The sequence below is a fragment of the Miscanthus floridulus genome, chromosome 2 (assembly GCF_019320115.1).
Source record: "Miscanthus floridulus cultivar M001 chromosome 2, ASM1932011v1, whole genome shotgun sequence".
NCBI classification, from domain to species: Eukaryota; Viridiplantae; Streptophyta; class Magnoliopsida; order Poales; family Poaceae; genus Miscanthus; species Miscanthus floridulus.
The window spans coordinates 41,700,649-41,772,737 of record NC_089581.1 but is presented as its reverse complement, the minus strand read 5'-3'; the positions used below and the strand labels follow the sequence as shown (position 1 = coordinate 41,772,737).

At 44.3% G+C, this 72,089-nt stretch overlaps 4 protein-coding genes across 4 annotated transcripts; 1 reads left to right on the top strand and 3 right to left on the bottom strand.

The window, feature by feature from the left end:
* Positions 1-42,762: 42,762 nt before the first annotated feature.
* Positions 42,763-44,082, top strand: LOC136522641 (auxin-responsive protein IAA12-like). The gene is made up of 3 exons (XM_066516457.1): positions 42,763-43,136; positions 43,233-43,610; positions 43,722-44,082. The coding sequence occupies exons 1-3, from the start codon at positions 42,931-42,933 to the stop codon at positions 43,798-43,800; spliced, it is 663 nt and encodes a 220-aa protein (XP_066372554.1). The 5' UTR covers positions 42,763-42,930; the 3' UTR covers positions 43,801-44,082.
* Positions 44,083-45,255: 1,173 nt separating this feature from the next.
* Positions 45,256-50,459, bottom strand: LOC136522633 (protein OSB2, chloroplastic-like). The gene is made up of 5 exons (XM_066516447.1): positions 50,044-50,459; positions 48,943-49,081; positions 48,772-48,850; positions 46,848-46,996; positions 45,256-45,858 (listed from the first exon to the last, which is right to left on the bottom strand). The coding sequence occupies exons 1-5, from the start codon at positions 50,385-50,387 to the stop codon at positions 45,661-45,663; spliced, it is 909 nt and encodes a 302-aa protein (XP_066372544.1). The 5' UTR covers positions 50,388-50,459; the 3' UTR covers positions 45,256-45,660.
* Positions 50,460-51,571: 1,112 nt separating this feature from the next.
* Positions 51,572-53,702, bottom strand: LOC136522624 (sec-independent protein translocase protein TATA, chloroplastic). Its single transcript, XM_066516438.1, has 2 exons — positions 53,203-53,702; positions 51,572-51,893 (listed from the first exon to the last, which is right to left on the bottom strand). The coding sequence occupies exons 1-2, from the start codon at positions 53,572-53,574 to the stop codon at positions 51,753-51,755; spliced, it is 513 nt and encodes a 170-aa protein (XP_066372535.1). The 5' UTR covers positions 53,575-53,702; the 3' UTR covers positions 51,572-51,752.
* Positions 53,703-62,514: 8,812 nt separating this feature from the next.
* On the bottom strand, positions 62,515-64,137 carry LOC136522616 (CBL-interacting protein kinase 7). The gene has a single exon (XM_066516428.1). The coding sequence runs from the start codon at positions 64,013-64,015 to the stop codon at positions 62,714-62,716; it is 1,302 nt and encodes a 433-aa protein (XP_066372525.1). The 5' UTR covers positions 64,016-64,137; the 3' UTR covers positions 62,515-62,713.
* Positions 64,138-72,089: the final 7,952 nt, after the last annotated feature.

The window sequence follows — 72,089 nt, the reverse complement described above, 5'->3', positions numbered from 1 at the left end:
TTCATCCATTGCTGGGAAGAAGGTATTAAATTGCCAACTGTTGAAAATTGCCCTGAGTGCAATGGTTATTATGGGGTCAATCGGTCAGAAAGGAGGTTTCAACCTGGCAATCAGGGTTTATTTATCAATGAGCCGATCAGAGGCAGAGCATCAGTGCATGATCGGCTGGGGGGCAGACTTAGTGTACATGAGAGGCTTGGTAAACGTGCTGGATATTTTCCAAGGAATCAAGAGGAGCTTGAGGAGATGGCAAACGCAAGAGTTCCCGATGAAGAAATATTCTACAGGGACCCTAATATACGCCGTGTAGAATCAACTGGGACCTGTTATCAGCCGGTTTGGAAAACCAAGTTTCCTCGATGGTGTCCGGAGGGTCTGACAAAGACACAGAAAAGGAGGATGCAACGTGAGCATCAGGAGGATTTATACCGAGAGGAAAATTCCTCCAATGAGAGGTCTGGTCATCAGCAGTGGTAGGTAAAACACAAAAATAAGGGTCCATCGGCAGATGTTAATATGGTATTCATGTTGCCGATGGAGTTTTTGGCACTATCTGATAATGAGGAAGAAGTTGTTCTCTCTGATCAAGTAGCTCAGTTGACACTAGATCCAATGATGGCTGTTTTTGAGAAACCTACCGATGACGAGAGACAGCATCTTAAGGCTTTGTTTGTGAAAGGCAGAGTTGATGGGCAGCCTGTATCTAAGATACTTATCGACGGAGGGGCTGCGATTAATATTATGCCTTATGTGATGTATCGGAAACTTGGTAAGGGAGATCAAGACTTGACCAAAACCGATATGATGCTGAAGGATTTTGAAGGCAATGTGTCACCGGCTAAAGGGGCAGTATGCGTTGAATTGACCATCGGCAGCAAAACCTTGCCGACGACGTTCTTTGTTATTAATGGCAAGGGTGCATATAATCTGCTTCTAGGGAGGGATTGGATTCATGCTAATTGTTGTGTTCCTTCTACAATGCATCAATGCCTCGTACAGTGGATTGGGGATAAGATTGAGTTTGTCCCTGGTGATTCTTCTTATATCATCGCATCGGCAGAATCAGATACTTATGAGCGAACTAAATGCATATCAGGAGAAGTTTGGGAAAAAGAGTTCCTTAGAGTTGCTGATTATGAAATTCCACCGATCCAAGCAGTCGGTTCTGAAGAAGAGTTTTAATGGATAGGTTTGCCGATGATGGAAAATTAGGTCAAGGGTTCACATCGGTAGATGATTTAGTAGAAGTAGATATTGGTGATGACGATAGGCCAAGACCTACTTTTATTAGTGCTAAGTTAGATTCCAAGTGTAAGCAGCAAATAACTGATTTGTTAAAAGAGTATAAAGATTGTTTTGCTTGGGATTATACTGAGATGCCTGGATTAGACCGATCGATAGTTGAACATCGGTTACCTATCAAATCTGGATTTCGGCCACATCAGCAGCCAGCGCGCCGATGCAACCCTAATATACTTCCTGACATTAAGGCCGAAATAACTAAATTAATTGAGGCAAAGTTTATTCGGCAGTGTCGATATACAGAGTGGATCTCTAATGTGGTTCCTGTTTATAAGAAAAATGGAAAACTTCGTGTTTGTATTGATTTCAGGAATCTCAACAAAGCCACACCGATGGATGGCTATCCAATGCCGATTGCTGATTTGTTGATTGATGCTGCAGCCGGACATCAAATTATCAGCTTCATGGATGGTAATGCAGGTTACAATCAAATATTCATGGCTGAAGAAGATATTCCCAAGACTGCTTTCAGATGTCCAGGTCATGTAGGGTTGTTTGAGTGGATAGTCATGACGTTTGGTTTGAAAAATGCCGGCGCTACTTATCAAAGAGCTATGAACTTTATTTTTCATGAATACATCGGCACATTAGTGGAGATCTACATTGATGATGTAGTGATTAAGTCTGAAGATATCACAAAACATCTAGCCGATCTACGAAAGATACTGGAGTGCACAAGGAAGCATGGATTGAAGATGAATCCTAATAAATGTGCATTTGGTGTATCGGCAGGTCAATTCTTGGGTTTTATGGTGCATCAGCGGGGCATCGAAATCAGTAGGAAGTCTATTGATGCAATTAACAAGGTGGTTGCTCCTGCCAATAAAACTGAATTGCAATCTTTGATCGGTAAGATTAATTTCATTAGAAGATTCATATCTAATCTGTCGGGTAAGATCAAGGCTTTCAGTCCATTACTTAAATTGAAAGCCGATCAGGAATTTGTATGGGGAGCTGAGCAGCAGTTAGCCCTAGATGAAATTAAGAAATATTTAACAAATCCTCCAGTGCTAGTTCCACCTCAACACGGGAAACCTTTCAGGTTGTATTTGTCAATTGATGATACCGTTATCGGTTCAGCTCTTATTCAAGAATTTGAAGGGAAAGAACGTGTTATTTATTATTTGAGCAGAATATTAGTGGATGCTGAGACAAGGTATTCAGCCATCGAAAAATTATGTCTGTGTTTATACTTTTCTTGTGTCAGATTAAGACATTATTTGTTATCTGCCGAATGTACGGTCATATGCAAAGACGACGTAGTCAAGTATATGCTGTCGATGCCGATATTAAGTGGTAGAATCGGCAAGTGGATTTTAGCATTATCAGAATTTGAACTACGTTACGAATCGACTAAGGCAGTTAAGGGGCAAGTTATGGCTAATTTTGTCACTCAGCATTGTAATACAGTGGACTCTCTAGAGGTTGCTCCTTGGACACTTTTCTTCGATGGGTCCACATGTGGTGAAGGAGCAGGTATCGGCATTGTGTTGATTTCACCTCAAGGAAGGAAGTATGAGTTTTCATTGCCGATTGTTGCTACATCGACAAACAATCAGGCTGAATACCAAGCCTTGATAAAAGGGTTAGAATTGCTGAAGGAGATACGTGCCGATGCTGTTGAAATCTTTGGTGATTCTATGCTAGTTATAAATCAATTGGCTGGGATTTATGAATGCCGAAGTGAAGTTTTAATTTCGTATTATGAAAGATGTTTGCAATTGTTGAAAGGGTTTAGAGATTTTCGTCTTGAACATATTTCTCGACTGCATAATGAGGAGGCTAATCGACTAGCTCAGCATGCTTCAGGGTATCAGCCTATTCAGGAAGTGCTAACATCGGCAGTCGATACCGATGACTGGAGAAAGGAGATTGTCGATTATTTAAAGGATCCATATAAAAAGGTTGAAAGACGTATAAGGTTCCAAGCTACCAAGTATGTGCTCCTCGATGATGAATTATATTATCGAACTATAGATGGAGTTTTACTCAGATGTGTTAGCAGTGATGAATCGAAAAGTTTGATGGGTGAAATTCATGAAGGAGTGTGTGGAGCGCATCAATCGGCTTTCAAGATGAAGTGGATGATCAGAAGGAATGGATACTATTGGCCGACTATTCTTGAAGATTGTTTTAAATATTTTAAAGGATGTCAGGGGTGTCAAAAGTTTGGTAATATTCAAAGAGCGCCTGCATCGGCTATGAACCCTATAATTAAACCTTGGCCGTTCCGGGGATGGGCTATCGATCTCATCGGTCAGATTTATCCGCCATCGAGCAAAAGACATAAATTTATTCTGGTTGCTACCGATTATTTCACAAAATGGGTTGAGGCAATTCCTTTAAAAAAGGTGACATCGGCTAATATGATCGATTTTGTGAAAGAGCATATTGTTTACCGATTTGGTATTCCTCAAACTATCACTACCGATCAGGGTACTATGTTTACATCGGGAGAATTTGATGAGTTTGCTGTAGGTATGGGAATTAAAGTTTTAAATTCTTCTCCATATTATGCTCAAGCTAATGGTCAGGCTGAGGCTTCTAACAAAGGGATCATCAAACTCATTAAGCGCAAAATTAAAGAAAATCCTAAGAGGTGGCATACAGTATTAAATGAAGCCTTGTGGTCATATCGGATGTTATGTCATGGTACAACCAAAGTAACGCCTTATCAGTTAGTATATGGACACGACGTAGTATTGCCTTGGAAAATTAAAACTGGCTCTAGGCGAATACGTTCTCAAAATCAGCTGACAGCCGATGATTATGATACTCTTATGAAGGATGAGTTGGAAGATGTGGCGGGTCATCGGTTAAGGGCTTTAGTTAGCATCGAAGAAAATAAGAAAAGAGTAGCCAGATGGTATGACAAGAAGGTAAAGGTAAAGGAGTTTGCCGATGGAGATCTGGTCTGGAAATTGATTTTACCGATTGGGACTAAAAGTTCAAAGTTTGGAAAGTGGTCTCCTAATTGGGAAGGTCCATATCGGATAAATCAGTCTGTTCCTGGTAACGCATATATTCTAGAAACCCTCGAAGGGGTTGTGTTTCCCAGAGCATTAAATGGAAAATATTTAAAGAAATATTACCCTAGTATCTGGATGGACGCATAAAAGTATAAGTGCCGATAACAGTCCTATCGGCTAAAATTATACAAGGATGTCAATGTCTCATAAAGTGCCGATGCAATAGACAAGATTTACAAGTTTAACAAGGATTGGATAGCCAATATCGCACGCAGGCGAATCTGGTCGGCTTCCTTCATTTCTTTGATGTCTTCATCGGCAGCACCCTCCACAGGCTTGAGTTTTTTCTTCATGGCCAAGGCTTTGCGAGCCTGGATGTCTCTTTCTTGCTGAAGGGCCTTGATGGCATCGGGTAGCTGGCTTTCTTCTTGTTGGGCATGAGTTAAGGCTGCCTCGACTTCTTTCAATTCAGCCAATAGAGCCATCCTCTTTGCCGATAAATCTAAGATTTTCTGCTTAAGTTCAGTGCCCGAAGTCTGTAAGTTGCCGATGCCCTTGTGCTTCTCATCGGCAATCTGTTTCAGTTGTAGCATCTCTTCTTTGAGTTGAGCCTGAGCTGCTCTATCGGCAATGCGTTGAGCAGCCCGTTGATATTGCAGTTGGCGGCTTTCTAAATGGGCTGCTGGGAAGAGTGCTTCTTCAACATCGGCAGGGACCTGGCCACGGATTGTTTTGAAAATTGCCTTTGCGGGGTCCGAGTCATCTACCAGTTGGGCGGTATCCTGCTGTAACAAGTCCAGGAGAGCTTCCAACTTGGACTTAATTTCTACCGATATTGTTCCCAGTGCAAGGGAAGAACTTGTTTCCTCTCCATCATCGTCAGAAACGTCAATGGCAAAGGAAAATAGGCTGTTTGGGGAGTCTTGTTCCTGAGAAAAAGAAAAAGAGGTCAGTTAAGGATAAGTATGAATATTATAAATCGACTAGGTCAATCGGCTTACCTGTTTCAAGGCAATTTCCTGTACTTGGCTGGAGGAAGCAGCCTAGAGTATGCCGTGAGGAGGATCGGCTGAGCTTGCCGATGGGATATCCTCTGTGGCCTCATCGGTGGTTGGCCCTTGGGGTATGATGACCGATGGTATGTCCTGTATAGGAGGATTAACTGCTTGCTCAGTTGCATCGACTGATTCTGGCCGGCTTGCAGACGTTGGGGCAGATGTGGGGATCGGCATGCACTTCTGTCGTTTTGGCTGTGCCTCAGCATCTGTTAAGGCTTTGCGCTTTGCTTGGGCCTCAGCAACGGTTGGCTGGGGGGCATCGACACTTGTTGGTTGTGGAGCTTGAACATCTGGTATGCTTGCCGATGTACCCATTTGTTGCTACAAAACAAGTGTAAGGTATGATATTTAACAGATAAAATGTAAAATCAAAGGAATACCTCTGAAGGTTTGTCAGAGGTAGTGGTGCTTGATGTCGGAGGAATTGCCGATGACGATCCAGCAGCGTCTCTTACACCCTGATGATTAATGTTAATACAGTTTGTGATCGGCATGAGTAGAAATAAATAGGGTTGTTACCTTGAATGCCTTGATCAGGGTTGTAGCAGCAGCCAATGGAGTGGCCCTAGCTGTAGCCAATTTGGACTTGGAGGTGATGGTCTTGGCACAGGTCTTCTGGTGAGTCAAAGCAGCTAAGGTGGGGGCGTTGTAGCCGATCGGTGATATCGGGGAAACAGGCCGAAGATCGAAGGGTTTCCCACTTTTGCTCATAGATGGTGCTGGGTTGTTAACCTGTCACGAGAAAGTTAGTTACCGATATATGAAAGGAAAAAGCAGAAGGGAGTTAAAAGAAACTTACTGCGTCATCGGGAATGGCGTATTCAAGGTCGATCATGTGCCGATATGTGTGAGCAGATGTTGCAAACAGTTGTTCCCTCCACTCTCGCCACCATTGCTTATATGATTCGGTGATGAAAGATGCTGGCGTCCAGATGGATATATCGACATCTGTAGTATCGGCATCGGGGGAGAGTCGCACTACCCTGCTCCAATCTGTTCCGCAGGTGATTGTTTCTCTGGGTTTGATCACATAGGCAAAACAAAGTTTGATTGGCAGTTGCCCAAAAGCCAATTGACGGGATACTGCCGATGGATTGTAAAATTCATACGTGATATTGGTGTTTTTCCCGCTACCGAATGTGTTTACTGGGATTGCCCTGGGAGTAATGATGGCCATCATGAGTTCATTATCTTTATTCAGAGTGTCATCGGCAAAGTTGAAAAGAAGGGGGAATCTGTTTTCTTCGTCAATATAAGGTACCTAGGCCCTATGATCACGAGAAAGACCATTGTAGAAGCTTTGGAAGAATCTGCCGATCTGGTCTTCATTGGCCTCTGTTCCAGGGAGGACAATTATGGCTTCACCAAAATTGAGGGGTGAGCGTGTTGCCGATTCCTCATCCCCAAGCACGTGGTCTTCAGCAATTTCTCGTGGGAATTGTTGGGCAAAGAAGTCCCATTGCAAACGTTTGTGCATATGGGCATTCAGCCACATGTTGATAAACCACCACGGGCCTCCTAAGTTGCCGATGGGTTCGCCAAGCAAAAGTTTCTGAGACACTTGATGAAGAAGATGATAAGTGGAGCTCAGAAGGTATCGGCCAAGAGGGAACCTTACACCATTGGCCAAGAGTTCAGCCGCAGGGAGGAAGGCGTTGGTTGGTCCTACTGATCGACCACAGAAGATAAATTTTTCTAACCACATATTCAAGAATGTGGCATGTTCCCTCTGGTTAACTGTCCCAGTCCTCTGGCAATCTTGAATATATCCCGTCCAACCACCGATGTTGTGGGTATTCACCCTATATTCAGATTTTTTGCCATAGATGGAGCCTTCATCGGCAGTTGAAATGTCCAAGCCAGTGAGCATGTAGACATCGGCAAGTGTGGGAGTAGCTGGGCCATGTCCAAACATAAAAGTGTTTGTTGTGTCTGACCAGAAGTAAGCAGCTGCAATCATCATTGACTCGTTCTTTTGCATATCGGCAATGGATAGCCTAATGCATTGGTCTAGCTTCCGTTCTGCCCAGTGTACTTGCATCGACCTGTTGACCCTCAAGTACCAATCTTTCCACCCTTTGGTGGTTTTGGGCCAAGATCGGAATGTATCTTTCCATAAATTCAGAGAGAAATTTTGGGCTCTAAAAGGGATTCTGTTAACCTCTGCATTAATCAGATCGGTTGGATCTGGGTTGCCCATTGGTCCTAGGCATTGGAAATGCGGCTGATCGGTTGGAATAACTAATTTGTTGCGAAGTTCCTAAGTTTAGAGGATCCGAAGAACAAAGAAAAAGAGAAAAATTACCAACTGTATGAACTCGCAAAGATCAGAGGAATCGAGGTAAAAAGTAACGGAAGTGGAACGAACCGCAGGGACGTCGAAGTTGATTGCCATTATCTTGAGGTAGATGGGGGCACGAGCTGGAGACTCGAAGTTGACGCTGGAGAAAAGTTCTTGTTGGTTGAGGTCGCGCAGTTGTTCGTCGGAGTCACTGCCGGAAAGAGAGAATGCCAAAGATTGGAGTCTGAGGGTAGAAGATGAGCGTTCTGGAGAAATCTATTTATAAGCCGCTTGGAGTAGGGGTATTTTGGACTTATCTCTATGCCGCGCGCATGTAGGTCGAGGTGGTTCAGATGGATATGGTAACTGTTCGCACGATAATCAAGGGATTGAACAGATGATTTGGTGGCAAGTAATCATGACTTGGAAGAGATCTCGATACAGGATATTTTAATTCTAAAAATGGCGGCATTATTATGTTAGGATCTTGCCGATGGATTATTGTTTCGGTATCTTAACCATAATCAGGGCAAGAGTGGTTGGAAATTGTGCGATGTTTACTGAGGTGCGTGAATCAGGACTAGATTTGATTAGATTTTATAACAGATCAAGTTTTGGCTTGGAGGATGAGTTACGGTAATTGGGCGAAGGCAAACGTTATCTGGAGTAAATTTCGGAGCATTAATGGTTTTATACTCCGAAATTGGGGGGCATGTGTTGACACCGTTTTTTTGCACATGTCAAAATGATCAGAGTGGGCTAATCGGCAGGAGGAAAGTTACTGTATACGCTGACAGCCGATGAAAATTAGCTTGTAAAGATGGTTACCGATGAATGGTGGTGATCGATGGAAAGGTTGATTTAGACTCGGGCGTTGCCGATAAGGTTGGAGATGTTATTGTCGATGCCGATGAAGGAAGGCTTGAAAACTACTGCCGATGAAACAGGAAGTATGCCGATGGAAAGGAGGTCGGTGAGAATTCCATCGTAATTGAGGCGGACAGGGAAATAAATAGGAGTTGATTTCCTTTTCTATATCTGTTAGAGTATGATTCATGTAAGAGTCACGTGTTTCCTTAGATATGGACTTGGTGTCCTAGTCGTATTTGGTTATGTCTCTTTAGATCAGGGTATAAATATAGATTGAGGGGCAATGTAATAGATAATCAATCAATATCAAAACCAATTTTTACTCCTATTTGCATCTACTTACTTTTCGGCGACTTCGTCAATTTGCATATTTTTTCCTTTTTACGAGTTCTCATTGATTCGGCGAGTTGCATCGCTTCAGTGCGACCTTCGGCGATTCTCGAGTTCCGCGTGAGTACCTCTTGGCCGTGACTTTCGGGCGTATCGCTGTTGTCAGGACCAAAGTGCTCGTATCTTCATCCTTGTCGATTAACAGGTCAAATCGACTGGCACGCTTTGGATACCGATTCGGGTATTAGCCCTTTGTGTTTGCAGATCCACTTTTACATCAACACATTGCTACCTTGATGGACACAGGCAAGTCAAAGGATGGTCTGAAAGCACGGAAAGACATGGTGCAGCTAAATATGATACCACAGCTTCACCCGGTACCTGAGGCTAATGGAAAATACACTCTGCCCACAGCGTGCTTCAACCTAACACCAGACGAGAAGAGAGCTATATGCACTTTCCTGAGGGGGTCAAAGTCCCGACTGTGTTTTCAGCAAATGTGAAGAAGCTAGTGTCGATGAAGTACTTGTCAATAACACACTACAAGGCTCACGATTGTCATGTCATGCTAACAGTGTTTCTACCTATTGCAATCAGGGCTATAAAGCCAGAGTTCTTGAAAATGGCCTCACCCGCATGTGCTACTTCTTTTCGAAGATCTCACAGAAGACGATTGGCAAGCAAGAGCTAAGTGGCCTACATGAATTTGTGGTGGAGACACAAAACCAACTAGAGATGTGTTTACCTCCAGCTTTTTTTGATATAATGCCACATCTCATGGTTCACATGGTTCATCAAATATAGGCACTGGGCCCTTGCTACTTGCATGAAATGTGGTCCTACGAGCGGTTCATGTCGGTTCTAAGTCGATACGTGCATAATCGAGCATACCTAGAGGGCTCCATGATAGAGGGTTACAATACTGAAGAAGTCGTCGAGTGCTATCAAGAGTACCTAAAAGTACAGAAAGGGATTGGTAAATCTGATTCTCGTCACAAGGGTAGGCTGGCTAGGAAGGGCACCAGTGGTAGAAAAGTGTTCATCGACCATGATTACAAAGAGGTGAGTCGGGTGCATTATAGTGTCTTGCAGAGTACACAACTGATGCAACCGTACATTGATGAACACTTAGCTATCATTATGGCAGAGAGAAATGGCCGTTCGGATGATTGGGTCATGAAACAATACAAGCAACGACTAACTACATGGTTGAAGGACCAAAACATACCGCCTGGAGAAACCATAGACTCTATTACCATCAGTAGGTTGGTGGAGGGGCCATCGAGACAAGTGACATCTTGGAATGATTATGACATCAATGGGTATACGTACTATACCCACACAAAGGATAGTAAATATGTGAACCAAAACAGCGGCGTTCGAATAGAAGCTCTCGATGGATTGGGGTGAAAGATTCAATACTTTGGCATCATTGAAGAGATATGGGAACTTGACTATGGAAGTGATATAACGGTGGCCCTATTATGATGCCGCTGGATCAAACAACACTAACTGAACGAGATCGGATTGAGAGTCCTAAACCTCGAGAATCTAGGCTACCAAGATAACCCTTGGGTGCTCGCTTCACGTGTCGCATAAGTTTTCTATATGTCTGACCCACAAAGTAACCTCCCCCCAAAGAAGAAGACAAAGCACATAGTTGCCTCCGGGAAATGGCACATTATTGGAGTTGATGGCGTGAACGATGTTGAAGCTTACAATAACTACGATGAGATGCCGCTATTCACAGACTTTTCTAAGAAGATCAGTGTTATGGAAAAGAACCTACCCAAAGACATATTACTATGGGAACAAAAAAGTGTCAAGAGGAAAGTCGTTACAGCGGGCTAGCTAGTTGTTGAACGTGGAGTGTTTGTGTTAGTGTGTGTTTGTAAAACTTCATTTATGCATGCGTGTGAGACTATATATTTATGTATGTGTGTAAGACTATATATTTTTGTATGTGTGTGAGACTACATTTATGCATGTGTGTGAGACTACCCTTTGCAACATCCAGATGAATCTATTTCAACATCCACTCTATTACTACTAAAACTTTATAAAATTACATAACACTATTCAAATTTTGTCAAATAAAAAGATGACCAAAATAAAAGTTGTAGATAGTGATGTGTTCAACAACTTTTATATTCATCACCTTTACAGCTGAAATCATGTATTGGTTGAAAATCAGGTTTGAAGCTGTCATTTTCTAAAATTTAAAATTTGAATTGTTCAAAATTAGTGACAAAGATAGATGACTAGACTAAAATGATAGAGCATGATTTTAGAAAATTTTAGGAAAAAAAACCATCATATTTAGAGTTAGTATGAGGGAATAAAACTAGTTACAAGTTTCAGCCACAGATTAAAAAGAGAAATCACACTTGTTCATCATTGATCATTATGAACAGTTGTGATTTTCCTTTTTAATCTCTGGGTAAAATTTATAACTAGTCTTTCTCCCTCATACTAACTCCAAATGTGATGAGTTTTTTACTAAAATTTTCTAAAATCATGCCCTATCAAGTTACTGTGTTGATTTGGTCATTCTTTTCATTTGACAAAGTTTGAGCACTTCAAATTTTCAAATTTTAAAAAATGACAAGTTCAAACGAGATTTTCAACAATTAAATGATTTTAGCTGAAAAAATGATGAATACCAAAGTTGTATAACTCATCAAGATCTACAACTTTTATTTTGATCATTTCTTCATCTGACAAAGTGATAGTAAACATTGTTCACAAATCAACATGTTTCTCGTATAGTTCATGAAACTATGAGTCATATGTGAATTTATGAACAGTGTTTACTAATACTTTGTTATGTGAAGAAGTGACCAAAATAAAAGTTGTATATAGTGATGAGTTCAACAACTTTTATGTTCACGACTTTTATTGTTGAAATCATTTAAGGTTTGAAAATCTTGTTTGAAGTTGTCATTTATTGAAATTCAAAATTTCAGCTTTTCAAATTTAGTCAAATGAAAATATGATCAAAATAAAAGTTGTACATATTGATGAGTTCTACAACTTTGGTATTTATGAGTTTTTCAGCTGAAATCATTTACTCTTTCAAAATATTGTTTCAAGTTGAAATTGTTTGAATTTCAAATTTTAAATCGTTCAAACAAAGTCACATGATAAGATGACCAAAATAAAAGTTGTACATATTGATGAGTTATACAACTTTTATGTTTACAACATTTTCATTTTGTTTCATTTAATGTCATAAAATTGTAGTCGAAGTTTTAAAATTTAAATTTTTTTTTGTTTTTTTTTTGTTTTCTATATTGTTTTGACTACAATTGTTTTCATATATATTTCTGCATATATGGAATGATACAAAATATTATATTTGTGCATATATATACAATTGTTTTTATATTACTTTGTGTTTTTTGTGATATAAAAAATATAGAATTAATAATTTAATAAAATAGAAAATATTTGTAGGGGCGGCTGGATCAAGAACCGCCCCTACAAATCATCCTGAGTATAAATACAAGGGCGCACGGGTCAAAATGTGTTGGACGCTCTCTTCTTCCTCCCGATGCTGTTAGGCTGCCCATCTCCATGGCGCTCTCTTCTTCCCCGCCGCCGCCGCTGCCCGGACCTCTCTCGACGCCCACGCCCCCTCTCCACACCCTCGGACCTCTCTCCCAACGCCCGCGCCCCCTCTCCGCACCCGCGTGCCCCATCTCCACGATGGCTAGGGTTTTAGAGCCCCCAGCCGGCGGCGCTAGGGTTTTAGAGCCCTCGGCCGCCGCCTCCTCCCCACCTCCGTGCCATCCACATCCACGACCCGGTCCACCGCCGTCTCGTTTCCGACCTTGAGGTGCCGCGGGCCTGCTCCCTGCCCTCCCGTGGCCTAGGTGCGTCGGCGTCCGTGCTCCCTCCCGCGGTGAGCGGCCACGGTGCCCGAGCTCTCCGACGTCTGCACTCCTTCCCTAGCGTCCACACCTCCAACGGCGGGCGGCCCGGCTGCCCGTGATCTCTGACGTCCGTGCTCCTCCACAGCTTCCCCTACACCTGATAGGTAATTCGGATCCACCTTGTGTTAATTTGGCTTTTGTGTTAATCAACCTTGTTGGCTTTGTGATAGTTTATTTATTTACTTAAAAGCAAATTCCAAGTATAAATAAATGGGATTAATGTGCAGCGGATTTATTAAAACTTAGTGTTGACTTTTAAGTGTTAACATGGTGTGTGTGCACCATTGCATGTGATTGGTTATATATCATTGCTTCCTATTCCGCTAAACATCATGGTTCCTAGAATCTAGAAGTATTGAGTCGGGTTTTGGTGGGGTTTTCCATTGGGTGGTGGCCACGCGTGGATGGTGCTTCCGTGTACTGTCGAATCTAGTTTATGTACCAATTGGGGACAATTAGGTGGCTACCACCTTTGCATCCCATTTACTGAACAGCTTGCTATCTGCTAGTTCATGGATTTTGTAGCCAGACCTTTGCTTATGTGATTTGGTTATGCTCGTGGTCTGAATTATGGTGTCTCTGATGGAGGATCGTTCATTCTTATGGTCTAGTATCTGCATCATAGTACTTTCTATGATTTCCGTACTTTCCAGATTTGGAGTTGTACATATTATTAGTGGGTCAGAGGAAGTATGTTTCAGTGCTCTCGGATTTCCTTACTAGTCTTATGTCACTGAGTTTTGATACGTCAATATAACTTTTAAGAATATGCCTGCTTGTCCCCCTATGTTTTCAAGCTAACTGCAACTTCCTTTTTTTGGATTAGTGGTACTTTGATCTCGTACAGATTATGCAGCATAAGGTTATTTGTAGCTAAATGCATGTGCACTGGGGTATTTTATTATACAAGAAGCTGAAATGCCTTGTTATCTGTGGCCCTTTACATTAGAAATTTGTAGCTAAATGCATGTGCACTGGGGTATTTTATTATATAGGAAGCTGGTATATTGTTACTTTATAGTAGTTAACTGTTAGAGTTTTAGTTTCTCAATATTGTTGTATTTGTTTTCTTTTGGGTAGTGCAGCAGCATGTGTTAAGTTTTGTTATACTACTATTCTACTACTCCTCTACTACTCTCAACTGCACTACTAAGTGGCTCTGCTCGTGTACTACTCCTGCTATACTACTGTTATACTACTACTCAACTACTCTCTACTCTACTACTCTACTTGCTACTGCTAGCTACTCCTACTACTACTAGTTGGCTGCTACTCTACTCTCTTCCCTAGCTGCTGGCTGCTACTCTACTCACTTCCCTATACTACTAAGTGGTTGCTACTAAGTGGCTCACTTCTACTACTCTATCTACGACTACTACTGTATCTAAGTGGCTGCTGCTCTTAACTACTGGCTGCTACACTTCTCTACTCCTCCTCTACTCTACTCCTCTACTATTACTCCTCTACTCTAATCCATTATTTACCACATCTAAGTTACCAGATTTTGATCTGCAGGTGTCTTCCAACCATGTGGTGGCAGTCAACTCCTATCCTCTATGTTTGGGAAGCAGCTGCTGCTTTTTTACACCTTTTCCTCTCTATGTTTGTTAAGCAGCTATTGCTTTTTTTGCCAAATCTCCCCTCTCCTCTCCTCTCCTTTGTTTTGCTGATGATGAAATTGTCTAAGTCCATACATTATATGGAATATGAGCTGATGATCAAGAACTTGTGAGGAACTTGGCATCATTAGCAGCCGCCCCTACATTACCTTCTCCTCTCTTCTCTGTTATGATGCCTTGATGCTCCAAGTTCAAGATCAGATGATGATTGACATGTTTCTGAGGCCTCTACTACTGCTATTACTCGTTTTTTGATATATTGTTGTTTTATAGGACTACTTTGGTTTATAGACCTTTTTTATTTTTTATACCTTCTCACGTACCTAAAAGCACACTTTCTTGCATCTATTAGAACAAAGCATGAAATAATGTCGTGGACACCAGACAGTGCAGCCCGATGCCCTGAGCATGATGAGCAGCCAACCTATGAGGAGCAAGCACTAGAGGACCAGCTTACTCAGGAGCAGTTTGATAATGAGGTAGAAAAGAATCTAGAAGTGATGTTTACTCAAGAGTAGTGTGACGAGGAGGAAGGGGGAGCAGAAGGAAGAGCAGGAGAGGCTACTGAAGGCGAAGAAGTTGATGATGAGGAGGAGGACACAGAAGAGGGATATGTAAGTCCCGAGGATCCTTTCCCACGTGAAGCCAGAAGGAGGCCAATGGAGGAAGATTTGGACAAAGATTTTGACCCGAACGAGGAGGTAGGGAAAAAGCCTTAGCTTGTAACTTTTGCTAAAGCTTTGGCTATGTTACCTCTGCTAACACTTTGACCTATCGTATATACAGGTCCCTCCTAAAACTTGGAAAAGACGACGTCGATGTTTGTGACATCTCGTTGGACAAGATGGAGTAGAGGAAAGGAGAGCAGAGACAACAGCCACAGAGACGGATCACGATGCCTCTGCTCCACAACCTCAAGACATAACCATGACTACCAAGCCTAAGAGGAAACGAGGGGATAGAAAAGCAAATCTATATCTAGATAAGGTATGCTATGTGATAACGGAGGTCGGGCCAGCATGGGAGATCCTTGAGCCGAAAGAATTAAGAGGATGATTCTGTAATGCGATCGTGGCCCTAGTAAGAGATAAATTGAACCCAGCAATCCCTAACTAGAAAGAGGTACCAGAGAACAAAAAGAATGAACTATGAGATGGGCACCTGAAGCCCAATTTTAGGTTTCCGGAGGGTAAGCACGAACTGGTAAAAAATGCTTTTAGGATGATGGGAGAGTCATTCCAACGTTGGAGGTCGGAGCTCAACAAGAAGTATTTCCAAAAGGGGTTAACTCCCTTCAACAAGTTTGGCAAAATAACTCCTAGTCAATGGGAGGAGCTCGTGGCTCAAAAGACTTCACCGGAGGCATTGGAGCTCAGTGCCTGTAACACCGAGCTGGCGAAGAGGAACAAACACCACCATCATCTAGGCCCCGGTGGCTACTATGCCAAGGAAGAGCAGTTTAGGAAGATGGACGAAGAGGCCGCAGTTGCTGGGAATATTGATGTGACGAATTTGAAGGTACGCTTAAGGAATTGGATATATGCGAGGAGTACAGAATCATCCGGCGATAATCTTAAGTTTGATAAGCCGGAGACCCAAGAGGCACTATCAAGGATACTGAAATATGCTGAAGACAAGGAGAAGGGCTCATTCATTCCTTCCAAAGAGAGGGACGAGCTTAGCCTTGGCTTGGGAAACAAGGAGCACACAGGCCGCACCAGGGGGCTAGGGAAAAGGATGACCTGGAAGCAAGGATTCGAAGAGGACATGCACATGTACAAGAAACATGGCAGAGACTGGGAAACTAATCTTGAGCTTCAAGTGAAGGCTCTAGTTGCGAAGGCGTTGGAGGAGCAAGGACTGTCTACGGAGCCACGGATATTAATGATGCCGCCAGGAGAACTAGCATTAGTTGGCAGCCCTCCAAAAGTTCCTAGCAGCCAAGGTTCCATTACAGCCACAACCCCCGTCGATCGCATACGGGAACCAACTAGTTGCACCTTGGTGTTTCTCAGCGGCCGGCAGAACACTGTGATAGAGGTGGCAGCGGGTGTGGCACATCCTCCTGGTGGCTTACACCACAATAATAAGATACCATCGGACTACACTAGGGTCAAGGTGCATACCATGAAGCCCGAGTTCATGCAGTGGAGGATAGACTACGCAACTCCCGAGGGGCTGGTGTTACTCAGAGATGTTATGGGGCAGTTCATCCTCTGGCACAAACGGGACATTATATTGACTGCTTCTTCACCGCATCCCCCTCTCCCAAATTTAGAGTGAGTTGTTGAGGTCGGGGAGATATTTTCACCGTCTCATGACGACCACATTCTTAAGATGCCACATTCTTCCCCGCCTCCTAGCGAGCATGTGCCTGATGAGATGCCACAACCTTCTCCAGCTCGTACCGAGCAAGTGCATGATGAGATGCCACAGTCTTCTCAACAAGCACAGCCGATACATGAACAACGAGTACCTCCTAAAGAAGGTGATGCATAAGAAAATGAGGACATGCCTGAATGGGAACTTCGAAAGAAGCATCCAATCACCATAAGGCCAGTTTTTGTTTTGATGAAAGACGTCTCGTCGGTGTCCAAGTGGTATTCCCATGACTAGTTCAAGCCTAAGAACCAAGTTAAAAAAGTCCCATCACGGGGTTCTGAAGAGGCCGTCACTAGCAAACTCCACCAAAGTGCAAAGCAGTATCCAAATGTTGATATCATCAAATGGTCAAAGGATTGCCCGAAAACATATGAAAGAGGCAAGCCCTTCCTACCAAACCGGGACATCCAGCGCCTACCACTTGGAATAAGAAGGTTCCATGATTGGTACTTGCGTGTTCTCCCAACGAGCATAGACCTCATACAAGCATGCTTCCCCACCGGCACATTTGGAAGCCCGGTCGGGAAAATTGTCTTTGACTTCAATGACATGAAGACATGCTTTCACCTGGGAGAAATGGAGATGAATCTAATTCGCACGTGGTGCCTGTAAGTCCTTGTCCTCCCGATATGATATGAATGTAATCTTTGAATTTTGTTGTAACTAACCCATGCCGTGATTTGTAGAATGCAAGTGCACATTGTCAAACAAATGTCAAGTGTGAAAGCAGGGTATATAGACCCTCAAGCTATAGCCCAAACAAATTTTAATTACCCTAAATAGTGGAAACTGGATGCCAAAGAGCTAGATACTGCAAAGACTCTTCAGAAGAAAGAGCACATCTGTATGGCAAAACTAAGGGAAGAGTCCCTTAAGGTTGCGGCATACATTGCCATGGCTTTCAAAATTCTCCAATAGCACTCTACTATATGGCTACCATACAACTTCGAGTAAGTTCAACTCTATACTTAAAGCTTTGTTCGATATATTTTATTCGATGCAAAAGAACTTATCTAGTTTTATGATTAAATCCATGCAGCAACCACTGGATTTGTATAGCCGTCGATGTCGGGAGGAGCATGGTATAGGTCTTTGATTCAATATATAGGGACCCGGTGACATACAAAGACTTCATATCGATTCTCAAGACGTATACATATCGACAATCCTCATTACCTTATATGTTTATATACATACTTGTAACGTTCACTTTTGGATACTAACAAGTTGTATTTGCTAAAATAATTCTAATAGGACATTTAGGTTCTATGTCACTAACCATCACGGAAGGCATGATCCAGCAAGGAACGAAAAGTTGGCTATAAAAATACTATGTGCGGTAAGTGTAACTTACTTCTTCAGTACTCCATTACATGGCTGTCAAAAGCATTACTTAACATTTTCATATGCAAAACACACAGTGCCCCAAGCAAAAGCCTGGGAGTGTACATTGTGGATACTATATATGTTCTATGATGAGTAATACCGATGCCTACAGGAGATACCCCTTAAGGGTAAGTTTGAACCTCTTCACCCGTAGTATAAAAACTTCATACATTGTATGAAATACTAAATCGAAACTTGTTCTCTTGTAGTGGAAAGAAGAGAGAGAAATGAAAAGAGACCCATACAAGGATGACCAACTCTTAGAGCTCGTCGGCGACCTTTGCAACTTCATATTGGACCAGATTGTACACATCAAAGACGCCTACCATTACCGAGAGTCTGACTTAGGTAGCAATCCTCAGTACCAACACCTTCGTGAGACTGAAAGGCTAGCTCTAGGACGTTGATAACAATGTGTATGGAATTTGACATTGGGTTTACCTTGTGAATTATATTTATTTAATGATGGATTGTATATATTCTTGTGAATTGGACTTATAATTGTAGTTTATATAATAATCTTGTGCTTGTAGTCTAAGGGGTTCGGAACGCTGGTCGCGGGACGTTCGGCAACGTGAACGCGGTTCAGAACGTTGGTCACGGGGCGTTCGGCAACGCGAACGCGGTTCGGAACGTTGGTCGCGTGGTGTTCAGCAACGCGAACGTTGGATGGAATACACGGAAACAAACAGTGTTCTGATTGAATTTGAATTATAAATTTGATTTTTTTAGCGGGAAAACGTACTATAGGGATGGTTCTAGAATGAACCGTCCCTACAAACAGGTATTATAAGGGCGGCTGGTACTACAGCCGCCCCTACAAATCGATTTGTAGGGGCGGTCTGAGAACCGCCCCTACAAATGCATGATTTGCAGAGACGGTTTGGTAGGGGCGGCTGGCCAAACCGCCCCTACAAAGAGTTACGAGCCGCCCCTAAAAAACCATTTCTGTAGCAGTGACACCGATATGGACACTTCTGGGTCTGGTTGTTAAGCACCAAACATCTTTGCATTGTCCGACAAACAACTAAACACAATAGAGAAAATCATAAATCATGACACACTACGACAGAAATGGTTTTTATTGACCTTCAAAAAATTTAGACCTTCAAAAAAATGGTTTTTATTAACGATGTCTGCTTTTTCACATTACTTTTTTAGAATTTATTTCTACTGGCAGTAGCTTAAGAAGACCTCAAATAGAAATTAGTTTGCACTAGCGGTTGATTTAACCAAACCGCTAGTGAAAATATATTTCTACTGCCACCCTATTTTCACTGGCCTTTCACAATGGCGGTAAAAAAAACTAGGACCAATAAAAATGAGTTTATATAGGCAGTAGGAATAGTTTTTGTACTAGTGACATGTAGCTCCAAATAACCTAGGGAAGGCACATATATATTGTGTGAAGGACCTAGGCCTTGTTTAGATTGCAAGTTTTTTCACTCTCTCTCCATCACATCAAATCTTTGGACACATGCATGGAGTATTAAATGTAGATAAAAAAATAACTAATTACACAGTTTGATTGTAAATTACGAGACGAATCTTTTGAGCCTAGTTAGGCCATGATTGGAGAATAATTGTCAAATACAAACGAAAGTGCTACAGTGCCAAATACTGATTCCTAACCCCAATCTAAACAAGGTCATGCTAGATGTTGAAAAAAGTCTACAAATGCAGACATCACTAGCAGATGATTTCTTGGGTGTCACAAAGTTGCACTGTGAGTCATACAGTGATCCTATAGGCTAGTTTTCCAACGGTCAGATGGAATATGATAAAGTATGCCCAATGGATGATTCATCGGATATCACAAGGTCACCACCTGATCAAAAGGTGCAACTTAGTGACTTGGCCAACTCGATACATAGTGAGGCACACCATCACCGGATGATCTATTGGGTGTCACGAAGCTGCCACCTAAACGGTGCACACTAGTAACTTGGCAACTTGATAGACATTCAAGGGAGGGCCTCAACGGATGATCTGTCGGGGGTGTCAAGAAGTCACCACCAACCATATGGTGAAAATGAGTGGGTTCGTCACTTGACACACAATCAAGGCAAAGCCTCACAGGCGTCATGAAGTCGCAATGGATCATATGGTGACCATCTAGTCTTAGGGCCAAGTCAAAAACAGACGATCCATAGTGCCATCGAATGATCCGCCGGATAGGATCAATCATCTTGTGCACTCTCTGGTGCATATTGTGAGCCCATTTTAAGTTCGATATCGTCCATTTCGACTTGTGTAAGATCCTTAAACATATCCAATGGAGTCACTTAGACTCTGAATTGGTGAGTGTAATTCTTGTCCGTGCATATCCAAATGTTGTGAACTTGAACTCCACATCAAGTTTCATGTCTTGGACACCCTTTATAGTACTGCCAAAGGAAAAATAAATAGATCCTGCCTCTGAGCACCAAGTTGCACTAGACACTACAGAGTCCTTAGTCTTCACGAATATCCATGGCTCCACACTTGTCATCCATCAATAACATTCTCAGGGCAAGAAAACCATGTGGCTAACAAATGAATAATTCAATTTGAATATAATCACCGCAAAGCACACATTAGTCACAAAAACTCATGTTCACCAATCACCAAAACCCTAAATCCGAAATTGGAGTCTAGATGTGTTCACTTGATATTAGGTAATTCAAAAAAATTTTGATATAGGTTTATATACTGAAGAACATACTTTATATAGAGTGCATCTCTTTACTTTTCTAAACATTATAGGACCATGAATCCAAAATCCGATAATTACAAATAAAAAAATGTCCTACGAATACATGATCCTGACAATCATGTCTCATAGTGCAAAATAAAGTGTACCCTAGATCATGTGCTGATCCCTGGTGTTGAAAATATTACACTATATACCTAGTACAAATAAAGGACCAAAATGTTTACTGAAATAAACAGTTAAATAACCTTAGGAATACCTTAAGCACGCATATGATCTACTAATCGTTATGTGCAATAATAGGCAGTCGTGCACACATTCACATTGTTCTCGCTCATGATCTTAGCCATATATAGTACATAATAGTCTCAAGCATGCTTGGCTATCAATGCACCACCCACACCGATCAGTCTCAATTCTTCCCTCCTACGGGTCACTATCGATTTGCTGTGCTTAGTGGTGACACAATGAATGTATCTTGCTGTCCTATTCGTCTACCTTCACAGGATTACAGACATACATATATGGTGCCAAACTACGAGTCTACATCTCAATAATGTCATTGCAGACATCTCACTTGCTTTTGTACAATTGCCCACACCCCATCTTAAGTTGTGTGGGCTGATGATCACGGCATGGACAGTGTCCGTCTTCGCCTGTCCCCCATAACCATCCCACGAGAGTATGCAATCCAAATGTAGCTATCGGACAGTTATAGTTGTACAGTCTGATCTTTGAAATTGTTGTATGAAAACACTATTTAGTAAGTTTGATTTCGATCAATCAATTCTGGCATGGGGAAGGACGAAGGACAATAATATGGGTGTGTTTGGTTCGTTTCCTAGATAAGCCTGGCTAGCAAAACTAAGACAGGCTAGCCTTAGCCTGCTCCAAGTAAGCCAATTCACAATTGTTTGGTTATCTGCATTGTGTTAGCCTGGCTACACACATGTTTGGTTGGTTGGCTGGCTTACTTTGCATAGAGTCACCTCTTCTTTGAGCTGGTGAGTTCAACCCCTTTGAGGCATTCTGTCGAACAGCTGGTAGGCAGGCCCCTCGCCGCCGTCCTCCCCCTTGTGGTGCTCCTCCTCTGGCCCCTCACCATAGCTGCGGCCGCAGCACCTCCGCCCCCATGGTCGCAGTGCTGCTTGCCATGGTCGCTCCGCTAGGCTGCTGTTGTTGCTCCGCCCGCCTGCCACCTCACCGCTCCTCCTCGCCATGGCCGGGGCGAACGCATCCTGCTCCTCCTCCGGCCATGGCTGTGAACGTATCCTGCTCCTCCTCCGGCCATGGCCGGCGACGCCTCCTGCTCCTCCTTCTCTGCCTCCTCGCCATGGCCGAGGAGCCGCCCCACCCGCCTGCCTCCTCCGTTGCGGAGCCTGCTGCTCGTGCCTGCCGCCGCAATTGGGAGAGGTGGAGAAGCTCCTGGTCAGCCTCTTCGCATCCGTCGTGGTCGCCATCGCGGTGTCCAAGATCCGTGGCCGCTCGGAGCTCACGGGCAGGGTTTGGCGGCTGACGAAGCTCACGTAGGGGCGGTGGAGGTCACGGCGACGAGGGGGAGGCGGAGCTCATGGCGACGAGCACGGTGCAGGTGAGTCTGCTCGGCGGTGAGGCGATACGGACGGGGTGCCTGGCTTATGGGAAACGAGCCTCCAGCAAGCCACCCTCCCCCCCTTTTTTTTCTTCTTCCTGGAGTTTTGGCATGGCTCTGGCTCGTGAAAAAACAGCTCTGGCTCTGGCTCCTATGGAAAAGCAGTTTTTTCTGGCTCTTGCTTATTTTGTATGAAAATGTTTGGCAAAACGGCTTCTCCTAGCTTTTTAGAATGTATAGAAGATGTCAATTGTCCATTGTGCCCTTGCATATGTTTATTGCTTGGAGATATGAGTTTTATGTGTTGACTCTATTAATAATGTGATTTGCGTGAAATAAAAAAATATAAATATAAAATATAGGTAAGCTAATAATTAGGTGGTCGTTACAAAGTGCTGTTGACAAAATAATACATTCAGGGGATACACATAGCATCCAACCATACAAACAATACAATATCACGATGATCTAGAAAGAAATATTGCCCTTGCAATGTCATCACGGAATCTATCCATGCTTCGATCATTAGAATGTCGAGTTGAACTATCTGAAGCACTCCGAGGAGGATGATGTGCTGCATATCTCTAAGGTATAATAGGCACATAATCAGGATTCCGATCGCACTTTCGAAAATCTTTATCTAGTGCATGATTCTCACGAATGTAGCTATGAAGACACATGGTACCTACAACAATCATCATTTGCTTTTACAAAGGGTAACTCGGCATCTTGAGAAGGATTCTCTATTTCATTTTCCACACACCAAAAGTACGCTCTACCCCATTACGAACAATGGAGTGCAAATGGTTAAAAAGCTCTTGCTCACCACTAGGAGCCGGACCCCTCCGCCAATCAGGTACATGGTATCTTTCACCCTTGTATGGCGCCAAATATCCAGGCCGATTTGGGTATCCGGCATAGACAACGTAATATTTCCCTGGACACACATGTGGAAAGACATATAAGGAAGCAATTACAAGATGTACTAATGTTAGCATTCTACATACAAATAGGTTAACATACCTACAGGAGGGTGGGGGAATGTGTCATGATCATGTTCCAATGCATGAAAGAGCACACTAGTGTCATGCATAGAGCCAGGTTGCCCTATAGAAGCATATGTAAATCGCATATCAAAGTCAACAATAGCAAGAACATTCTGGGTTGCTTTGCCAGTTCGACCAATGTATCTAATAAAATCATGCTGAGATGGTGTCGCTGAAATGTGAGTACCATCTAGTGCTCCAATGCAATCCTTAAAATATGGCATCATCCTACGATCTCTAGTAATTCTAGTGTGTGTTGTACAAAAATTAGGATCAATTGGCCATATGTAATCCTGACACATAGCCACCACACACGTGAGGACCTCATCAAATTTTCTGCTTATTGTCTCCCCAGAACGCTTGAATACACCATGTAGAGCACTATTAGACCAACCATGACCACACACAACTAGAAAGATGGCAAGTGATTCGATAGAGTTCATATGAAGGGATGACTTGAGCCCATAAGTACTCACTAATAGATCATGCAGACTGTAAAAGACAGATGCAGTCATCCTGAACATCTTATGACTTTGAAATGGAGTGTTTAGTTTTTCCAGAGTCCAACCATATCCACTTTGACCTGGCATAGCAGTTTCATGCTTGTCATGATATGTCATAAAATATTTCCCTGCAACAACAGCGCTTGCAAAAAGGTTGTTCTGCACCGACCGAATCAGCTCAATAGTCTTTGAAGCCCATTCATCAGCATCAGAAGAACCACTATCATTTAAACAGGACACATGAATAAGCAACAGCCAATACCATGAATAATAGTAGTAACAAATTGTTGGAATTAATACAAGCTAGCACAAATTGTTGGAACTAATACAAGCTAGCACAAATTGTTGGAACTAATACAAGCTAGCACAAATTGTTGGAACTAATACAAGCTAGCACAAATTGTTGGAACAGTCATTTCTAGTCATCCACTCATACTTCTTCGTCAACCACTGGAATCTCTCCTCGGCGGTGTCTAAAGTCATAAACATCTCCCTTTCCACTCTCTTGGTAAAAACTATGGATGCAATGAAGTGTTCATTTGTCCCACTTGTAGCACCACAATCCTTAACCAATGCCATTACATCTTGGATGGAACAACCAGATGTATCCTCCCTCCTTGCAATAGACTCACAAGATGCGGTCGTTCTGTCATTCATCTCCACAATTTTTCCCATCTGTTGTTGAAACCATTGACCAGTAGCGGTCTTTGGTTTCCTCCCCCTTATGCTCTCAGTCACTCTAGCTCTCTTTCCTCTCACACTTGTAGGTGTCACTTCTTCTGGCTCACTGTCATCATCATCGTCGGCTGCATCATCATCCTCATCATCATCAACAGGGAATGGTGCATCCTCACGAGTCAAGTTTGCTTCAGATGGCCGTACACCACTAGAGGCAGACCAATGATCATCACCAGTGTTGCGAAGATCTTCGAACATAATCCCCAGCTGGTCCTCATTTTGAAGGCCCTTATTCTTAAATCTGTTAGCTCCCTTTATAGCCTGCAATGAAACAAAAGAATGGTTTATCACATAACTATCATAAGCTATTAGTGCCTAAAAAGAGGCCAAAAATGCACTGGTAATGTTGCACTCACCTTTGCTGTCTTCTTCCACCATGCCTCTGACATAACAATATTTGTATGAGTTGTATCCCATCCAATGCCCGTCTCCTTGTTGGTCAATTTCTTCCATATAACATAATCAGTTTTCAACCTATCCCATTTGTTTTTGAATTGTTTTCTGTTGTACTCAATCCCAGTCCTCTGTTTGAACTTTTCAATTACATTCTTATACCCAGCCTTATTTAAATGAGTGTTGTCACGATTTCCTATCATTACTTCGGCTGCAAAAAGCTCACACACTATTCGGGTATTCTCATCACACCAATCGGCACTGCTGTTATAAGCCAACAAAATCAGGTATCGTTTATGTTCACTAGAATTGGTTGTATAATTAACCATTTTTTTTGAAACAATCCATTTTAGACTGCTTTAATTGATCGACTATACACAAGGCATTCTCTATAGGCAAGGCATTATGGAATGTGTATTACGAAGAGTAGCATTTGTCACCTGGAATCAGTGAGATCGACATCGACATCAGTAGGCGCAGCACGCTCCGGTGGCCTGGGTGCACGGCCACCTCTCCCACATCTCCCACCTCTCCCACCACGACGGCGACTTGGATTGGCCACAATGGGCACTTCCTCTTCGATTCCTCCGGTGGAACCGGCCTCTGGACCGAGCCAGCTGAGCCAATCAGGCCCCAGAGCCTCCGCAGCCGCAGCCACAGCCGAAGCTCTCCACCAATCCGGCCATTCTCCAGTGGCGGCGGCGGCGGCGGCTGCAGCAAATGGTCCAGCGCCTCCGCCAGACGGTCCAACCGTCGCGCTCGTGGCCGCGGCAGCGAGAAAGGCCGTGTGGCCGCCTTGCCATCCACCCGCGCCCAAGGCGTCCCCAGCCACGGCCGTCGCGCCATGACCCGCGGCCTCAGGGGAGGCGGCACCGGCAGGATGAAGAGACGGCACCTGAGGGGAGGCGGCACCAGCGGCCCGAATGGGAGGCGGCCTGAATGGAGGCGGCGCCGGCGGGTTGAGGGGAGGCGGCGCCGGCGGGATGAAGAGAAGCAGCGCTGGCCGGATGAGGGGAAGCCGCGCCTCCGGGAAAACGAGCAGGTGGATCAGGATGCCCTCCGCCGGATCCATCCATTGCACCGCCGGATCCATCCATTGCGCCGCCGTTTCGCCCGCCTCCGGCCGTCCGCCCCAGCCGGTTCATGGCCGCAATGCCGCCGCCAGACTCGCGCGAGGACCATGAGAGAGAGGAGCCAGATGGGTGAGAGAGAGGATGCGGATGGGTGAGAGTGAGGAACCGGTATGGGGAATTATTGAGGCAGTGGCAAACCGGTAATTTCTCCCAACTTTTTGTACGTAGACAGGGAGAAGCCGGGGGGAGCCATTATTTCTGGCTCGCGACGCCCAGTTCATTTCGGCATACGGCTTTTGCCGGCTCACGCGATGAAGCCGTTTTCAATTCATGCGTTTGGTACAGCTTATGCAAAAGCTGCTGCAAAAGCCGGTGCGAGAGCCATGCCAAAGGGGGGCTTAGCACCTGTGCAGCCATCCAAACACGAAGAAGTTGCATTGCAGAAGCCTGGCTAGACCCTAAGCCACCCAACCAATCAGACCCTATATTGTATGCCTCTACTTATATAGATCCACACTACTCTGCCCGACTCATATGCCAGTGTTCAAAGTTTCAGGCCGGGTCATCATTTTTTGACTCAAAAGTTATGGTCGGTGCTCGGAGATGGAAGCTACTATCTCCAGTCAGAAAAAAAAAACTGCATTTCAGACGAGCAAAAATAATTAGCAAATACCTTATTATTCTTGTCTAAAATTTCAAAATTATTTATTGACCGGAGTACAAAATAACATTTGGAAGTTGGGACCAACGGATTGCCGTTATATATGGTTTAGGCCGCGCAGGGGCGGTGGTGTGCTCTTGCTAGTCACAAAGCATCGGCCATCTGTGGTATGTGTAGGATATAATCCTATAGGCCACTATATTGTTTTTAACTTTTGACAGGATGTAGAATATAGTGATGCTTAATTGGTGGTCAAGGAAACTTTATCTATGGTCAATGAAGCTTACAATTGGAAAAAACAAGGAGAAAGGTAAGGTTTAGTTGCCTACTTTAGTAGTGGGGACCTGTTTACGACATCCAAAGATCAAGAACGGTTTCTGAAAACCGTATGCAGAAACACATTCAAGGTTCAACAGAAACCGAAGAAATTCGAATACAAGGGAATAACTGGCTACATGATTCATTGTAGTATAGTATAGTACCAAAGGAAAGAACTCGATGTATAGTTCACAGATCACACACCGGCAGACCATATACATTTGTTAATATGCTTGATGTGGGAGCTCATTGCGACACATGGCATCTTTGTAAACAGAAAACAAACTGAACATGAACCTTTGCTCTGATCTAGTCGTGGGAACCCAGATGCAGTGCAATATTCAATACAGTCGAGCCAAACAAGTCCAATTGCACTGCATCGAAGAATGCCAACACTATGCTATATTGCTATGCAACACTTTAGTCGGTGCAGCTGTCAGAATCATATGCATGCATGCATATGCAGCAGACCGCCTGGAATCCAAGGAATTTTCTTTTCAGTTGGCCGGGGGCGACATCAACAGCAGGTACACATCACAGCTTGAGACTAGTACTACTAATATAACATGTACACTTGAACACACACATAGTTTAGGAGGAGCAGCCCAATTATCAGTACTACTGATTCAGTAGTGTCAGCCTGCGTTCTGCGACGACGTTTCAGCTAGCCTTGTGCCTGCAAGAGGTTGCAGGAACAGAAGGCATCTGCCAACAGTCAAATGGTACTGGGAAGCTTTGATCTTTCGATCTATATGGATGCATGCATCCAATCATGGACAGTAGCAGTGTGACAGGGAATCAAAGCTTGATTCTAGCTAGCGCGTTAATTAGGTGAAGAGAGGTTCGTCATTTCAAGGCAGCAGCCAGCAGCAAGATCAGTTAACACCAATAAACTGATCGTAGCTAGCTTCGATAGATTGCATTTGGATCGACTGATGCTGACAAAAGGATCGGAGCATATCATGCATGGGATAGCACACACGACCTGCTTGCGAGCTGCAAAAACAATTCTTTTCGCGTCCTGGAGCACCGCGCATGTGTCGACACATAAGGAGCATCATCTAAACTTCTCGCCCTTTAAAAACACAACGAAGTCAGATTAGCTATAGGCTTAGCTTGGCTGGGTATAGTTACTAGGTGTAGACCTGTGTGTGCTTAACTTGTACTAGCTAATAAACTCTATTGTTAACTCCGATTGGTTTTTGGACCGTACGTTACAGCCTTACAGTCTAGTCTCTGTCCATTCTATCAATCGCCCGAGACGTTTGTTACCTTTTGTTTTGCCGGCTGTCCTTCAAATACAGCCAAATTAGGATCTATGTACTCCTTCCGCCCCAAAAAAATGCAATTCTTGTTTTTCAAGAAATCAAATAATTCAAATTTTGACCAAAATTATAATATAAAAAGTACTAACATTCATAATACAAAATAAGTATCTTATTAGATTGATTACGTAGTGTATTTTCATAATAAACTTATTTAGATACATAAATGTTAATACTATTCACTATAAATTTGGTCAAACTTAAGCTTGTTTGACGGACACAAATCCGATAATTACATTCTTTCTGGGACGGAGAGACATTATATTTTCACGCTTGCCATTCGTGCTCCGGTCCCTATAAGTATTTGCTGAAAAGTATTGCTGAAGTAGTGTTGAAAAACAGGGCGAATATATATATATATAGCAATTCTAGCCACAGTTCTGCCAGGTTATTAGGGCTTACAGGATCACCTTGGAGGTTGACATATATCTATTGCTAGAAGAAAGGTAAACCTAAATAAAAAAACTATAAAACATTAGGCTATCAATAAGCTATATTCTAATGATCACTAACAACAACAACCTTTAGATTTATTCAGTTTTTTTAACCTACCGCTGTCATTATAGAAAACAGTTTAAAGTAACACCTAAATATATATCTAAATTACCGCATGCAGATATTTGTCTAAATTACCCACATTTGCTATTATGAAAATTAATCTAAAGTTGCCCACTTATAAACCTTCATTTAAATTATCCACACTGTTGACGGTCACTAACACCAATTATAAACCGCCAACATAATCTGCATTTATACTTAATTCCATCACCAAACATAGGTATAGGGGTTTAAACTAATAAATTCCACGAGTTTTGGTGAATCTTTGTTTTCAGCAGGGTTTATCCAAAAAACCGTCAAGGGGAACCTATTCGTCAAAGGAAATTACGGAATTCCGCCGCGTAAACAGCGTCAGAAGATTCAAAAAGACTCCAGGAGGCTCTCCACCGAAGCAGACCCCGAGGGGCTGCCATGTGGGGCCGGCCAGCCCCACCTGCAGGCCGCCGGCCTATAGGTCCCACCAGTCAGCCTCCACTTCGAAAGTCAGTTTTCTTCCGCCGTTGAGATCCAATCTTCGCCGTTTATTCAAGTCGGTTTGATCATTGGGCTCAGGATTGACGCTCCGGCCTATATATATCAGCCCCTACCCCCCCCTCCCTCAACAGATCCCTAAAACCCTAATTCATATCTTCAAGATCGAGCCAACAATCAAGAGAAGATTAGTCCTTCATAGAATCTAGTCTTATAAATAGAAATAGTGAGATAGAGAGTGAGGGAAGAGTTTGGAGGAGGTGCCAGCCTGTCGGTGCTCTCTCTACGGCTTGTACCTTGATGAATCCAAGTTCTATCTGAGCTTGCCTCTGAGATATCTCTGGTAATCAACTTCTGATTCAAGTAAGCATCTTATTTATATTGTTCATCAGGTTTGCGACTCTTTTGAGTGCTTTATTTTCTACATAGGGGGAGTAAAGTATTAATCATAAGTGTAGACTTAGGTTAATCGTGGATGCACCCTGTATTCTGGATCGGTGGTAGCTCGCGACGGTGACTCTTATAGCCTCATTGAATTCTTTGTAGTCCACCTCCCATCTGTAGGACAAGTAAGACCCGGTTGCGAAGGAAAGTATCCTCTGCTGGTGTCTTTCCCTAGTAATGTCCCTAGTTGAATAGTAGAATACATAGCTTACCGAAGTCAGAACAAGAGAACCATAGTTATCCTCTCTACGCTCCTGTTTATCCTAACCTTGTTGCTACCCTTAGTTAAGTTAGACCGTAGTTAGTCTCACACGTTTTTCTGTGGATACGATACTTCGAATACTTCCGGGTGAAAGCTACAGCAGTATCCGTGCGCTTACGGATTTATCTATGTGCGTTAATAAATACCAACAAGCTTTCTGGCGCCGTGCCAGCGAAACGGTTGCTGGATTAACTTCGAGCCTAGCTTGACATTATATCTTTTATTATTTCTTTTGTTTTACTTTTTCTTTTTACTATGGATTTCACTCCCATCTATCGATACGCTGCACCTATGAGCGCGCGCCTAGAGCCACCAAAATCTGTAGAGCCTATCCGAACACCTGGCTATGAGCTACGCCCGTGTTTAATAAAACTGATTCGGGATCAATCCTTCTCGAGAAAAGACAACAAAAACCCATACTCACACCTACAAGAGTTTGAATAGACTTGTGCATGCTTGCGTATCGCTGGCATGATTGACAAGACCTTAAGATGGAAGTTATTTCCATTCTCTTGGACGGGAATAGCTAAACATTGGTACAGTTAAACCGTAGGAAGTATACAAGGAGATTGGGAAACGTTATGCTCTAAATTTTGTTTACGTTTCTTTTCCATCTCTAAAGTAGTCAACCTTCGAAAAGAGGTTCTAAATTTTAGACAACAAGAAGAAGAATCTATTGGCACATCATGGGATCGTATTAATGACCTCATTACCACTAGCCCAGACCTTGCTATTTCAGACCCAATGCTGCTTCAACATTTTTATATGGGTCTTAGTAAGGATTCCATGCAATCCCTTGATCAAGCCTCTAGAGGAGCTTTCCTTCATTTGTCTGTTAGTGAAGCAAGATCTATGCTTGACAGAATTAGGGGAAAGACTCCCTGCACTAGCATTCATAATGAACTCTCCAAGAAAGAGAAGGAATCACCTCCCGAACAAGAAGAGAAAGTTTTGATAGCCAAATGACAACCACTCCAATCCCAAGATTTAGCTGTCAATCCCGAATCATCAATACCCCAAAATCCTCCAAGGGAAGAAGAAATTCAACCTTTTGAAATTTTTGTGAGGATGATTTTTTATGCTAATTTTAGGAAAAGGTTAAACTTCCAGTTCCACAAGAGACATTCGAGCGAATATAATTAAAATCCTCTTAAGAAGGGATCTCATAGAAAGTGTCCTTATTCCCATATTAGATATTAGGAAGAACTCAAGGGTGGCATGTTAAGTGATGCCATAGAAGGAGAGCCAAGTCATTTAGAAACCAATCCTATCTTCTCCCCTCCTATTCTCATAACCGATATAAGTTCTGAATCCATCTCTAAACACATCCTTGACCTCGATAAATCCCCTGATGCTCTTTCTCCTAAGTCTCGTGATGATCCTAGAAATCCACTAAGACAACTCAAGCATAGGAATCATGATGACCACAAGGATGACCAAGAAGAGCAACGACAATGGCTGAAGGATATTAAGAACTTATGTGCCGTTGCCATTGAATGGATGGATGAGGTCTTAGACAAGATCAACCCGAGAGTTACCAATCCATGGAAAATCTTGGACAATAAATAGTTCATTAAATGTCATATGCATGGATTGATGGAGACAATGTTTTTGCCTATGGACATTCATGATGAATCAACCATGTAGCTTGAAAAGAAAGATTACATAGACGAGCATGGAAGTTATTTCATGAACACCTCATCAAATCCATGCTCGCATGAGAAATCTCTTGAACCAATTGGTCTCTCCATTGCCACACACGAGATCTTCAACCCCCTCATACTCTCTGTTCATAAAGACTTTGAAAGGGTGGTTGTAGATGCATTTGTTTATCATAAATATTGCAAATCTCGTTGGCATGAATCTTGAGATAGGTACACAAAGGTTGGTGTTGAAGGGGAAACCAATTCACCAACTTAAAAGCACAATTCGAAGGTTTCCCAAGCATGAGCTGTTGCCCTAAAACAAGCACTTTCGGACGATAACATGAGCTTTCAACTTTTTGCTGTAATGCCCTTGTCAAATGAGCATAGAAATATAACTGTGAAAATATTCCTTTGGGTATTTTTGTCACTAATCATTCTAGGTTTGAAGCAAAAAGGATGAAGGATGACAAACCAGGTATGTCCAACCAATCATCATGCAACATTGAATCACATCCATCCAAACTTGATTGTGCCTTGCAAAATTCAAGCTGGGGGATAGACTTCTCTAAAAACATCTCTTGTCATGTTGCTAAATTATTTTGGTTGTCTCTACCTTTAAACCATGCTCAATTTACTAAATAACAATCATGATTTTTGTCATCTCCATTTGAGTAAACCTCTATAATGCTTTCATACTATCTTTGTTTGCTATACTATGCTTAAGGTTTGTAGTATGTTCATACACCTTTTAAATTAGGCATGGTGCTTAGTTTAAATAGTTTTTCTAAATTAAATTAGATATGGTGTCTAGTTTGATTCTTGAACCAAAAGGTGTGCTAATTTACTTCCAAAGACTTTTAAATTAAGCGCGGTGCTTAGGTAAAAATGCTTTCCTAAATCAAATTAGACGTGGTGTCTAGGTTGATTTTTGAGCCGATAGTATGCTTTAGTAGATATTGGATATTTTGTTGGACTAACCCCTATAGAAAACTCTTAATTCAATTTGGGTAAGTCACGAGATAAATTCAAATCAAAGATGAAGCAAGGCACATGATGAGCTCCAATAACTTTGTGAAAAGAAGACACAGCTCATTCATCATGGATGGAGGAACTCAAGTCTGCAGCTCCAATGAACAGCATCTTGTCAACCAATAATCAACGAAAATCAAAGAGAGGTTGACGAGAGAAGAACATGCAACTTGTCGCATCCTCATCTCCTGGATCAGATGATGCAAAGAAAAGCTAAATGCAAGGAGACATCTTGATCAATGGACCTAAAAAAGCCCTCACGAACAGGAGATCATTTGTGGAAATAAATCAAGGTTTGAGGTATAAAACAACAGGTGAGGCGGAAGGTCCAACAAAGTGTCAAAGATCAAAGAGCAAAAAGATGGCACAACAAAAGAATGAGAAAGAAATGGTGCAATATAGGAGACAAGAAGCTCATGAACAGCTCAAAATTGCAAGGCTAGCCGAACAAGGAAAACTTTAAGCAAAAGGAAAGGACCATCACGAGTCATCTACCCTTCGTCACATGGTGTCATCACGCTCCAATGACAAAGGTAACATCCTAAGGTAAATGGTCATTATTTAAAAGAGTTTTTCCTTGATTCTGATAGGCACATAAATAGGAAATAAACATGTTTGAGTCACAACTTGCCTGATCCAACCTAATTAACTCAACATGTTTAGTTCTTTAAGCTTGTTCCTAGCACCACTTTCTTGATCTCATAGTTTTAACCAAATAAGCTAAAAATGCACATTTTATCTCTGGAAGATGATAGTCATAATCATGTAAAGATTGATACATTATGCAAAGATAGATAATCCTTCCATTGGTTAAGCAATCTAACCATTTTGGCCATCTTCAAATGCTACATTCATGTTCAATCTTCTGATCTTGTCACCCATGATATAAATGAACAAAGCACATAACATCAACTTTATCTTGTTTGATATGCCTAAGGTTAGAAAGGAATGAATAAAATTTTAGTTCTATTGGTGTTTTCACACCAACACAGCCCATGCACTTGATCTCTACCTTATCTTATGAGTAGGACACACTTCAAGCAAAATGTGGGGGAGTTAGTCGATTCCCCAAATTTCTACAAGTGAAGGTCCTGAATCTGTCAAACTAAAATTAAAACTCAAAACCAAGACAGGTTTGGTGGAAGAAGGTGACATCACCATTAGAGATGTCATCACAAGAATCTTCGTCTTCAGAATAAACTGAGGTACTCGATCAATGAACTTCACAAGGAGAAGTCCGGTTCGAAGGACTTACAATACCGAACCCTCACCGAAAGTGCTAGCTTGGGGGAGAAGCACTCCCATGTATCCAGGTAAGTATTCTTTCCATTTTGTTTTAATTTTAGTTTCTTTTATGATGATTAAAAAACAAAATAAAAATTTATCTTTACTTTAGTCATAATGTGTGATCTAGTAAAATTGAAAACAAAATAAAAAAGGTGTGTATAGTTTGCTTTAATTTGTTTTTAAGAGCTGAATAAAATAAAGAGGACTCAGAATAATCTCTTGAATGGAAATGATGAATAGTTGCTCTGTTGTAATTCCTTTCAAGTACCTAGTTTTCAGCCTTGAATTCTCCCGAGTTTTGGGTAAGATTGTTTTGATATAATGATTTACTCTGAACTTGAAACTCGTGGGTAGCATATGCCTACTCTAAGTCTAGGTAATTGATGGATATGATATGAGACGGTCCGAACTGCTGTTTATCTTGTTCCAAGTGACACTTAAGTTCTGGAGATTTATCTTTTGAAAAAACATAAAAATGCTACATGATGAGTTTCTGTATGACAAAGCTTGAATTCCCACCAGAGCCATACATTTTATTTAGGCTAAGAAAACTTCGGCATATATGCTGCTTGCTTTTGCATTGAGTTTTATCAAGCTTTGTTGACCCTTATGAGAGATTTGTCATGCTCTTAAAATCAAGATCATGTAAACACCACCCACATATATGCACTACTCCAACACTGAGGGTTGGCGCAAAAACATGCTTTCTATCTGGATTCACCCAAAAAATGTTCTACTCCTACACTAGGAGTGAACACAAAAACATGTTCGATAGGTTTTTCATCCACCAAATAAATGCTCCAAGTTCTTGTTGCTATCTCTCAAAATTTTGTTATAGAAAATAGACATGGGGCTATGCAAAAGTTATTCATAAAAAAGAGAGAGAAAGAAAAAAAAAAGTTGAGAAAAAATGAACACAAAAGTGTCCGCGATATCTAAAACAATGGGTACTTAGATGCCCGCCTAAAAAAAAGAGATGAATAAGATAGCCCCTGCTCTCTAGCAAGTGTTTCCAAGTTTCAAAAGAGAGATAAGTTTTCAAGGAGCAAAGTAGAATTAGGTTAGTCACTATATATATCAACCATACTTCCATACACATGCACATCTTGATTTGATTGTATGACTCATCTCTTTTTGAATCCGAGGTTTGACTTTATAATATATGCATTGCAAGTATGCTCTAACTTTCTCCCTACCTATGAACTCCACATAAGCCTTAGTGGTAGGAAGAAAAAGACATAACATCTTTATTGCCTTGCTGAGGATCCACAAATACCACATATATTGAGAGACTTGAGAGTGTCATACAATGAAATCTCTGAGTTTTATTTTGAAAACTTATAAAAAAACTCTAGAATAATGGTGGAACAAAAAACTTGAGACATAGTGCTTGACTTGATCGTTCTATCTTTCAATTGATCAAGACCCAAGTGAAGGCTACGAAGCCCCATGGTTGAAGGTAATATGGGTAAATTTAAAAGTCAGATCAATTTATTCTAATCCGAAGGAGAATTCTTTATTGAACACCTATGTACTTTTGAGGCGTGAAAGCATTGTAGCAACTCCTGATCCATTGCTGAGTTTAGCTTTGCTCAGGGACTGGCAAAGGTTAAGCTTGGGGGAGCTTGTTGACGGTCACTAACACCAATCATAAACCGTCGACATAACCTACATTTATACTTAATTCTATCACCAAACATAGGTATAGGGGTTTAAACTAATAAATTTCATGAGTTTTGGTGAATCTATGTTTTCAGCATGGTTTATCCAGAAAACCGTCAAGGGGGACCTATTCGTTAAAGGAAATTACAGAATTTCGCCGCGCAAACAGTGTGGGAAGATTCTAGAACACTCTAGGAGGCTCTCCATCGAAGCAGACCCCGAGGGGCTGCCATGTGGGGCTGGTCGGCCCCACCTGTAGGTCGGCCGGCCTGTGGGTCCTACCAGTTAGCCTTCGCTTCGAAAGTTGGTTCCCCACCGCCATTGAGATCCAATCTTCGCTGTTTATTCAAGTAGGTTTGATTCGAGGGCTCAGAATTGAAGCTTCGGCCTATATATATTAGCCCCTACCCCCTTCCTCAGTAGATCCCTGAAACCCTAATTCATATCTTCAAGATTGAGCCAGCAATCAAGAGAATATTAGTCCTTCATAGGATCTAGTCTTATAAATAGAAATAGTGAGATAGAGAGTGAGGAAAGAGTTTGGAGGAGGTGCCGGCCTGTCGGTGCTCTCTCAACGGCTTGTACCTTGGTGGATCTAAGTTCTATCTGAGCTTGCCTCTGAGATATCTCTGGTAATCAACTTTTGATTCAAGTAAGCATCTTGTTTATATTGTTCATTAGGTTTGCGACTCTTTTGAGTGCTTTATTCTCTACATAGGGGGAGTAAAGTATTAATCATCAGTGTAGACTTAATTTAATCATGGATGCACCTTGTATTCTGGATCGGTGGTAGCTCACGACGGTGACTCTTATAGCCTCGTTGAATCCTTTGTAGTCCATCTCCCATCTGTAGAACAAGTAGGACCCGATTGCAAAGAAAGCATCCTCTGCTGGTGTCTTTCCCTAGTAATGTCCCTAGTTGAATAGTAGAAGACATAGCTTACCGAAGTAAGAACAAGAGAACCTTAGTTATCCTCTCTACGCTCCTATTTATCCTAACCTTGTTGCTACCCTTAGTTAAGTTAGACCGTAGTTAGTCTCACACATTTCCTTGTGGATACGATACTTGGAATACTTTCGGATGAAAGCTACAGCGGTATCCATGCGCTTGCGGATTTATCTGTATGTGTTAATAAATACCAACACACACCATTACAAAAAATAATCTAAAGTAACTCCTAAACTTATCTAAATTATTCACATATGTTATTATTAAACATCTAAACTACCTACCTCTGTCACTATAATAAAATACCCGAAGTATTGTGTTTTTCATTACCAGATTACTCCATTTTTAATATAGACCCTGCTTCAGACATCTTTATTTATCTATACTTCAATTCAATGTTGGCTTTCTTGCTAAGCTAAATTCCCTAAGAACTAAAGCAGGTAAAAGCTTACCGTTTTACAGTCTGCTTCGAGGAAGAACCTAATGGCAGTTGATGGTAGCAAGAGGTTGGCAGGGGGCGGGGGTAGAGGCGGTGGCGTTGGTTTAGCTAGCGGGCCTGGGCTGCCCGGAGACGCTCCCTGGGGCTGCCGCTACTCTGTCCTCCCCCAAAGATACTCCTTGCAACGGACATGCCACTAGGTGATGCATGTTGCAGGGCTTGCTAGATCTGCAAGGGTGTCTATGATAGAAAAAATAATTCCTAAAAATTATCATGAAAATCAGAAACACTCGGTTATCGATTTCAGTAGATCCAAACTTCATGGATAATAGTAGACATGTGATCTATTCTGGTTTCTAAAATATTATCTACCTCTGTTATTATGGAAATACTCTAAAAGGAAACCCTAAATCTATATATTATTATCCACCTCTGCAATTTTGAAAATTAACATAAAGAATCCCCTCCTAATCTTCATTTAAATTACACACCTACGCCAGTGTGAAAACAATCTAAATTGGCCTCCTAATATTTTCTAAATTGGTCATATACTCCATTATTAAAAATAACCTAAAGTAACCCACCTATGTTATTATAAAATAAAAGTTAACCACCATTTGCTTCTAAATTAGTCATCCCATCATTATTCTTGCATCATCTGCACCATTATTTAAAATAACTAAAAGTAATTTCCACTTATACCCCCCAAAATTGCATATAAATTACACACCTCCACCATTATGGAAAATAACCTAAAGTAACAACCTAAATATACATCTAAACTACCTACATAAGTCATTATAGAAAATATCCCAAAGTACTTGTATATATGATTATAAATTATCCACTTCGGCCGTTGTTAATATGAAAAAGGTATGCATCATGTGTGTTACCATTCGTACTATGTATACAACTATGCAAGAAATGATGATCATATCTAGTTTCTCATCAAACACATAGCTTAAGTTATATGGTTTCAACTAAACACATAGCCTAAGCTCTAGGGATTGCAACAAATGAAAGCTACCTTTTGGTGATGGTGAGTCCTGTTATTTCTGACTAATTTATGAAGCTTTCTTCCTTTCCTCGTAAAAAAAGCTTTAGTTGATTTTGTTTGCACTATATACCAAGTATATTTCTAAATTCTATTCTTTTAGATAATGAATAAAATATCCGGCTTCATCCCTTATAACCTAGGAAATCTGACCAATTATTACATAAGTCTAAACCAACACAAACAAATTCAACTCAATTCTAGCATTGTTTGGCCATCTGAAGGAAGCAAAGAACAGCATCGCGGTTGATTCAAGCATGTGACAAACTTGGAAAATATGTTCCTTGTTCTCCTCATGCCGTTGTAAGTTGTAACTGCGTTGAATGACATAATATTTTTGAATTATATTGCTTTGCTAGCTACTCTTGGAGGTTATTTCAAATGTGAAACTTGAGTTTCTTATTTCATTTCATTATTATTGTATCCTTAATTATAACTGGAAAACGATACATAATGCACACCAAAGGTCATATATGGCTCTGGTACCGGTTGTGATATGGTGAGCTATGGAAGGGGCATCTTTCATAGAATTACTAAAACCATTTATAGTTCACAATAAACTAGCTTCAAGATACAAGCAAGTGACCTAGTCGTTACTTGTTGACCTAGTCCTTACTTGTTGTTTGTCTAATTGTCTGAGAGGGGGGATTAGTGCCTTCAAACTGATGACACACACCAAAAAAAAAGAACCAATTTCTATACACCATATCATTCTATAGAAGGCACTGGAAACAATCCCGTAAATTCTGGAGTGCATGATTTTGCCTACGTTGTAGTACAAGACAAGCTTGTTTCCAAAAGCACTAACCTTTTGCTTTTCTAGAACTGCTCGTTAAGTGTGGTTTCCAAAAGGTATGTGTAGTTTGATTCAACTAGTCCCGAGTACCATGATACACCGTGTTATGAGCCAAGTCTTTAAACAAGGGGACCATGTTCTCATGATCAAACTCAGGAGTGCACTTTGTTTAGGGAATAGCACAGCCAACCAAACAATGCTTTGTGTGTGAAGATTTTTTTAAACAAACAACTCCCGCCACTTGGCTTTGTTGGACCTTTACCAAACCAAAAGATGCAACGGCAGCAACAGAAAGAGAGATTTGCTGAACAATAGTATCTCATCTAGTGGTTAAAAAAGAAATTGGGAAGTGAAGTAGATGATGAGAGAGGATTAGAATTATGAACCATGGATAGCCTGCGCTTTAATTTACTTATGGTTGTTTTTTAGGAGTGTGGTATTATAGAGGCCCTTTATCTTGTGTGAAACACCACTTTAAATGTTGATCCGACAAAAACAGCTGTGCAAATTACGTGTACCATCATTTTTTCCGATGATCAATTGCACATATTTTAGATATAACCGGTGCAATCATGCGAAAAATTGCTTCATATATGATGTCCCCCTTGTTTAAGCTTAAAATGTATACGAACAAGGTGACGTGCAATGATAGGCATTGGGTGTAATTTACTCAAAGATACATTGGAAAAGGAGAAAGAGATGCATATATGCATCCAAAAGCAATGGACAGTGCCCCTATATTCCGCGATACATATAGTCATCTTCAACCTCTCTATATTCACTACCGGAAACGCCTAAGTTGCCGAGTGTCAGGTGCTTTGCCGAGTGTTCTTTTTCGGGCACTCGGCAAAGACGCCTTTGCCGAGTGTTTTTTTAACACTCGGCAAAGAGTCTCTTTGCCGAGTGTTTTTTTTTGACACTCGGCAAAGAGCTTCTTTGCCGAGTGTTATTTTTTTTTACACTCGGCAAAAAAAATTTCAAAGCATATTTTGAAGCAGTAAATTAATTCAAATAAAAAAGTTTTCAACTACAAAGTTGTATAACTCATCAAGATGTACAATGTTTGTTTTGGTCTTTTCTTCATACGACAAAGTGAAAATAAATTTGTTCACAAATCTAACATATCTCTCTTGTAGTTTATGAAACTACAAGAGAGATATATAAGATTTGTGAACAATGTTAGAACGACCATGTCGGATGAACAGATGACCAAACAACCAAAATAAACTTTGTAGATCTCGAAAAGTTATGAAACATTGTAGTTGACAACTTTTTGATTTGAAAACATCTTGTCATGCAAAACTGTGTTTGAATTTCAAAATTTTAAAATTCAAATTTTGTAAACGACCTCAGATGGAAAAACTTCCTAAACTAAAAGTGTAGATCTCGAAAAGTTATGAAACTTTGTAGTTTACAACTTTTTGATTTGAAAACATCTTGTCATGCAAAACTGTGTTTGAATTTCAAAATTTTAAAATTCAAATTTTGTAAACGACCTCGGATGGAAAAACTTCCTAAACTAAAAGTGTAGATCTCGAAAAGTTATGAAACTTTGTAGTTTACAACTTTTTTATTTGAAAACATCTTGTCATGCAAAACTGTGTTTGAATTTCAAAATTTTAAAATTCAAATTTTGTAAACGACCTCGGATGGAAAAACTTCCTAAACTAAAAGTGTAGATCTCAAAAAGTTATGAAACTTTATAGTTTTTAACTTTTTTATTTGAATTCGTTTAGGGCCTCAAACATGCAATTTACACTCGGTTTAGTATAATATATTGGGAACTAAAACGGAATCCAGACACAAGTGAGAGTGTGGTGTAGTGGTAGAGGAGGTATGTGCACAGCGGGAGGTCTCGGGTTCGAATCGCGTCGGCCGCGTAGCCATGAAATTCACGCGAAAAATGTCGTAGATAGGTGGGCGCTAGCCAGTGGGGGCCTCCATCGATAAAAAAAAATTAGGTAAAAATTCCTATTTTTTCGGGTTTTTTTTCGGTTTCAACTTCGCCGAGTGTCGGCTTTGCCGAGTGCCTGATAAAAGACACTCGGCAAAGTTGGCTTTACCGTCACTTTTTTTAGCGAGTGCTGTTCGCCGAGTGTTACACTCGGCGAACCATTTATCGAGTGTTTTATGTCTTTTGCCGAGTGTTTCGGACACTCGGCGAACTCAAGGAGTCCGGTAGTGATTAGCTAATATTCCATGCGATCGACAGGGCCGAAAGGAAGAAACAACTCATAATAATGCACGAGAGATGCTTCCCCAGTATCTCTAATCATAGCATCTTAGTAATCATTCCACACTAGTAGTTTTTCTATTCCTCATTGATCATCCTATTGTTCACATATCACCTATAGAACCGAGTTATCGGGTCACTCAACACCGGGTTTGTTCGCCTTGCGAACCGATAAGCATACCTCAGATCAGATCAATGCAGTGCACCCAACTATATATATTAGTGATCAGATGATAAAACCGGATCACCAAATAAATCCTACAAACCGAACCCGTCACGAGCGACAACCTGTTAACACACCGTGTTCTCAGCTGAATTGAAAAATCAACCCGGGACCCGGAAAACAGCGTATCCAGCCACCCATTTGGTCCATCTAATGGAGCAAATTAGATTAGATATATGTGCATATATCATGATAATATTCATGGCCAAAGGGAAGGCACCCAGCGTGTAAACATAGTTATATGTAATGTGTACACTATAGATATTATGATGATGTGTGTATCCCTCCAGCGGCTGGCGGGCCCTGCCGCGCACATGGGCTGCCTCCGGATCCGACGGCCCCGGCGCGCCGTGACCCCGTCGACCGAGGAATCCATGTCGCCGGCCGACCCGGCAGGCCGCTCGTGGCTGCGCCCCTGCGGTCACCCTCGCAGCACAGCCTAGCCCACGCCCAGGACGTCGCTGCATGCATGTGTAAGGATGGCAACGGGATTTACCCGTCGGGTATCGTCGGAATGTTCTCTTCCCCGCTACGGAGAATTCATCCCGTCCCGTTAACTGTCTCGGGTATAGATTCTTGTCCATCTCCGTACCCGTCGGGCATCGGTCGGGTAACAGATACCTGACGGGTACTGCATACCCGATAAACAAGGACACTTGGGGTCGCAGCTTTGCACTCGGAGATGTTTCTTCTTTACCCGGGTATAAGTGTCGGAGTCTCGGAGATGCCGAGGAGAAAGAGCGAGGTTGCGAGGAGGACGAGCAAAGGTGGCAGAGAGACCGAACTGAGGAAGCGAGGGGCGCAAGCGCTCGTGAGGCAGGCGTGCTCGTGCTATTGGCGGAGATGGTGAGGAAAAATTGAACTAAAGTTCCTAGAACACAAACTATATATATGATTGTTCAGATTTGGGCAAAAATACCTATGTTGAGCTTCTTTGGGCCTAATACTCGCATGAAAGCTCAAATAGTCGGAGTCCCTAACGGGTAACGGGGACATGTAAACAGGGAACGTTTCTGTACCTGCTATACCCGTCGGGGATGGATTCTTGCCCATTTAGATACCCGTGGGTAAAGATATGATCCTATCCCTATTTCCTAATGGATCAAATACCCGTCGGATATCGGGTATCGGGGGGCATTGCCATCATTATGCATGTGTCCGTGTCGCCTCTCGCTCCCCTCGATCGACCAGTTCTTCCGTGGCAGCCTGGCTGGCCACCTCTCTCATCCCTCCCTCCTATAAAACATGCGCACCGAGACCAAACACACAACACCAGCTCATCATCGCATCCACCTCATTCTAGCTCAGAGACGCAGAGATCGAGCTAGCTGCAACCGGAGAAGGAGAACTACTCTTCGCCGGCCGAAGGAGGAGTACGTGTTCTGTGTTCACAAGTACTTGGGACATGGAAACCGTTGTGGGAGACCTCATGGCGACCGAATTGAGGCTTGGCCTGCCGGGCACCGTCGACGACTGCAGCCAGACCCAGGTGAAGGCCACGCCGCCGTCGACGCCTAGGGGCAAGAAGCGCGCCACCACCGATGCCGTGGAGGACGCCGCCGCCAAGGAGACCAACAAGCGTGACGCCGAGGCAGCACCTCCTGCAGCCAAGTGAGTAGTAGTCTGACTCTGACAGCACCTACGTGTTCAGAAGAACAGACTCTCGAAGCAGGTGCTCACACGATGGCTACATGTCAACTCTTGCAGGGCGCCCGTGGTCGGTTGGCCGCCGGTGAGGTCGTACCGGAAGAGCTGCTTCCAGCAGGCGAGCAGCAAGCAGCATGTCAGCAGCAAGGCGACCAACAAAGAGGAGGCGGTGGCGCCCAGCTGCACGGCGGCATCCGCAGCCGCCGCAAACACCACCGCCAGCGTCGTCGTCGGCTCCTTCGTCAAAGTGAGCATGGACGGCGCCCCGTACCTGAGGAAGGTGGACTTGAGGATGTACAAGGGATACAGGGAGCTCCGGGAGGCCCTGGAGGCCATGTTCGTCTCCTCCAACAGCGGCAGCGCCAACCTGTCCGAGTTCGCCGTCACCTACGAGGACAAGGACGGCGACCTCATGCTCGTCGGAGACGTGCCATTCGAGTAAGTAGTATTTCATCTTCTGTTCTGACTTCTTAGAGGCAACCTAGCTAAGAGAAGACTTTTTTGTGTTACCAACAAGATTACTGATGGTGTTCTTTAATTAATCTGCAGGATGTTCACTAGCACTTGCAAGAAGCTGAGGATCATGAAGAGATCTGAAGCCACAGGCCTGGGATCAGCGAGGCAATGAAGATCCATCTGAACTGAGGGACCGGATAGGACAATATGTCTCGTCATGACCTTCTTGGGTTTTTTTTTTCCTTTTCATTATTTTTGTTCTTCTGGTTGGATCCCCAAGCCAAAGGATGAGCTTGGTGTATCGAAGCGCGTACACGGATGTGTGCGGCTTTGATTCTGTAAGACGATTAGGTCTTTTTAGCAGCACAAAGGAGATGCATGCTGAGGTTGTTTCAGTTAACTCTCCATGTGTTTGTACAAACGAAACAATACAGTTATATTGATCGTTGATCCCTTATTAATTACTTGAAGTTCTCTCTTGAGCTTTCAGTTATTTCTTTCTTTTCGGCCCAACTTGTTTAGCGTTTTCATGCCTTCGTTTTCGTATTCTGATGCCTCGTGAGTCCATGCTTCATGGCGTTATATATGACATAATACCTTGGTAGATGTCTTTGGATGTTAATGTTATCATTATATTGTCCCTTAGAGTGACTCCAAGGCAAAGTTTACAGAAGAGAAGGCTAACAAAGCTGCAACATATATATATGTAGCCTGTCCAAAATGCAAAACTGCAATCTCTCCTTGCTTTTGGTTCCTAACAACAGTTGACATTATTAACCAAGCAAGTCATGTTATCAGCCAAAACAAAGGGCAACTTGTTCTAAACGCGATCCAGTTTGACTTGAAACGAAAAGCTCTGATTCAAATCAGCCTGGCATGTCCAGGTGCAAACCGAGGATTAAAATCTGATGGTGGCCGTTCTCAAGATCCAAAGCCAATGTGACAGACCGAGCTCAGTCAAACGGGAAAACAAGGTTATCACCGAGATCGACCGATGGGTCAAGGAAACACAGCGCAGACACAACGCCGACGACCTGCCTGCGTAACTGCGTTTTGTTGTCAACACATGCATCGGTCGAGGCACCGGCGGACACCGAGCATGTGGCCGCACATGAGAGCTGCATCACCGAAGCATCCATTGGCATCAGGGAACTGCTAGTTGCCAGGGCTCTATCCGGCTAATCTGTCATTCAGAAGAAAAATAAAAATAGCCAAGTCAATATGCTCCTCCCTGTCCCTGAAATACGGCATATAAATTTTGGAGCTCTGCTAGCAGCTGTATCTTCTAACTATTCGTCTACCTTCTGGGATGCTGCGGTCTGTATGGTTGCTGGCGTGCATGACGCCTGGAGATACGGCAGGTCCATCTGCTGCACGCATAGAAAACGCTTCAGCGCAGATTCTTCAGACCACGTCGTCCGACAAGGCAAGAGGCCAGGGTACCATGTCCATGATAGTGTATGGGAAAGAAATCAGTGTATACCATATATACTCCGTATCTTGGTGATTATATCCCGTTTCAGTTCCCTGTCTATGACGCCAAAGCCAAAGGCCAAGGGCCAGTGGTACCAAACTGCCAAATCCCCTGCTCTTGTTCTACCGGCTACCTGAGGAATGGGGCATTAGATTCATTTGCAAATCCTTCCAACGAGAAACATACAAATTTGAACATGTGAACCCACGGTTTACACACCATTACCACTCGGCGTAACAGCACAGTTAAAACTTAAAAACCATGTCACAAACCAACTAACACTACCAACAGATCTACGATACTCAGTAAAAGCTTGGCTTTCTCCCACTTCGTTTATGTTTGTTATATGGCTCATAGCTACCTTACAGTCTACAGAGTACATAATAATACTACGGAAACTCGTAACACTCAACCCTCCAAAGCCGCTCAGATATGTATATGTACAACAAAACTGAGATAGCGGGCATGAGTTAGCTACTCCAACAGCACGATCTCGCCATAACAGACAGCCAAGCTGCACAAAAAATGGGGGCTGCGAAGCTTCCTCCTTCATAAAGATTATCGATTGCCATCCAATGTCATGAACTCATCAGCATACATATAAGAGACTGGTTTTCTCTCATTGTCTTGCAGAGAACTCATTCTTGAGTCCAAAACTGCCAGCTGAGATATGACCCAGTTGGGGTTGTTCCTCCCATCAACCCATAGTGCTTCACCAGTGTGCTTATGCTTGAAGTCTGGATACCTTGGGTTCTTCTGTTGACATGATTTAAGGTCATAAGTCAAGCAAATGTTGAGCAGACCTCTTCCAAACAAATTGATAGACAAATTACTGAAGTAAATAAACAAATACATCAACCAAACAACATGATCCTTCTGAAAGGTATATTATAAAGCAAAGTCAAATTAGCTTCTAGCTTCTACTGGAGACGATTCAGTTTAAAATATGGACCAAACTAGTCACTGTCCATTCATTGCATTTATTTATTATTTGCTTGACACATGACAGCATATTTGGTGTACATGAATACAAGAAAAATGTTTAAGAAAAACATGTAAATATTGAACGTTAGCATAGAAGTGTTATGTGCTGATAACAGGTCTTGAACTCTTGTCGCCAGATTGAATGTAATTTTATATTGGTACTATATTTCTTTATAAATTCAGGACGATGGACATGTGATTGTTTTTAATTCTGCATGGCATATAGCAATGTGATTAAACCGACTAAATTCAATTGCATGACACAAGCAGTACAGTACTACAGCCACTATACTTATGTTGATTAAGCTAGATATTTTATTTCCACTGTTCTAAATTAGAGACTTTAGTGCAGTCTCATCTGGTTAAATTGGAAGGATATAAGGGTAGGTTCCAAAGTCAGAAGATAACTCCAACATACAAAATGCAGAACCCTTCTAGTACACTAGTCTTAAATTTGAAGTAAGAAGTGCAGAACTTATGCATTAAACCAATACAAAAAATATATATCTTTCATAACCGCATTTGGCTGTTTATTATTTCCATCTCAATATTCACCCACTCTACTGACCATGTATCCCTCTCCCTCAGTAAATATTTGAAGCTCTTTTCTTGGTTCTAGATTTCTCATGTGTTCTGTGTATATTTTTTAATGTTTGCAAATTAGCATACGCTCAAAAGGAAGGTTTAAGTTATTAACATGCAAGGTAACTGTTACCATGTAAATGACAAGTAGTTATAACTTTAAACAATCCCAGTCTAACCTTATTTGTCCTGTTATCCCACCAGTCAAGAGGGTTAGCAAAGAACGCTTGCCACAGCTCTTCAGTTGATCGAGAAGAGCTCATAGTATCCCTATTCTTATCCTCAGTTGAATTAGAGGTAGAGTTAAAATAATCAGCATGCCTTCCACCTTTGATTCAACAAAAAAGGAGAGTTAATTTTTACCTTTTATGAATTTTCATTACATTAATAAACAGCTACCTAGAACCAAGTTATGTGCATCATTGGCTAATAATTTCATGAACTTTGCCCTCCAAAAAAAAATCATGGACTGAAGAAAGTCCACTAAATCAAACAACTGCTTCTGCAAGAGTACTCAAGAATGATGCAGGTAAGAGTCCTTTTCTGCGCCTTTCTAGAGACAACTACCTACCTTGCACCCAGAAAAACAAAATTTGAAACTTTGGCAAACTTTTTGAGAAGCATGCTGTTTAATGGGATCAATCATGAGCGATGTTTACTTTCACATACTTATAAACGAGGGGGCATAGTAGCAAGGTTAACAGCATATCACATTATATATCACAGGAAAATTAGTAATCCCGATATTAAAAAGAAACTTTGGATATACAACTTAAAATGCAATAATCAACAGCCAGGCAAAAAGTAATTCACATGTTAATGATCGATATATTTAACACAAAACAGAATATATAAGGTCAAGTTTGGTTCATGCCCTTGCAATTTAGTTTCTGTTGGGAGTACCACCGAACATTGGCAAGCCAGTGGAAAGTTAGCTCTCCCATTGATTCCTAGCCAAAACATTCGCAGAGTTCTGGATACAGGAAACACTTGCCCAGAAGCTTTCAATCCAACTTACCTTGATTCTCACTGCATTTATTTTCTCTACTGCTCAGTTGCAGCTAACTAGGGCCATTACATACTACTAGCACCAAAGTTCAAGAAGGCGCTAGGCGGTTTCTAGGCGACGACCCACGGCCTAGAGCCTAGGCGAGCCTAGGCGTTTCAAGGCGTTTTTCTAGGCGATGGCTAATACATGCATAAATACTTAAAAGAAAAGAAAAAATAGGAGTCCAGTGGTCATGGAATAGGGAGAAAGAGAAGAAGGCCCATTTAACGGCCCAACTATCCCACGTTCCAGCCTCTCCCGCATCTCTCTCTCGCACACCTCTGTTGCTCGCATCTCTCTCGCCCGCCGCCGCCACCGCCAGTTCCTCTCCCTCTCCCGCATCTCTCTCTCTCTCGTCCGCATGCTGTCTACGCCTGCAGCTGCCCGTTCCTCTCCCTCTCCCGCAGCTCTCTCTCAGTCCGAGCCTGCCGCTGCAGGTTCCTCTCCCTCTCCCGCATTTCTGTCCGCGCCTGCTGCCACCCGTGCCTGGCGTCCGACTCCGCCCGAGGCTGCTCCTCCCCCACCGGCGACCTCAGCCCGCCTAGGGGTCCGCCTATCCCCATAGGCCAGGCGGAACCCCCTCGCCTAGTGATTAGTCGCGCCTAGGCGGCCGCCTAGCATCGCCTTTTTGAACCGTGACTAGCACGATTTTTCGCATGTACAAACAGTGGATGCAAGTGATACACACTAGTCTAAGGACTTGCATAAGCTATATTTCATTACTTTAAGCTTCAAACTAATCGATCATGGATGCAATTAGGAGTCCACTGTAATAAATAGATAATTAAAAGCACATATCAAATATAAATCAAACACAAGCAATCAAGAAGTTGGCAAATCTAAAAACAAAGATTGAGCATGAACCAAATAGTAGCCTAAGAATGTTCCAAAATAATTGGCAGCAGTCCAAATGACTCTATTGATGTTTAAAAAAGTGGAACATGTCATCACAGGTCACAAACAACTATATCTCACAAAAATATAGGCAGACAAGAATGGAAAAGGCAGCAATTTTATGATATAAAAAGGCTTCACAGCATAACTGAGATCCACACCTGGGGCATCCTGGCTTGCCTCTGGTTCATATAATTGAACTGGCTGGGACTCGATGAAATTCAACTGTTGAACTGCAAGCTGAGAAAGAGTGTACCCATTAATTCCATTATAATAACAGAAAAGAGGGATAATGAAAATAAGCATGTAATGCAACCAGGTGAAGATGATACCTTGTAGTAAACATGCCGCTTCTCAGGCCCCTCATCAACAGTATCTGACACAAGCCGTCCAGAAACAAATATCCGGTCACCCTTCTTAACATGCTCAGAGGCCACAATAGCCAGATCATCCCAGAATTGTAGAGTTACCCTATAGTACAGTGACCCCATTAAACACTTAAACAAGTACTGCTAAGACTGTATTTTTCAGCTAAAAAAATACTCATCATTTATGGCTCTGAGAGGATGTAAAAGGCAGTATTATGTACCTGCATAGCTAAAAATATGTATATCAACAACTCATGCAGTCACGCTTGGGCTTGGTTGGCTCTTAAGAGTTAACTTTTGGTGTGTGGGTGTGTGGGTGTGCGCGCACAAATAAGGCAGTGTTAATTATTGATGGAGAGCCTCAGGAGTCAGAACTCAATCTAATGCTTAATCTGTTGATACAATAGGTATTCAGAAATCGAAACTCATTTGTTTATCATCATAGTACAATCATGGTTTCAAAGGTGACTAGGCATCCAGGCGAGAGCGAACACTGTTCCCCAAGGCAAGCTGGGTACGCCTGGACACCTAGGCGACACCTTTGAAATAGAGAGTACAACAGAAATAGGTTAGTGAATCTTGTCAGGTTGTAAGAAGAAAAATTGTAGGTAGCAAACATCCTAAGGGAATATACTGATAAATATTCACTGTTCCAAAATAAAGTCCCTATTTAACTAAGGGTGTAACTCAATCGCATAAAGAATTGTTACACGATTTCATTAGCATTTTCTGACCTCGCTGTATAAGCTGCAAAACAATTTGGCACAACTACACTGTTCGGAAACAAACCCCAAATCCATGGTATATCAACAATCATCTTGCTAGTTGCTACAATCCACCAATTGCACAAACTGCTCTAGCCAACATATCACCGAATGCCTTTGCCAACCTCTCCAAATTCCACGCACGCCCCCACACTCACAAAGCGACAAGCCCACTTCGAGTGACCGACAAGCTACAGATAGTCGAACCCACTCCCGGCCCCCAATAATAGGGACATAAATAGGCGACGCTAGAAATGGAAGAAGAATTAACATTGCGTAGCACTAATCAAATCAGTAATACCATGTAGTCTCGGTGGCCGACTTCCATACGGCGAGGCGACCCCTCGCAACGGCAGAGCCGCTGGGCAGCTGCCGCAGCTCGACGTCGGTGCCCACAGTCCCAATTAGCCGCACCGAGTTGCAGAGTTCCTTGCTCCAGGGTATCTCCGCCGGCCGCGGCGTCGTTGTCGACGTGGGCGGCGCCGCCGCCTCACTGTACTGCGCGGAGCACCGGAGGCGGCGCCATCGTGGCACCGGGAGCGGAAGGCGGAGGAGGGAAGAGGAGAGGCGGATGCGGATGCGGCTGTGGTCCGCCGGGCTAGGGTTTACGGTTTTGAGCGGAGATGCAACGGCGAGGATAGCCATGGGGATATTTTCTCGGCTTTCGCCTCTCTCTTCCGAAGATTGGGGAGCGTTGCGAGCTTATTTCGGGGCGTGGCCGCGTGAGTCCTTTTTCACCCGGAACCTGCCACGGCGGTCATTGACACGCGGGTCCCACGAGCTGCCGTTGTGGCTAAAGATGGCAACGGCCCCACGACACCCGATACCCGACGGGTATTTGATCCATTAGGGGACGGGATGGGATCTTATCTTTATCCACGGGTATTTAAATGGGCAAGAATCTATCCCCGACGGGTATAGCGGGTACGGAAACGTTCCCTGTTTACCCGTCCCGTTACCCGTTGGAGAACCCGACTATTTGAGCTGTCATGTGAGTATTAGGCCTAAAGAAGCTCAACATAGGTATTTTGGCCCAAATCTAAACAATCATATATATATTTGTGTGTTCTAGGAACCCTAGTTCAATTTTGCCTCACCATCTCCGCCAGCAGCACAAGCACACGAGCGCTCGTGCCCCTAGCTTCCTCAGTTCTGCCACCTTTGCTCGTCCTCCTCGCAACCTCGCTCATTCTCCTCGGCATCTCCGAGACTCCAACACTTATACCCGGGTGAGGAAGAAACGTCTCCGATTACAAAGCTGCGACCCCAAGTGTCCTTGTTTATCAGGTATATAGTACCCGTCGGGTATCTGTTACCCGACCGATGCCCGACGGGTACGGGGATGGACAAGAATCTATACCCGAGACAGTTAACGGGGGTAGGAACAGGATGAATTCTCCGTAGCAGGAAAGAGAACGTTCCGATGATACCTGACGGATACATTCCGTTGCCATCCTTAGTTGTGGCTGTCATGCGGCGCCATATACCAGGTTCTTCAGTTCTTCACGCTGCGCTCTTCTTGCTGCCTGCCCCCTCACTCTCAATTTTCCTGATAAGACTCCACTTCTCGCTCGTTACCCGAGATAAAAACAACCATCTTCGATTTGCCTATTTTTTTAAAAATAGTATTTATAATTTATAATAAAAATATATTGTTATAGTATATTTATTTGGACTCAAAATTTCTGAATTTAGTTTTTATAGAAATAGTCCAACTTAAAATAGTTTAGTTTAAATCGGATCTAGAAATACACTGTTTTTTAAGACAGAGAGACGAGGCTGGCTTAGTTGCTTTCAGTATTTCATCTCACACCATGCTACTGCTTGACTGGAATAACTAATGAGTAATGCTCAAGATAACAGCTTCGTAATTAAACACAGCCTTATTCCCGGGTACAAACTACAAACAATATCACTACAATGGCCTGAAACCCCGAGGTGGTCAAAATAAAAGGACAGGAATTTGATGCTAACTCCAGAAGCCCACAATACAGTTTTACATAGGGATCCTCACGTGCTCTCCTTGCTGCTTGATGCCTCAAGCCCCTTCTTCTCCTCCCCGCCACTTACCGCCGCGGGGGTCGCAGGTGGGGGTTGATCGTCGCCTTCCCCAGGCTCTTTCTTCAGTTCAGATTCAAACTCCTTAGCCGCCTGAGAGAGAAGTTAGATGGATCACTGAACAATTTTACTGAATGGAAAAGGATATAATAACCTGATCAGAAAACTTGATCAGTAGCTTGTCTTCAGAAAACAGAGCACAAAGCATGCACCCAACCAGCTTTTCAATTAGTATAATGGTGCATGCTAAGGTGAATCAGTCCCATCAGATTCTTGGACAAGTGAGGCCAAAAGGAAGCAGGCCGTTCTTCTAAGTAATGAAGTTTAAACTAATGGTAATGTGGCATGTGGGTGACATAGCTCTAGTCATTGCACATATCATAATCTGCAGCATTTTTGAGAGGTTATACAACTCTAAATAGACAAGAATAGGTAACAGTCATAACACCCTATCAGCTCCATCTCAAACAACTACTCCCTCCCGTCAGGATAAGATGACGCTTCCAACAGCAAGACAAAACTAATCGCATATCATTTTGATTGTCCAAAAAGTCACCTAAATCCAACTGGAGGTAGTACTAAATTGGAAGATATGTCCTACCTCCCATTGCAGTTCAGAAAGAATGAGGTGCAGAAATTCCCATCACTCCAATCTTACAACCCTGAACCCACACCACTTGTCACACTGTTTAAAAAAAAAAAACTAACTCACTCTTTAAGTCAAAATGAGAAAGCAATGTGGCCATATTTCCTACCATTGGCATTATCCCACTAAACATTCAACAACACAACTGAGCCAAAATGCAAATTTGCAATGAATGTGCTATATTAGGTCACTATATTTATAAGCCACAGGGTTCCTAAACTAAACATTATTATCTACTCCCTCCATTCCAAATTATAAGACGTTTTGGTTTTTCTAGATACATAACTTTTGTTGTACACTTAGATATACATTATGTTTAAATGCATAGTAAAAACAATATATATAGAAAAGCCAAAACGTTCAATAATTTGGAATGGATGGAGTACCGAAATCCTCAAAGTTGCAACCAAACCTTATTTTTATATGGTCAATTGAGGGGAAAGGGTACTTTCTCCACCTGAATTTTCATTGCATAGGAGTGGGTACCGAACAGTACCACTTCGGAAGAGTTACAGATCAGGCGATCAGGAAAGAGTTCCAAAAAAACCTAAAAGTGCTACCAAAGTACTGCCTTACAGATTGGTACTACGAAGACGACCTACGAGTAAGCTTTAGCACCTCGAGCAAAATGGGGTCACTAGTTTCCGAAGCTGCTATCTACGAGTTAAACTATTGTCAATACGACACACGCATCATCCCCCACAAATCGCGAGCTTCTACTGACCACGCCATGAGAATTTATGCCCCAACCCTCACCTGCTGGAAGCTCTTGACGGTCTTTCCGATGCTGCGGCCGATCTCGGGGAGCTGCTTGGGCCCGAACACGAGCGCGGCGACGCCGGCGATGACGGCGAGCTCCGGCACCCCGAGCCCGAAGAGGCACTTGCACCCGAGCGCGCCGCCTCCCCCGGAGCCCGCCCCGCTCCTGGGCCGCGCGACCGCTACCGACGCGGCCACCGCCGCGAGCCTGCCGCCCCCGACGAAAGAGGACGCCCTGGAGGACATCCCGGCCGCCGCGACGTGCGCGCGGCTCGCCGCCCTCGCGGCCCTCGGCGGCGCGGCGAGCGAGGAGGAGGAGGAGGAGCATGAGTAGGCCGCCGCGACGGGAGCCACCACGGCTATCCCCATGGCTGCTGCTGCTGGTACTGCTCGGAGTGGGAGGGGGAGGTTGGGGTCACGCGGATATTTTTGTGTGAGAAGATGGATAGCGTTCTATGGTGACGGACGAACGAGCGCTGCTCTGACTTCTGACAGGCTCCCGTGTGCCGTGCAACTCGTGTAACACGGTGCCATTTTGTTGCCCGTTGCCGTTGGATGCAAAGTGGGCCGACGAGACCCAGGGTGTGTTTGAGCCGGCCCATATTGAATTGCACCAGTTGGGCCTCATGGGCCAAGATGTATCGCTAATCCAACAAGGTGGGTGCTTTTCCACTCAAAAAAAAACAAGGTGGGTGCTTCGGGATTGGACTGTCTAATTGAACTTTGGGCCTATTTGTCTTTGCATATCTTAGGTTGAGTACTTTTCAAGATTCCTTTGCGTTGTGTGCGCTACGAGCCAAAGGGTCTCTAGTCCAATTGGTTAGAGCATCCAGGCGGCGCTACTCAGGTCATGGGTTTGACTCCCTGTGGGAGCGAATTTCAGGCTAAGTTTAAAAAATCCCCTCATCTGTCTCACGCCAAAGCACAAATCTAAAGACCAGCTCGGCCTCACAGGGCGACGGTGTCGCTGTGTAAGGGTGGGGTAGGGGTTTGGGGATTTTCTGGGTCTACATAAAAATGTCTTCTTAATATAATGTCTGGGGGTGGTCATACCCTCGCAGGTTCAGTTGTGTGCGCTACAAGAACTTGCTAGAAGTTTGTCATTTACCTCTCTCTCTTTTTTCTCACACACAAAATGGGATACATAAGATGAAGATGCGTGTACATTTCTAGCTACTTTTTAGCACCTTGACTGATTGATTCGCACTCTGAGTCCACTGATCAGATTCCAGAACATGCATGTACAACTGTACATCTCTGATTGCGACCACTTGCTTGATCTTGCCCTTTGCCCTTTGTTTGTTTGGCACTAGGGGAGGGGAGGAGAACCTTTTCTACTTCATGTCCAATACTAATCCAGTACATGATGGCAGCAAGACGACAACAAAGTTCTGCACTAATACAGGGGTTCGTCTTCAGTTTTGGATGTCTTGCGTTGCTTGACAGTAAGAAACGGGACCTTCTCAATCCACAGAGTTGGTTAAAGTTGTACTAGTTGGAGAGGCTTCTCCGGGTCAGACTTCTTGGTTAGCTAGGAGCGACACATGCTTATTAGCTGCTTTCAGGAATATTCTTCCCAATAGTATGCATGCAGCAATGCCCTCGTGCGTATATGAAGATTCATGCATACTTAGCCGGCCTCGTCGTCTCGTCGTTTATTTAGCTTAACGAAGGGCGGCGAGTAGTACACTAATCGTATTTCTGGTGGCCACTTAGGCTGACGCCATGGCTGAAGAGCTGGTGAGATCAAGGCGAACAAGAACTCTTGTTTCCCTTCTGGTCTGTTAATTATGATGATGTCTCTGAATTCAAAACTGGTTTCTTGTGGAACAGATGGCCTGACCAAAAGATCGCCATGCTTTCCTTGCCACCGGAGCTTCTTCCTCTTGAATCTATGGCCAAACCCGGCGTTTTAGCTAGGGCATCTAGTCAAACCAACCTCCAATACATGCTCAATTCACATTCACCACTTTACAGGCTGATGAGGACGTCAGAAGGGAAGAAATTGTATAGCTGCCGAGCGCTCAACTTGTTCATAGAGAAGTAATTAACTATCCAGCACAAGGATACAAGCTACTCGCATTGTCATTTTGCCATACCCCTGATGGCGTGATCCATCTTGTTTTGTTCGTTTCCCCTGATCAACAACGCATCCATGTCAGGATCATCCCTCCTTTTCCTCCTTCGGGTTCTTACCCATTCTCGCTTTCGCCATCTAGCACACATCCACTAGCTACCCTAGCTACCTAGTAGCAAGCCACAACTTGCAATTGCCTTCGTCCTGTTCGTTTGAACTAGTTTGGCTTATAAGACATTGCTGAAAGTACTGTTGACTGGTTTGGTGTAAGAGAAAAATATTGTTCGTTGTCTGATAAGTCATGGCTTATAAGCCAGATACGAGCAAGTGAATAGGCTGCTTGCCTGCCGATACTGCTACTTGAAATAATAGTTCAGTCGTCAGCATGCATCTGGCAAATTCGAAGTACCTGATGAATGAGTTCTGCATGCCTTGTGTTTGTGTGGATCTGCATTTGACGTGTTTAATGTTAGCCCACTAGATCATCGGCTCAGGTGAGTCGACCACTCACCAGTCTTGCCGAGCACGACAAACGTTATCCGACCACACACTATGGTTAGAGATAGAAGAAGAGAGAGAGAACAGAGCACACACACAGTACAAGAACCAGCGTTGGCCGGAGCTCTGTATAGGAGATGGCAAATCTGAACTCTCTTTATTGAGTTGTAGTGACAAACTATATATACAACTCTACCTATCTAGTCCTAGTACAGTTGTCATGCTGCTACAGTGACTAGATAACACAGTAGGACTGACTCTGACGCCTGCCCCTGCATGTGACTACAGTGAGGCAGGTGAGCTGTTCGGCGTCTGCCTCCACAGCGGCTACAGTACCACAGCAGGGAGCCTTTTCGGCGGCGCCTTCCCTTGCTGTGTGTTCACACAAGGAAGCAGTAGATTATCTAACAATTCTTCCCCTAATCCTATTGCTATCCCTTGTATCCCTCCATGCCGATCATCTCCTTCAGCTCCGTGAGTCGAAGACGTCCGAGCGGCTTGGTGAGGACGTCCGTGAGTTGCCGACCAGTTTCGATGAACTCGATGACGATCTGTCCTCCATCGACACAGCCCTGAGGAAGTGGAACTTCACGTCGATGTGTTTGCTCCGGTCATGCAGAACCGAATTCTTCACGAGGGCGATGGCGGGCTGGTTGTCCACCATCAGTGCTGGTGGGTGAGCTTCCGTACCGGTCAGCTCGCCTAGCAGCCGGCATAGCCACATAACTTGGCACGCCGCTGTGGCCGCCGCTACGTACTCTGCCTCGCACGTAGACAGCGCCACCACCTTCTGTTTCAGCGACAGCCATGAAATTGGAGCTGACCCGAGGAAGACGAGCACGCTAGAGGTGCTCCGTCATCCGTCGATGTCCCCCACCATATCTACATCGTTGAACACAGTAAGCTACAGCCTACTCCCGCCGGTCTTGGGAAACATGATCCCCTGATCCACCGTCCCCTTGATATAGCATAGTAACCGCTTCACTACAGCCCAGTGATCCTCTCGAGGATCCTCTATGAAGCGACTGACGTAGCCCAGGACGAACGCAATGTCTGGCCTCGTGTGGACTAGGTAGCGCAGACCACCGATGATGCTCCGGTAGAGTATTGCATCCACCTTCACCGCGGTGCTGGCCTTTGTCACTTTTAGTCGCTCCTCCATCAGAGTTACGCATGGCTTGCACTCAGTCATGCCGCTCCGCTCCAATAGCTTCGAGGCATACACGCTCTGACTGAGCGTGAGTTCCTCTTTCCCCTATCTCACCTCGATGCTGAGGTAGTAGGAGAGTGCGCCGAGATCACTCATTCAAAAACGAGCCACCATCTCATGCTTGAAGCTATCGATGTCCTCCATACGCGCGCCGGTGACGATCAAGTCATCCACATACACGCCAACGATGAGCTCCTCCTTCCCCCGTAGCCACATGTAGAGCGTGTGCTTGGTTGATCACCGCTGGAACCCAAGCTCGCCTAGCGTGGCGTCAAGCTTGGTGTTCCACGCTTGTGGGGCCTACCACAGCCTGTAGAGCGTCTTGTGCAGTCGGAGCACCCTGTGCTCTGCTCTCTTGACGGCGAAACCCGGAGGTTGCCTAACGAAGACCGTCTCTACCAGCTCGTCATTGAGGAAGGCCGATTTAACGTCCAAGTGATGGACGCGTCAGTCCTTTGCTACTGCTAAGGCTAGTAGCAAACGAATAGACTCCATGCGCGCTACTGGCGCAAAGACTTCCTCGAAGTCGATGCTCTCACGCTGAACAAAGCCTCGGGCGACGAGGCACGTCTTGTGCTTGACAATGGCACCAAGCTCGTCCCGCTTGACCTTGTATACCCACTTCAGGCTGATCAGACGACATCCTAGAGGTGGATCGACGAGCTCCCAAGTCTTGTTTTCCTCGATCGCCCTCATGTCCTCCAACATTGCCTGTCACCAGTTTCCATCATGCTCGGCCAGCGCGAACATGAGTGGTTCCTTAGCACTGACGAGCAGCAGCTCTTGATCATTGAGTAGCCGACCAGCTAGGCATGAGGGCCCTGTGCCGTCGACGATGTCATCCAGCCTGCGGAACCGCACCTCCTCACCTTCATGGAAGGCGTCCACGAACTCAGTGATGTCACTTGGAGGTGAGGCGAACTCGATCGACATCAATTGAGTTCCCTGTTCCGTCGGAGTGCTTGGCACCCTGGTTGCAGTGCTCGGCACTACTCCTAGACAGCTCATCACAACTCTTGCAGTGCTCGGTACCACTGTAGGAGTGCTCAGCCTCAGTCTTGGAGTGGTCGGTACCACTGCAAGACCTCTTGGCTCCGCTACGGGAGTGCTCGGCACCCATCCTAGAGTGGTCGCCACCACTGCAGAACCTTCCGCACCACTCTTGGCGTGCTCGGCATCCCTCCAGGAGTGCTCAACACTACCCTAGGAGTGCTCGGCTCTGTCGCTGGAGTGCTTGGCACTCCTCCTAGAGTGCTCGGCACCTCCTCCCCAGCGTCTCCACCACTAGGGATGAAAATGGATTGGATACGGACGGATATCACCGATATTACATTTGTTTTCATATTTCTGTTCGGATTCGGATTCGAATACGGATAGTGTCAACTATGTTGGATAGGATATGATTGGATATCGACATCATAAATATGCGATTTGAGTATTCGGATACGGATACGGTATCGGATGTTGAATATCCAGACTCGGATATGGACAGATCTCAACCCCTCTAAACGGATTTGGTTTCAAATACGGTCGGAAAATATCCGTACCGTTTTCATCCCTATCCACCACCGTGGATGACCAAGTGCTCGACGACGAAGGTGCTGGTGAAGCCGATAGCTTCCCCAGTGCTCGGACTGTTCCAGTGCCAAGCCGCCTTCTCATCGAACACGACGTCACGCGAGACAAGCACCTTGTCTCCATGTGGGTCACAGAGGCGGTACGCCTTGGTACCCTCCGCATAGCCCAGGAACACCATTGGTGTGCTCCTATCCTCTAGCTTGGTGAGGATCGGCTTCGTCTTCCTGACGTGGCCGATGCAGCCGAATGTCCGGAGGAAGGACACGCTCAGCTTCCGTCCATACCAAGCTTTAAATGGTGTCTTGCCCATCAGGTCCTTGGTAAGAGCTCGGTTGAGGATGAACACCGCTGTGGTCATCGCCTCACCCTAGAACCTTGTTGGCATGCCTTTGGCCTTCATCATAGATCAGGCCATGTCGACCACCGTCTGGTTCCACCGCTCCACCACGCCATTCTGCTGTGGCGAGTACAGCGCGGTGTGGTGTCGCACCACATCTTGATCTGCGTAGTACGCAGCGAACTCCACATAAGTGAATTTACCGCCGTGATCAGTCCTCAGCACACGGAGCTTCTTGCCACTCACGGCCTCTGCGCGCATCTTGAACTTCTTGATCACCGCCGCCGCTTCGTCCTTGCTCATCAAGAGTTGCAGCCACATGTAGCGACTGCAATCATCCATGAGCAGGAGAAAGTACCATCGACCGCCATTTGTGGCTGGCGTGATCAGCCCGCAGAGGTCATCGCGGACGAGCTCGAGAGCGTCCTTTGTGCGATACTTGGCCGCCTATGGGAACTGTAGCCTCCCCTGCTTCCCGGCTAGGCAGCTGTCACATAGCTCGCCTTCGTGCTCGATGTGGGATAGCCCTTAGACCATCTTCTCCAGCCGACTAAGCGTGTTAAAGCTGAGATGCCCGAATCATGCATGCCACAACCATGGTTCCTCGGTGTGCCGTGCTGCCAGACACACCGGCTGCTCTACCTTCAGGTCGAGCAGGTACAACCGGTTCAGGGACCTCTTCACCTTGATGAGAAGTCGCTGCTCCTGGTCTCTGATCCTAAAGACTCCGTTCTTGATCAGTACCTCGCTCATCCAGCTGACCAATGCTGATGATACTTGAACGCAGCTGCGGGATATAATATACATCCATTAGCGCACGGTGCTCCCCATTCTGGCACCTGAAGATGATGGTGCCGCGCCCTCGGATAGCCACCCGTGAGCCGTCACCAAACTTCACCGTACCGATAACATCGTCGTCTAGCTCGGAGAAGGTTGCCTTAGAGCCTGTCATGTGGTTGCTGGCACTAGAGTCCAGATACCACCGCTGCTCCTGGTCGGCGCCCACACGTCTGAGGTGGATTTGGGCGCGCGGTTCGTCGAGGTTGACAGCCTTTAGGGCCTTCCTAGGTCCTTCTACCATCGTCACCTCTTCCTTTTCCTCGGCCTCGACGTCGTGCAGTGTATAGAACATCGCTATCAGGATAGTGGCCTCATCATCATCATCAGTTTACGCTAGATGAGCCTCAGCCTTCTTCTCCTGCTTGCAATTTGGGCACTCCCGTGTTCAATGGCATGTCTTCCCGCAGCGTCGACAGGCGTTGGGGTCGACCTGCTTCTTCTTCTCCCAAGAAGCCTTGTCACGGCGCTTGCCATCGCCACCGCGGTTGGCGGAGGCTACCTTCCTGGAGTTCCTCCGAGCAGCCCACTCCTCCTCTGTCAGCAGCAGTTTGCCGCTGTCCTTCGTTGCTATCGCTTGCTCTAGGTGCTCGTCCACCGCCCGTAGACAGCCTGTCACATCCTCAATGGTGAGGGTGGACAAGTCCAGCATTGTCTCTATGGAGAGAACGATCTGGATGTACTTTACCAGCACGGAGTGAAGGTACTTGGATGATGACGCCATAGCTCTTTAGCTTGCTGATGAGCATCTGCAAGCGGAGGGAGAAATCCTCCACCGTTTCACTATCTTTGAACTTGAGGTTGGCGTACTCCTGTTTCAGAAGCTGGGTCGTCGCCTTCTTTGCGCGGTCGGAACCGACGCGTATTGCTGCAATAGCCTCCCACGCCTCCTTAGCAGAGCTCTTAGCCCTCAACGGCTCCCTGTACTCCGCTGGTACAGCAGCGAGGATAGCCTCCAATGCTGACATGTTATCTTCCTCATTATCGGTGCCCTTGTCAACAGCATTCCAGAGTCGACGAGCTCTGAGCCTGACTTTCATGGTTACCGACCACTCTCCATAGTTGGCTCGAGTCAGCGTCGGTCAACTGGTGCCGCTGACCTCTCGCACCGTGCGAACAACGACCTCCAGTCATGGTTGGACAGCCACAACAGTGCCACTGTTGTCGTCCATCTCCAAACCGTTCGTCATCGCCAGCGGTTAGTCCGACGACAGCGCTTGTACGGCTCTGATACCACTTGTTAGCCCACTAAATCACCGGTTCAGTTGAGTCGACCACTCACCAGTCTTACCGACCACGGCCGAGCACGATAGACGTTGTCCGACCATACACTATGGTCAGAGGTAGAAGAAGAGATGGAGAATAGAGCGCACACACACAGTACAAACACCAGCGTTGGCCGGAGCTATATATAGGAGATGACAAATCTGAACTCTCTTTGTTGAGTTACAGTGGCAAACTATATATACAACTCTATTCGTCTAGTCCTAGTACAGCTGTCATGCTGCTACAGTGACTAGATAACACAGCATGACTGACTCTGGCGCATGCCCCTGTATGTGACTACAGTGAGATAGGTGTGCCATTCGGCGCATGTCTCCACAGCGACTATAGTACCATAAGAGAAAGCATTTTTAACGTCGTCTTGTCTTACTGTATGTTCACACGAGAAAGCAGTAAATTATCTTACGTTTTACATTTAATAGGATGACTCGTGTGGTTTCCACGGAGTTCTATTGACACGTTTAATTTAGCCTCGTCAAGAGCTTGGTGCTGGCGCCCAGAAGTCACTGAAGATGATGTGATCGATCCCCGTTTTAAATTCTCCATTCGCCTTCCATTTGATCACGCACTCATTTCTGTCACTCAGCCCCTTGTGTTGGAGTGCATTGCCTGTAAACCGACTACGACTTTGCACCAATGAGTTTTCGCTGTATGTTACCCGGTGTATCTGTCAACCTTTTGCGCTATGGTTCTTCGTTAACCATAATTTGGATGGCATATATAATATTCTTCAGGAGATTAAAGCAGGTGAGATGAGATCGACTTGGACAGCACCTTGAACAGTTGAACCTTAATCGGGTGGACTGAAACGGTTGGCTGTATATAGAGGATTTGCCACCCCGATAGCTAAATCATGGGAGGAGAGTATGTATGTTTCTGCCACCCCGGCCCATATAGACAAGAAAGAATTGACTTGATAGCCAAACCGTGGGAGGCCAAACCGTGGGAGGAGAGTATCGCCCAGTTCGCTGGTCTTATATACTGTTTCAACGAAGGAACAGTATTTTTCTCTCACAACAAATCAGCGAACAATATTTTCAGTTATGATTTTTCAGCGAAGCGAACAGGGCTATGTATGTTTCTTCCTACTGGCTGCGGCTGGGTGGGTGCAGCTGCATTTGGACGGCGTTGCTGCGGTTTGGCAGCCGCTGTCAGGGAAGACCACGAGTCCATAACAATGGGAATGTGCAGTCAAGTTTGGAGAGCTCCATTCGATTGGACTAGGAAACTGTACGTTTTGGTATTGCAGTCGGTTCAAGCCAAAGCTCATTTTGGTGACTGCAGATGCGTGCTGGGTATACCTGGAATCCAACTACTGATCCTAGCAATTTCTTGTGGAATTCCTGCGCTGCAAGCATGCTCTTGGCAAACTGCGTGAAAGACCTGAATGGAGTGTCGTTTAGAGACCGTGAATCTGTCACTAGCTTCATAGCTTCAAAACTTGAAGAATAATCGCACAAGTTCTAGTACTAATTTGACAAGACCAAATCATCCCAAACATCACACATGCATTTGATTGAAACTGCCAATCTAGTTAATCTCCAACATCACACACTACAGTGCGTCCTAACCAGCTAATTTTACGTACATGATGATACGCACTTACTATACGACTATACATACACTTCCATCTCCTACACGAAAGGATTCTGATCCTGCTCGATCGCATTTCCTCTTTGTGAGCAAATCAACCTTCTTCGCACACGTGCCATGCTGTCACCACGTCGCCCAGCTCCACCCGGAGCTCCTCCCACCCGAACGCCTCGGCCTCGTCGCTGTCGCCGTCGCCGCCCTCCAGCCTCAGCTCCACTAGCATCAGCTCCGGCGACACCTCCGACATCTCCATCGACATGGCCACGAGACCCGACAGGCCGCCCAGCGGCAGGCGCTCCATTCCCTTCTTCCCCACCATGAAGTAGCCGAGCTTGGCGCCAGCCTGCCCGAGCCGCTCCACCGTCTGCTCGGGCGACGCCGTCGTCATGAACCGCTTCTCGCGGCTGCGCCTGCTCTCGCGGAACAGCCCCGACAGGTCGAGCCCGGGGGACATGGAGATGATGTCGAAGGCGTTCAGCGCCGGCGGGGCCTGGAACGCTAGCTCGCGCTCCGCCTGGCCGCCCAGCAGGCCCCCGAGCTGGGAGTCCACGCTGAGCGAGCGCTTGAACCAGGGGTGGCTGGCCAGCTCCGCGACGGCGAGGCGCGTCGCCGGGTTCGGGTCCAGCAGGCGCGCCACGAGGCGGCGCGCCGGCTGCGACACCCACCGTGGCACGGTGTACTCCCGGCGGTGCGCCTTGCGGCACATGTCGGCGATGTTGGCGTCGTCAAAGGGGAGGTGGCCCGCGAGGAGGACGAAGAGGATGACGCCGCAGGACCACGCGTCGGCCTTGGCGCCGTCGTAGGCCTTCCGGCGGAGCACCTCGGGCGCCGCGAACGCCGGGGTGCCGCACGCCGTGTGCAGGTGCCCGTCGTCGCGGAGCGAGTCCGGGAGCGCGGCCAGCCCGAAGTCGGACACCTTGAGGTTGCCGTCGGCGTCCAGGAGCACGTTCTGCGGCTTCACGTCGCGGTGGAACACCCCACGCGCGTGGCTGTAGATGAGCGCCGACGCCAGCTGCAGGAACACGCGCCGCGCGGCGTGCTCGGGGAGCCTGCGCAACGGCATGGAGGCGAGGCGGGACAGGAGGTCCCCGCCCGGGGCCAGCTCCATCACGAGGTACACCTTGGACCGCGTGGCCAGCACCTCGTGGAGGCGGAGCACGTTGGGGTGGCTCAGCCGCCGCATGGCGGAGACCTCGCGCAGGAGCCGCGACGCCATGCCCACGGCGGCCAGCTCGGGCTTGTCGAGAACCTTCACGGCCACGGGGTCGCCCCCGGCGAGGCAGCGCGCGTGGTATACCTTGGCGAAGTTGCCTCGGCCGAGGAGGTGGCCGAGCTCGTACTTGCCGAGGAGCGGCGAGCCGGCCTTGGTGGACGACTTGCTCTTGGTGCCGGCCATGGCGCGCGGCACCAAAGCGACGGGCAGGACAAGCCGCCTCTTTGGCTTTGGTGGTTTACAGGGGCTGCTGGGTGGGTGGTGCCAAGGTATATAAAAGAAGGGAGTGGTTGAGTCTTGTACGTTGTTTGTGTATGGCGCTCTTGTGCCTCTGCTAGTTCCTGTCATTGGCATTTTGTATTTATAGCTTCATCAAATTATGATCACAGTGATTGCATAATTTAGATCCATGATTCTACCAGTACTACCGCTACATTTTCGTTCATGATCTATTATTTGGAAGGTTTACATTTATGGGCTTTGATTTCAAGAAATGAAAAGGTTGAGAGCTGCCTTTTGTACCACGGCACGTTTTCAGGTTCTGAGAAATTTAATAACTCTCTCCAATCGGAATATGTATTGTTTAGAAATTTTTCCTGGAAATTTTGTGAAAAATATGACATCGGTAGTAAGAAAGATGTTGGTTGTCAACAATTTTTTTATTACGCTAATCTTCCATAATTAATAGCTGCTATCTCCATTTTAAACTATACTAGGTCGTTTTAGTTATTGTCTTTTAAGTGAAATCTTCTCACTTTGATCAAGTTTACAGAAAAACATCTCATGTCAAATAAATACATTATAAAGACATACTCCCCTCTGCCTATAAAATAATGTAATCATAGGATTTATGTAAGTCAATAATTTAGTTTTGACAAGTTTATAGAAAAATAGTATTACTATTTATAACTCCAACTAGTTTATTATGGAAATATATTTCATAATTAATTTTATGGTATTTATTTTTATCATAAATATTAGTTTTTTATATAAATTTGGTCAAACTTTAAATTATTTGATTTGTTCAAAAATGAGAATTACATCCTTTTATAGACGAGGGAGTATGTTATAGTGAATCTAATGAAACTAAATGATGTTGTTTAAAAAAATACTATAGATTTGGTTAAGAGAAAATTCCTTATTTGACACTAAAAAAACTTGTTGTTCCTAATTTAACACCCAAAGTTGAAATGTTCCTTATCCGACCTCGGCTGAAATTTATGTTCCCAAAATGACACTACCGTCACTTTGGACCTACTGTATGGTTAACTGACGTGTAGGGCCACCTGTTAAAAGACTAATATGCCCCTGGCTCACACAGAAAGAGAGAAGAGAAGGGATAGGGCTTCAAATCTCATCGGGTTTGGCTTCGTCCGCATTGGATGGACGATGGCGGCGGCGGAGCATCAGAGGCCGACACGGGCGGGGCTGGAGCCGCATGCGAGGCCGGGGCGGGCTCCCTACGCGAGCCCAGCACGGCCAGGGCGGGCGCCGCCGTTAGCAGGGCCGGGGCAGGCTCCCCGCGCGACGCCAGCACGGCCACGGGTGGGGCGGCCTGCACTGCGGCCGGCTGTACAGGGTGAGTTCGTTGCCTTCCATCTTCTTGTGCACTGCTTGCCGAAGATGTTGAGCATGTCAGCAGATGCAGCTTAGCTTCCTTCTCCTATAGTAGTATATGTTATGCGTACAAGGTGCTTGATCAAATGTCGTGTCAATGCTAAATTTTATTACAGTATGCCTCTCATATCTGAATCTTCTCGCGCTCTGCCAATTTTCAAGACTGATGAAATATTTGGATTTTCTAGAACTTTGTTTTGCCTTGCACAATGTTTACTCCCAACTGCAAGATTTTATTTTTTTAGTTCTATGTAAACACCTGTAGTTTTGAAGCCTAGGGGACAAATACGTTGAGAAGACAAAGAAAAAGGCTATCTGGAAATATTAGCGGTTGTGTATAGAAGTATAACTCATAGCCTTGCATGTATTTCACCATTCAATTGCTAAGATTTGCTTGCACAGTCTGACTATAAGTGAAGTAATTTTCATATGAAAAATTATTTAGCTGGTTTAAGAGAGATTGATTTATAAGGAAACGTTGTGCACATATGCTGATATTTCTAAAAAAGACACGGAATGTTGCCCATGTATTAGTAGGTCCCTTGTCCTTGCATGAGTTCCATCCAATTAGCAGTTTAGGAGTACACAGACCGCCTGTACATAGATAGTTGAAATCTGATGCATGCTGCAATTGTTGTGAAATATCAGGCTGGATACAAATACCAGTTATTTGCTGAAAATCAAATTGCTTGGCAATCGCAAAAAGGCTAGAAAGGATGTCAAATGTTTTAGTTTTGATATGGTTGTCGATTCGGACTTGTCAAATTATATGGATTTCGTTGAGTCAATTGTAGACAAGTATCCACCAGGTTATTTGGAAGTTGCTCATATTCAGTAGTATGATCATGTTCTGAAAACTTTTCCGAAAGTAAATTCAGACCAAGATTTGATGTACATGTTTGATATGCACAATAAGGAGAAGGTTGTAGACATGTTTATTATTTATTGTGATCCCTCTGAAACATTTGAGCCTATCACTGAATGGGATTTTGATAGGGAAGAGCAACCTGACAACAACTATGATCTTGTAGACAATGGGATGTATCTGGCATTCCTTGCAAACATGCACTAGCATTTATTACCTCACTTACTAATGAACCTATTGAGAAACATGTTGATTTGTACTACTCCATTGAGAAGTTTAGAGCAGCTTATAGTGCACTAATCCCTGCTTTGCCTGACAAGTCTCAATGGCCTAAATCTGAGCATGAATTTTTCATGCATCCACCACTGTTGAAAGTTGTTGCTGGTAGGCCTAAAACTGAGAGGCACAAAGGCTGTAGTGACAATAAAAGGAAGAAAGGGCAGCACCAATGCCTTATATGTAAAGACTATGGCCACCATTGGCACAACTGCAAAAAGGGAAGCAAGGAAGACATAGAAGCAATGAAAGCTGTGAGGTACGTGCCAATGTTTCAGGTTTCATTCATGCATAGTTTGTACAATCAATAAATGTTTAATTTGTAATTTCTTATGTAGAGGACCACCAAAAAAGAGAAAAAATGCAATTGTATCTGATCAAAGTTCCATTATGGCATTGGAAGATGAAGCTCCAGCAGCTTCTATGTCCTTTCCACCAAGGTTTCCTCATCTCTCATTGTTCTGAATTTATATTGCATCGCATGGTGACTCATTATAGTCCTTCACACTTCTGTAGTCAAAATTTGGAGGCTACAACTACTAAAAAGAGAAAACATGCTGACTTGTGTTCTGAAGCTTCAAAAAGGTACTTCTAAATCTGAAAGCTCATGTTGAAATCTAAGTATAATATACTAATTCTGATTTTTAGTAGCCAAAGCATGGAAATTTCAAGTAACAAAAAGGGAAAACTTGGTAACTCGAACTCTGCAGGCTCCAAAAGGTAGCTATAATAAATCTGGACTTCTTTTGCATAGCACTTTTACATATGTTCTTTAAATAATTGTTGATATACATGAACATGTATAGGTCACGAAGTGGCTCAAATCAGCCCGAGGGACTTTCAATTGGCGAACCTGAAGGTGTTAAGAAGGGGAAGGGCAAAAGGAAGAAGGTAATTTCTAAAAAGACTCCAAAAAAGAAGTTGGTACTTGATAGCCCTGCAATGGGCACAAGGAGCAAAATGGTTCAGCCTGCAAGTCCTGCAATGAGCACAAGGAGTAAAAGAAGACAGTTTGTGAATCTGAGAAGCTGAAATGACATGTCTTTTGGTTTGGATGTGAACCTGTATGTCTCAATATTTATGTGAAGAGAACCGTGCATATGAACCTCATATTTATGTTGTTTGGATGTGAACCCGGATGGTTTGTGAATCTGAATGTTAGTGTATATGCTAGCTGGATGTTATTGATCTCATGTTATTGTGGATGTTCTTTCAACTTTGTTTGCCTTGCAAAAATTTATCTATGCACTCTGTCCAAATAATTGGTGCAGAAATTGTCCAAAAAAAAGGTGCATAAATGGCCTAAAAAATGCTGCAAAAATTGTCAAAAAACACCAAATCATTTTTGTACTTCAGGAATAGCAACCATGTTAAATTAAAAAAAAAGATGGCGTTAAAACACCTCCGTGCCGGCCAACAATAATTCCTGTACAAGAGAGAAGATGTCCAGACTAAAAAGCTGAAGGAGGGGCAAAATCATCTTTTTGCGTCTCAGTTAACACCGTTACATGGCCATTCTAACAGTAGTGCCATTCTGGGAACGTAAATTTCAGCCGAGGTCGGATAAGAAACATTTCAACTTTGGATGTTAAATTGGGAACAACAAGTTTTTTCAGTGTCAAATAAGGAATTTTCTCTTTGGTTAAACATGGACAAGCCTAAGGCAGGACAAATATAAAAAAAACTACGTTAAGAGTAACGTGCTATGGAAGTTGTGTAACAAGTGTAGAAATCCTTGAATGTTTATGCATTTTGCAAAGGTAGAATTGTGTAAGATATGTTGAAGCGTGTCAATCAGACAACGAATTATGGAATTTAAAAAGGGTTAAGCTAGCGTCCGGACGTTCGGCTCTAGACCCTCATCCGGACGTAGCTCCTCGTGCGTGCTCCGTGCCGCACGCCCTGCGTGCTCGGGTTCCCCGTCATCACTCGAACAACTCGCCCCACCCACGTCGGTCCCCCACATCAGTCCACGCCGCCCGAACATCGCCAGCATCGAGAAGAGAAGGAGACACCGAAGGTGATGAAGCAGATGCAACACCCGATCTACTTTTAAAACATCCAAATGAAATATTTGCAACATATGTTCGAAACAGTTGAAACACTTACAAAACACTTGTAAAGGCACATGAAAAATGCTTGAAAAAGCCATTACAAAATATATACAACATCTAAATCAAACGCATGCAACATATGTGTGAAACACATGCAACATCCAGATAAACACACTTGCAAACATATGTCTAAAAAAATAGATGAAACATTTAAAACAGACGCTTGCACATACGTGTACAACCATTGCAACATATGCAACATCCTGATTTAGTTTTGCAACATCTATATGAAATACTCAACATACTATGGAACATCTGAAACATTTGAAACATACACTTCCAACATGCGTTTTTCATCCTTCTTCCGCACGACGTAGAGCAGAGCGGGGAACGGTCGGTTCTGGCCAGCCGGCGGCCAAGGATGTTGGCATGACATGGCAATGGCCAGCTGCGCCTGCGCCTGGCATGGTCTGGCCACTTCGGATCTCTGATGTCGCGAACTGAGGATGAGCGTCGCAGCGGCGTCGGCGTCGAAGCGGCCACAACCGTTTGGTCGGGAATGGCGGCGTCGGCACCACCTCGACGCGGTATGGGACGGGGCACGGCGCTCAGCTGTGGGGCACGAGGTGTGAGGACGGGGCATGGCGTGGTGTGGGATATGGTGCAGCAAGGTGGAGCGTGCGCGCGCGGGGGATGGGGCGCTGTGTGGCGTGCGGTGGAGAGGAGGCGCAAAGTGAGTGGGGACTGGGGATCTATGTTTTTTAGAGAAGATGGAGATCTCTGGAGAAGCAGACCGGTTGCCTGTTAGGTAGGGATGAAAACGGATCGGATACGAACGGATATCACTGATATTACATTTGTTTTCATATTTCTGTCCGGATTCGGATTCGAATACGGATAGTATCAACTATGTCGGATATGATACGATTGGATATCGACATCATAAATATGCGATTTGAGTATTCAGATACGGATACGGCATCAGATGTTGGATATCCGGACTCGGATACGGACAGATCTCAACCCCTCTAAACGGATTCGGTTAAAATACGGTCGGAAAATATCCGTACCGTTTTCATCCCTGCTGTTAGGCTATCCGCACTCGTCCACCTCTATTTCCATCTCTAAAAAGAAATATTCTATTCTAGTCATCGAGATTCTCTACTCTATACCCATTTCTCTCGTACCCGTGTTATCTCTATCCCATACTCTATACCTACTATTCCATATTTTATTCTCCTCTCTCCCCCTTTCTCTCTCACCAACTCTCTCTCTCCGCGCTACATTATTTAGCGTGTGTGCTGCGCGCGCTGGGCTTCCAGGTGCACTGTGCCGCCGGGACGCTGCAGGCCGGTTTACAGGCGCGCGGTGCGGGCGCCCACACGCTACCGCGCGCGGTACCGGACCGTTTAGCGGTCGCGGTGCGGATAGCCTTAGACCGGCGCTGTGTAGGGCCATGGAGCGTCCGGATGGACGCCATTGCTAGAGTATTACCTATTAAAAAAGGGCAAGGAACTTGGTTGCCACGGTGGAACCTGAGATTTTTTATTTTCTTCCTCTCCAGCACTGCACAGCGCGGAGCTGATCTATTTGCTGTGCGTTTCTGATCACGTACAGAGCCTCCTACTAGGACGTGTCGTGCCACCGACGTCCTATTCGTTTGGGCTGGTTTGACTGTTCGTTTGGGCTGGTTTGGCTTATAAGTCATGGATGAAAATACTATTGACTGGTTTGATGTGAGAAAAAAATACTATTCGTTGACTGATAAATCATGACTTATAAGTTAAATACGATCCCGCGATACATGGAATCTGCCCGGAGTAAGAGAGCGGAAGAGAAAAAGAAAGGAAAGACCGGAAGAGTACTCTCTAACAGCCTGTTCGTTTGGCTGTGGCTTATCGTAAACGATCGTAAATTTTCAGCTGGAACAATATTTTTTTTTCGCACAAACCAGCCAGCAGTACTTCTTCACGAACCAGCAACGATATAAATCAGCCAAGCGAACAACCTGGCCCTTTGATGCTTGGGAGGGCCAGCACGGCAGGACGCAGCATCCGATTCCCACCAGCCACCAGCACCAGGTTGCAGTTGGATCCTGGATCTGGATGGTGCTTGACTGCCGCCCGGCCGCTTTGCGCTGGCCCCACAAACGCTGGGAAGGAGACTAGGAGAGAGAGGGGTGGGTCACTCTCGGCGGGGTGGGCCGTGGGGGAGACGCGCAAAATATCGGCGGAACCCGCGGCGAGGCCCCAGCTTTTTCGGGGAAAATCTAGTGCGGCGCGTGTGGCGGCGGGGCTGCCTCCCGTCGTGCTCCAGGTCAGGAGGAGGGTGGCGAGGCGTACATCAGATGTCAACAGCGGCGGTGTTGCCGTCCCCGGATGCAACAGGAACATTCACTATAGTGCCAGGAAGGGCTCAGATAAACGCTGTATTCGCTTAGTTGATAAGCTATGTTTAAAAATACTATTAATTGATTTATTATGAGAGAAAAATATTCTTCGTTGATTGAAAAAATACGACTTATAAATCAAATAAATAGGGCGAAAAACCGCTCGCCTCAGACGCCAAACACTACTGTAAAAATGTGGTACACCCACCACGCGCAGTATCTCTGCTAAGCTGGCAGATCAGCATTCAGTAGTCACTTATGACCTCAACGGTAATATCCTTGCTCCTCTGTGCACGAGCGCTCAGAGCTGTTCGGCTAGTATTAAAGCCGGCTGATAAGCTGATTAAAATTGTTTTGTTGTGAGAGAAAAATACTATAGATTCTAACTGATAAGCCGGCTGATAATTCAAACGAATATGCCCTATTTTGCTCAGTGTTACTTTACTCGTTTATTTACCACATGAGACACGAATTCGCCAAGGATAGTCCCCCTAGATGGAGACGCTTTATCTGCCGTTAACTTGTACAGTAATACCATGTAACTGTTTAGTTCCACCATATGCTTAATTATACTTTGCACTGTGAAACAAAGACATGACAAACTACCTGGTATTAGACTAAGGAGATGTTTGGATCCGGTGACTAAAATTTAGGATGTGTCACGTGAGGGTGTCGCATAGGGTGTTTGGATACTAATAAAAAAAATTATAGAATCTGTCAGTACTCTACGAGACGAATTTTATAAGTCATAATTGAAAGTACTGTTAACTGAGTTGGTATGAGAGAAAAATATTATTTGTTGGCTGATAAGCCATGACTTATAAGCCAAATACAACCCAGCGAATATGCTATTCAGTGTATAGGACTCGGTGCTACAGTCACATTTGTTGGATCGAACCGGCTAAAGAACGCCCACTGCGGACACTCTTATGGTCAACACTTGGAACGTTCGTGCTTGCTTGCTGCTTGCACATACAGGTCCGGTTCCATACTTCCATTTAGTCAAATTCCAAATACAGTAGGTACTTGGCTAGCTAAGCGCTTGTTTAGTTCGCG

Coding starts and splice junctions, on each gene's coding strand:
- LOC136522633 (XM_066516447.1), bottom strand. CDS start 50,387: ATGGCTATCCTCGCCGTTGCATCTCCGCTCAAAACCGTAAACCCTAGC. Junction 46,997..48,771: donor GGCAAGCCAGGATGCCCCAG/GTGTGGATCTCA, acceptor GTTGAATCAAAG/GTGGAAGGCATGCTGATTAT. Junction 45,859..46,847: donor GGGATAACAGGACAAATAAG/GTTAGACTGGGA, acceptor TCATGTCAACAG/AAGAACCCAAGGTATCCAGA.
- LOC136522641 (XM_066516457.1), top strand. CDS start 42,931: ATGGAAACCGTTGTGGGAGACCTCATGGCGACCGAATTGAGGCTTGGC. Junction 43,137..43,232: donor GCAGCACCTCCTGCAGCCAA/GTGAGTAGTAGT, acceptor CAACTCTTGCAG/GGCGCCCGTGGTCGGTTGGC. Junction 43,611..43,721: donor GTCGGAGACGTGCCATTCGA/GTAAGTAGTATT, acceptor ATTAATCTGCAG/GATGTTCACTAGCACTTGCA.
- LOC136522616 (XM_066516428.1), bottom strand. CDS start 64,015: ATGGCCGGCACCAAGAGCAAGTCGTCCACCAAGGCCGGCTCGCCGCTC.
- LOC136522624 (XM_066516438.1), bottom strand. CDS start 53,574: ATGGGGATAGCCGTGGTGGCTCCCGTCGCGGCGGCCTACTCATGCTCC. Junction 51,894..53,202: donor CCGTCAAGAGCTTCCAGCAG/GTGAGGGTTGGG, acceptor CTTCTCTCTCAG/GCGGCTAAGGAGTTTGAATC.